Raw genomic sequence first — 60,948 nt, 5'->3', positions numbered from 1 at the left:
TCACTTTGTAGACCTCAAACTCACAGCAATCCCCACCACGCCTGGCTAATTAAAGTATCTTATACAGTAGATCAAAGGCAGAAATGTAAATTGCTCCCTTAAAGTTGATGAGCAGCCAAGGATTGAAAACCTCTGCAGCATGCTGGGCACGGCGGCGGTGTGCCTTTAATCCCAGCCTTAGGAGGCAGAAGCAAGTAGATCTCTGTGAGTTTCAGGCTAGCCTGGTCTACATATTGGGTTTAGGCCAGCCAAGGCTACATACTAAGGCCCCGTCTTGAAGAAAAACTCCGTAGCAAATGAAAACACATGCTCAAGGCCTGTATTTAGGAGAGCAGTGCAGATTCAGTCTGAGTGGCCTGTCAATTCTAAAGCCTCCTCCCCTCTTAGAACAGTGTCGTGCCCTCCTCGCTGGCTGACCGACTGACGCACTGGCTCCTCACAACAAACAACCCTTCAGGCTGGTGATGCAGTGTAAATCATTAGTAACAGTGTCTCCTTAGCAGGCACAGGTTCAAGCCCATAAACAGGTGTGGGTGTGGCACACCACGGCCACCCCTGATTACACAGTGAAGCCCGGATGATGACAGATTCTCAGAGGGGTAAAAAAAAAGTGACACACTTTAAAAGTGTGTGACCAACGGTAGCAAGAGTAGCCCAGGGTTAGGGTTAGGGTTAGGGGTAAGGTAACGGTACAGGCGAGCAGAGTCAGGGAGAGGAGCATTTATTTGAGACTTAGAGCCATGTGAGATAACATTGAACTAAAGAATAGATTAGGTTCTAAACGAGCTCGCCAGGCAAACGGGCTCTACTTCCCGGCAGCTTCGCCTGTTGGGGGGAATATAGTTGCCACTCAATCACCATTAGAAAAGTACAGCTTTCTCATCGTAAATTTTCATACACACACACACACCCAGTCACAAGTATTAGGAAAGAAAATGAAGGAGAAAAAAAAAATCACAAAAAAAAAAAAAAAAAAAATCACATTGTGCAGATCTTGAAATTGCTTTCAATTGCAAGCGATTTCCCTTGCTGACCTCGTCAGCTACGTTGATATTATGAAGCAGGGAGAAGGCAGCTTTCGCTAGCCCAGGGCAGTCTCCCCGTTTACCCTGGACAGCCAGGACTGAACAGCAGAGGAAGGAAGGCACAGGTGGGCGCGGGGCAGGGAGCAGAAGGCTGAGAGCCGAAGTCTGATGGGACCTTGGCGCTGCTGCTGACACTTGAGGGGAGGAGGGTCCAGACCCTGTGCTCAGTCAGAGTCACTGCTGGAGGAGGAGGAGGAGGAGGAGGAGGAATGCTGCAAGGGGAAAGGACATAGCATCAGATACAAATGACCTCTGACCCACCCAAAGGCCATTTTTGGTGTCACACCCACCCCTCGACCCAAATACCCAGCAGGCAGGAGTCTTATACCATCCTGCCCTAAGCCAACAGAACCCAGGGCTTCAGGCCGGCACACAGAGAAAACCTGTCTTGAAAACCCAAAAAAACAAAAACAACAAAAAAGCCAACCAGGGTTTCCTTCAGCAGTGAGGATACAGGAATGGGTCACACTGTCCCCAGTTCCTGCACAGAACTGATCATACAGATCAGGATGCTCACCTTCCACACCTAGCCAAGGCCAGGAATGTGGAATCAACAAACAGAGCCCAGTTGGAAACAGCTGCCGCCGCCTTCTAAATCCCCAAGTATTAACAAATAACAAGTTAGAATCTACACACTTAAGAGAGGGTAGAGGCTGGGCATGGTGGCACACGCCTTTAATCCCAGCACTTGGGAGGCAGAGGCAGGTGGATCGCTGTGAGTTCGAGGCCAGCCTGGTCTACAAAAGAGTCTAGGATAGCCAAGGCTACACAGAGAAACCTTGCCTCAAAAAAGAAAGGGTAGAAATGGCAGCTGTGTGGGAGATGCTGGAGGTTTGAGCCCCACCAGGGGAAAAGGCGGGAGAGACAGATGGCTGGATAAATCCCACCCAGGGGTCCATCAACTACCATCAAAACATTTTTAAGCTCTCCTCTCCCTCCTCCAGTCTCAACTTTGTTTCTTTCATCCTCACATGTCTACCAAGGAGCCTGGACTCAGGGACTACATACAGCCCAAAGCCACAGAGCAAACACTGGGCACAAAAATCAAACTGAAGCCTCAAGATCTCTGGTTGGTGGTTGGTGCTCCCCCCCACGTCCTGAGGGGAACTGCCGCCCTCACTAATAATAATTAGAGTCCCTGTGGAAGGGAGATACTTGTAAAGGGAGAAAAAAAGATCCTCCTTTGCCCCAGTCTTTGCTGGAGGCTGAGTCAGAGCAGGAACGCCCTAAGCACGCCCTAGGCAATTAGCACAACGCCCAGGGAGACAATAAAGGAAATCAGAAACTAGGGCCCTATAGCCATTCTGTAAATTAGTGACATTTAGATGACCTCAGTGGCTGTGTCCAAGTTTGTCCAAGGGCTACAGCTCCCCGGAGCTGGGGAGATGGGGCACCAAGGAATACACCCGGAGCTGAGGAGACAGGACGGAGCTACTGGTACAGAAATCAGGCGGAGGAGGAAAAGGCTCCCAGGATACTGACCTTTCCGTGTTTGTGTTGCTTGTGCTTTTTTTTATGCTCTTTCTTCATTTTCTTGTGAGTCTTCTTGTCCACCACTATGCCTGGGCCTACCATGCCAGGAGCCAGAGGATTCACAGGGCACATCCCAGGAGCGGGGGGTGGGTAGGGGGGAGGGTAGGGGCCTGAGGGCCGGTACCCTGGACACCCTGGTTGTGGTACAGGGTAAGGTGGCCGACACGGAGGGAACGCTGGGTTCCCCTGGGGAATTCCTGGCGGGCAGGGGCCAGGAGGAAAGGCTGGATTGATAGGCGGTGGGCAGGCGGGATTGGAACCTCCTGGGCACACGGCCTGGGGTGGGTATGGATTCGGCCCTGGAGGAAGAACCGGAGAATAAAGATTACAGCCGCCCAGAACCTCTGTCAGCAACATAACAGAAATGACTGCTTTTCTTTTCAACACATTTGGGAAAAGCAGAACTTGATAGCAGCGGTCCAAAGACTTCGCTTTTGCTTGGGGTTGGGCAGGTGGACCCAGAAACTTCCTGTTTCATGTCATTTCAAAATGGGCTGGGGGTGGGTCTTGAGGGGAGCCCCCAGGTACCTACCAGCGTTAGGGTTCCACATGTCCAGATGTTGGGTCAAGCCTAGGAAGTAAAAAAGGCAAAAATCTGAAGGTCCCAGTTAGGCAAGGGGACTTTTCTAGAACCAGAGCCCTAGCCTCCAGCCTCCGCCTTACAAAAGGCTCTCTCCCTGAGCTGGGCGCACGCCTTTCATGCCAGCACTCTGGAGGCAGAGGCAGGTGAATCTCTGAGTTCGAGTCCAGGCTGGTGGTCTAAAGAGAGAGTTCAGGACAGCCAAGGCTACATACACAGAGAAACCCCGTGTCTAAACAAAACAAAACTTTCCTTCCTCTTTCCAGCGCCCTCATAGCCTACCCTAGCCCAGGGTCTCTAAACCACAGGAATTCTGTCCCCAGGGACCCCCCACCCTACCCCCACCCCCGCTTTCACCATTTCACCTGGCTGGAGGGAGGCCTCTCACTCTCCCCACCTTTCCCGCTCCCTGAAAAGGAGCCGGAGGCCTTTAAGCCTCCGCAGGGGGGCGGAGGGCGCCCTAAACTCCCTGCCTGCCAGCCCCCAGAGGGAACCCCTGAAGTGGGGCTGAGGAAGGACCCCGCCCTGAGGCATGCAGAGAAGGGCAACTCCAGGTCCTCAAACGCTTAGATGAGGGCACACCCACCCACCCAAGAAAGGGCAAATGGAGTCCCTTGGCCAGCTGATGCCCGGTCACCTGCCCAGGGTCGGTGCGCTCCGGTCCTCACTCCCGGTCTGGGCTCGCACTTCCTCGTCACTCGGGTTCATTCCACGCTTCCGCACCGCCCCGTGACCCAGTAGACAAGTATGCAGTCACTCGGCAGGATGATTGGAGAACGGACTTGTCAATCCTACCACGGAAGTGGGCGGAGCCTGTTGCTCTAGCCACCGGGCCGTCCGAGCCTTTTAGAAAAGCTGGATGAAATACAGAAACACTGCAGAAATGCCCCTTAGGGCAGGGCCAGGCCGGGCCAGCGGCAAGCAAGACCCTGGGCTGCCGGACGTAAACTCTCCCTAGTTTTTGTTTGTTTGTTTGTTTGTTTGTTTGTTTATGATTTTCCGAGAGTGTAGCCCTGGCTGCCCTGGACTCGTTTTTTTGTAGACCAGGCTGGCCTCGAATCCACAGAGATCCGCCTGCCTCCGCCTCCTGTGCTGGGATTAAAGGCGTGCACAACCATGTGGTTGTGGAGAATTGAACTCAGCAGCCAGTGCTCTTAACCTCTGAGCCACCTCTCCAGCCCCAGTGTTGGCTTCTTAGAGAGTCTGAGGCCAGCCAACCTACATAAAACCTCAGAGAGAGCCTTGATGCTGTGGTGCTGCCTCCAATCCCTGTACTCCAGAGGAAGAGAGATCTCTGAGTTCGAGGCCAGCCTGGTCTACAGATGAGTCCAGGGCAGCCAGGGCTACACAGGGACTTGTTTTGAAGAAGCAAAAAAACAAAACAAACAAAAAGACCACAGCCTGTGAAAGGCAAAGAGGCATTCTTGAGTGAGAGACAGATTTCCTAATCTCTCACAAGCTTAAAACCTTTTTCCTGAGATGGGGTCTCACTGCAGAGGCCATGACAGTGGCTCCCCTGCCTCAGCCTCCCTAGTGCGATAGATTGCAGTTTTGTGCTCTGTCATGCCACACTTAGGTCACCCACCCATGATGCCCCTTCCACACTTCTCTCTCACCTAGACCCCACTGCAACACAAACCATCTCTTTGTCTCACAAATACATCTGGGATCCCATCACTTCTGCCCTTCTTGCCCTAGGCTGCCAGAATCTCCTGTTCTGCCTCTTTCTTGGTTGGTTGGTTGGGTGGTTGGCTGGCCAGTTTGCTGGTTAGTTAGTTGCTTGGCTAGCTAGTTGGCTGGTTAGCTAGTTGGTTGGCTAGCTAGTTGGCTGGTTAGTTAGTTGGTTGCGTGGCTGCCTGGTTGGTTGCCTCTTTGTTTGGTTGGCTGATTGGCAGTTTGATTGGTTGGTTGGTCAGTTGGCTGGCTAGTTGGCTGATTAGTTAGTTGGTTGGCTAGCTGGTTAGTTAGTTGCTTGGCTGGCTGGCTAGTTGGTTGGTTGGTTAGCTAGTTGGTTGGCTGGCTGGCTGGCTGGTTGGCTGGCTGGCTGGCTGGTTTTGTGAGCCCTATGCAGCACACATTTAAGGGTTGCTCATTTTTCTTAAACATATTGGGTTTATAAAATGAGTTACACAAAAAACAAAACAAAACAAAAAACTCCATTACAAACTAAATCAACTAAATTTCAATTAATGTAATTCAATTGTCAGGAGATTGTATAATATATTATACAATTTTATATATATATAATTTTTGGTTTTGGGTTGTTTGAGATGCGGCCTTCCTATGTAGTCATTGCTGTATAGACTAGACTGGTCCTTCCTGCCTCTGCATCCTTAGTCCAAGGATTAGAGTCATGTGTCACCATACCCTGCTCCCTCTTCCTTCCTTCCTCTCTCTCTCTTTCTTTCTTTCTTTTTTTTTTTTTTTATTAATTTATTTATTGTTGTTTGGTTTTTTTTGTTGTTTTTGTTTTTGTTTTTCGAGACAGGGTTTCTCTGTGTAGCCTTGGCTGTCCTGGACTCACTTTGTAGACCAGGCTGGCCTCGAACTCACAGCGATCCGCCTGCCTCTGCCTCCCGAGTGCTGGGATTAAAGGCGTGCGCCACCACGCCCGGCGTTAATTTATTTATTGTATATGATGCTCTGTTTGCACGTACACCTGCATGCCAGAAGAGGGCATTAGATCACATTACAGATGGTTATAAGCCACCACATGGTTGCTGGGAATTGAACTCAGGACCTCTGGAAGAGCAGACAGTGCTCTTAACTGCCGAGCCATCTCTCCAGCCCTCTTTCTTTTTTTTTTTTTAAGGTTTAGTTACTATTTATGCAGTGTTCTGCCCACATGTGTGCTTGCACAAGAAGGAACCAGATATCATTACAGATGGTCGTGAGCCCCCCTGTGGTTGCTGGGCATTGAACTTGGGACCTTTGGAAGAGCATACGGTGCTCTTAACCTCTGAGCCACCTCTCCAGCCCTCCCCTTCTTTCTTTCATGTAACCCAGGCTCCCCCTGTCTCAGCCTCCCAGATGTTGCTGTTGTAGTTTCACACCATTGTTCCTGGTACCTGAGGAAATTGTTTTGTTTTTGTTGTTCTGAGACAGGGTCTTCCTGTGTAACTCATGTTGACCTTGGATGAGAGGCCATCGTCCCACTTCTGCGTCTCTTGGGTGCTAGAAGAAAAGGAGGGAATCCCCCACTCGGCACTTTATGAAAGATGGTTGGTAGGACTGCAAACATGAGCTTCAGCTCTAACTGTAGACCAAACCCTGTGAAACAAGTGTCCTGCCACTGAGCTATATACCCAACCCATAAACATCATTTTAAAAATATTTTATGTAGGCTTGAAAGGTGGCTCAGCCGGGCATGGTGGCACACGCCTATAATCCCAGCACTCGGGAGGCAGAGGCAGGTGGATTGCTGTGAGTTCGAGGCCAGCCTGGTCTACAAAGGGAGTCCAGGACAGCCAAGGCTACACAGAGAAACTCTGCCTCAAAAAACCAAAAAAAAAAGAAAAAGAAAGGTGGCTCAGAGCTTAAGAGCACTGGCTGCTCCTCCAGAGGTCCTGAGTTCAATTCCCAGCAACCACATGGTGGCTCATGACCATCTGTAATGAGATCTGGTGCCCTCTTCTGGCCTGCAGGTCTACATGCAGGAAGAGCATTGTACACATAATAAATAAATAAATAAATCTTTAAAAACACACACACACACACAACACTGTAGCTGGGTGGTGGTGGCACACGCCATTAATCCCAGCACTTGGGAGGCAGAGGCAGGAGCATCTCTGTGAGTTCCAGGCCAGCCTGGTCTACAAAGTGAGTCCGGGACAGCCAGGGTACACACAGAGAAACCCTGTCTCAAAAAAACAACAGACAAACAGAAAAACATCCAGGAGTGGTGGTGAACACTGGAAGGCAGGCTGATCTCTGTGAGTTGGAGGCCAGCCTGGTCTACAAAGCGAGCCCAGGACAGCAAGGCTACACAGGGAAACCCTGTCAAGGTCATCTTTGACTGCACCTTGAGCTCCATGAAAACCTATCTATAGCCGGGCGTGGTGGCGCACGCCTTTAATCCCAGCACTCGGGAGGCAGAGGCAGGCGGATCGCTGTGAGTTCGAGGCCAGCCTGGTCTACAAAGCGAGTCCATGATGGCCAAGGCTACACAGAGAAACCCTGTCTCGAAAAACCAAAAAAAAAAAAAAAAAAAAAGAAAACCTATCTATAAATAAAATGATGAACAGATGAAGCACTTCACCACAAGGCCTGCACCTTGGTTCTCTCTGCATTCCCTCATCTCTCTCAATTTATCCCTTCTACACTTTTAATTTTAATTTATGTCCGTTGGTGTGGGAGTGACAGATGTTGGAGTTACAGACAGTTGTGAGCCACCGTGTGGTTGCTGGGAATTGAACTCAGGACCTTTGGAAGAGCAGGCAGTGCTCTTAACCACTGAGCCATCTCTCCAGCTCCACACTTTTTTTAAAAAAATTATTATTTATAGAATATTCTGCCCACATGTGTGCCTATAGGCAGAAGAGGGCATCAGATCTCATCATAGATGGTTGGGAGCCACCATGTGGTTGCTGGGAGTTGAACTCAGGACGTTTAGGAAGAACAAACAACTCTCTTAACCTCTGAGCCGTCTTCCAGCCATTCACTTTCTTTTTTGCTGTTGTTGTTGTAGTTGTTAAGACAGGATCTCATACTTAGCCTAGTATGGCCTCAAACTCGCTATGTAGCCAAGATGACCTTGGACTTTTTATAAATATGTTAAACAATTGTTTTTAGGTGTGGTGGCTACATCTGGAATTAACTAAAATTCAAAAAATGGAGGGCACACCTGTGAAGTGTTTTGGCTTAATTGGAAGTGGATGTATCCATATTTAACCCCGGAAGATACAGCTTTTTTTTTTTAAGATTTATTCATTATTATACAGTGCTCTGCCTGCATATACACCCACACACCAGAAGAGGGCACCAGATCTCAGTGTAGATGGTCGTGAGCTGCAACCATCTAAGCACCTTCAGGGCAGTGGCTTCCTTGTGATCGCTCCTCTTCCTCCAGCAGGTGATGCCTCCATTTGAAAATTAACCCTGGTGGTGGTGCTAGAGAGATGGCTTGGAGATAAAAAAGCCATGTAAAGTCGGGCCCTTTAATCCCAGCACTCAGGACGCGAAGGCAGGCGGATCGCTGTGAGTTCAAGGCCAGCATGGACTACAAAGCAAGTCCAGGACAGCCAAGGCTACAGAGAGAGAGATCCTGTCTCAAAATAATAATAATAATAATAATAATAATAATAATAATAATAATAATAATAATAATAATAATAATAATAATAATAATAATAATTAATAATAATAATAATAATAATAATAATAATCAGCAACAGCCATGTATTGCTCTTCCAGAGGACCCAAGTTCAGTACTCAGCACTCATATCAAGTGGCTCACAACTCCAGCTCCAGGGGTATCCAATGCCTTTGATCTCCTCAGGCATCTGTGCCCATATATGTATACACACAGACACACACACACACACACACACACAATTACACATAGTTAAAATAATACAAATAAAGCCGGGCGTGGTGGCGCACGCCTTTAATCCCAGCACTCGGGAGGCAGAGGCAGGCGGATCGCTGTGAGTTCGAGGCCAGCCTGGTCTACAAAGGGAGTCCAGGACAGCCAAGTCTACATAGAGAAACCCTGTCTTGAAAAACAACAACAAAAAGGCAAAACCAACCAAACAAAAAATCTTCAGAAATAAATATTGGTGCCTGCCATGGTGGCATATACCCTTAATTCTAGCACTTGGGAGGCAGAGGCAGGTGGATTTCTGTGACTTCAAGGCCAACCTGGTCTACAAAGTAAGTTCCAGACCAGCCAGAAATACATAGTAAGACCTTGTCTGGTAAGTAAGTAAGTAAATGCTAGTACCTGGAGCTTAGAACGCAGTGCTGCAGATGCTGAGGCAAGAGGGTTGTGGCAAGCTTGAGACTAGCCTACGCAATGTACTGGGTAGTAGGTCAGCCAAGGCTACAGAGCAAAAATAAGTAATAAATAAAGGGCTGAAGAGACAGCTTAGGAGCTCAGAGCAAATACTGCTCTGGCAAAGGACCTGTTCCCAGCACCCACATGGTGGCTCACAACTGCCTGTAACTCTGGTTCCAGGGCCTCTGACATCCTCTTCTGGCCTCCAACATGTCCTGCATGTATGTGGTGCACAAACACACAGACAAACACAAGTACTATAAATAAACACATTTTTGTTTGTTTGTTTGAAACAGGGTCTCTCTGTGTAGCCTTGGCTGTCCTGGACTCCTTTTGTAGACCAGGCTGGCCTTGAACCCACAGCGATCCACCTGCCTCTGCCTCCCCGGTGCTGGGATTAAAGGCGTGCGCCACCCCTGCCTGGATTTTTTTTTTTTTTTTAATCTCCACTTTTTAAAGCTTTTATTTATTTGTTTTTATGTATGAGTGCTCTACTCTGCACATATGCCTGCACACCAGAAGAGGGCATCAGATGACATCACAGATAGTTGTGAGCCACCATGTGGTTGCCGGGAATTGAACTCAGGTCCTCTGGAAGAGCAGTGTTCTTATCCGCTGAGCCATCTCTCCAGCCCCCCCCCCCCCAAAAAAAACAGATCTTAAAATAAAGAAATAAATACACATCAGCGGGAAAGAGTAAGGAGGAGGCGAGCCCAAGGCCAACTGGGAAACCTGGCTTTATTCTCTTTCCTGAGCACGTCTGCCCAAGGGCTAGGAACCCACAAAAACAACGGCAACAGGTGTGTGACCACCACATGTATGTTGGTCTGTGTTGAGGGTCCATGCGAACTGCTCGTTTACACACGGACAGTGGTACCGACAGGCTGAGGACTCTTAGAGCCGGGGCTTGCGTGAACACTGAGGAGGCAAGAGCCCTGCTGAGGACCGAGGGAGAGAACCGAGGCGGGTGCTGAAGGGCAGCTCTCTGGGAAGGAGGGAGCCACCTGAGGGTAAGCCAGGGCTGCCAGGCGCTGCCGCACACACGCCGCCGTCAGCCGCGCTTCTGGGTCTGCATCCCAGCAGTCCTGTAGGAGCTCCGTCAGCCCTCCGGGGTCCTGGAGGGAAAAGACCTCCATATTGGGCATGGCCCGGCCACCCACTCTACAGAGTTCTCGCTAGGCACACTTGTATGGTAGAAACTTCAGGCAGGAGAGTGGGAGAAAGGACATCTCAGGAAATCATTTGCAAAGAGCTCTGCATCTTCACTATTGGTGTCTTGGTATACCTAGAACTGGCTTTAATTGTCCCACAGCAGAAACACAGCTGCATAATACAAAATGATTCGGCACTGGATTGAATTTTGGGATCTACTGTACCTAAAGAGACACAGTCACAGGGGCACAACTCCAAGTAGGAGGAAAGTCAGGGAAGACTTCCTGGAGGAGATGCCTGAACAACAGACCTAACTGATGGAGTGAGGGACAGGACTAAAGGAGGCTGTACAGGAAGGTGCACTTCTCAGGTGGGCGGAGCCAACTGTGTGAAACTTCTAGAAGAAAAGGTAAACTGAGGACTAGCGTAGGAGTCGAAGTTCTGGTTGTGGCAGAGAACCCCCTGGCTCCCAGCTAGCATGCCTTTGGCTTCTTACCATGACAGAGCAGCTCCAAGTGGATGGGATGTTGGGGCGTTTCCTCTCCTCTACCGCCAAGGCCCAGAGTTCACAGGCACTGGGACTGCTGCCCAGTTCTGCCTCATAGGCCAGTTGAAAAGGTGGTGGTCTGTGGTCTGTGAAAAGTAAAGGCATAGACCGTCAGCCCACGCTGGTGAGGGGCCTCCTAGGTAAAAAACCTAGGTAGGGTCATAGTCTCCTGAGATAGGGCAGGATGCACGGGAGACTTTGCTAGTTAGGATAGCGGGGAGGAGAAGACTTTACCAGGCCTTAGATCTGAACAGCGGCTCAGGATCTCCCACAGGAGAAGAGCCAGAGAGTACACATCTGCTCTCTGGAGGGCTGTGCCCCAATCCTGTAGGTCCAGAGTCTTGTCCAGGAGCTCTGGAGCCATGTACCTCTGGGTGCCAGCCTGGAGGATAAGATGAGCAATGGAAGGATGACCTCCACAGCAGCCTGTCCTACAGCTCTGGTCTACACATGCCCCCAGCTGCAGACTCCAGGCCTCACTGTTGCCACAGCAATGGGTACACGGGCGTCTGAATCGTCAGCATCTCAGGTCTCAGACATCAAAAACACTCACCTCCAAAATGGCAGCCGGGCCTCGGGGTTGAGTAGGGGCCAAGGCGGGGGGCTGGGCAAGGCCAGGGAGCACCAAGGCAAGGCCGAGGTCGCCAATGGCACAAGACCTATCTTCCCGGATGAGCACGTTCTGGCTGCTCAGGTCTCGGTGGGCAATGCCTGGTTTGTACCGGCCTGTGGAGAAATCCAAAGCTTAAGGGACGCCGTCCACCTGGCTGCCCTGGACCCAGCCCTTGTCCTCTAAGCGAAGGGAGAACTGGCCTCGTCGATGTGGCTGTTGACCAGCCGGTCACTCACCATCCTGCCAGCGCTCCTCGTGGAGAAATGCCAGGCCCTCAGCCAGGGACAGAGCCATCCTCAGGGAGCTCCCCCAGTCACTCGTGTACTGAGTCAGGTAGTGGCACAGGGAGCCCTGGAGGGAGCAGATGGAGGGGCGGGGCACACAGAGCTGGGGGAGGACCATCCCAGGAGCATAGAGCTATTGACTGACAGAAACACACACACACACACACACACACACACACACACACACCCCTGCACTACCCCAGCAGACAGACATGCTGACAGAACCAGGTCAAGACACCACAGACAGTGGCGGCATGGGAATAGACATCAGTCAGAGTGACAGGAAAAAATAGTAACTCTAGCTGGCTGCACGCCTGGCACCCCTGCACTTGTGAAGTGGAAGGAAGATCAGACACACACACACACACACACACACACACACTATAATTTTAGGCCAGCCCTGGTGGCACACACCTTTAATTCCAGCACCTGGGAGGCAGAGGCAGGTGTTTTACTGTGAGTTCAAGCCCAGCCTGGTCTACAAAATGAGCCCAGGACAGGCAGTGCTATCACACAGAGAAACCTTGTCAGGAAAAGCAAAAAAAAGAAAGCAAAAACAACAACAACAACAAAACCAGACTAAGACAAAAAGAAAACAAAGAAAAAACAAAACAAAACAACAAAACAAAGAGCCTGACGCAGAAAGCTCCAACATTTCAGGCCAGCGTGGGACATGGGGGTGGGGGTAGCTTTATCTAGTGGTGATGACTACTTCCTGTGACCTGCACCCTCCAAACAGGGTTCTCCTACAGGCTCACGGGGACCGCAGGGTGAAGGTGCTCTGATTACTTTGATTTTTGTAGGGTTTTTCTCCCTTTTTCCTTTCTTTCCCTCCTTTATTTAAAAAATTTAGTATGTGTATTTCCTTATGTGTGTGGGTGTGTGTGCCTGCATGTGGGTACCCTTATGTGTAGGGGTGTGCCTGCATGTGGGTACCCGCATGCTACATGGCATATGTGGAGGTCAGAGGACAACTAGATAAGTCCTAAGGACTGAGCTCGGGTCTTTGGGTTTGGTGGGAGCACTGTTCCTGCTGAACCAACTTGGTGGCCCTTTTTCCTTCCTTCCTTCCTTCCTTCCTTCCTTCCTTCCTTCCTCCCTTCCTCCCTCCCTCCCGCCCTCCCTCCCTCCCTTCCTTCCTTCCTTCCTTCCTTCCTTCCTTCCTCCCTTCCTCCCTCCCTCCCTCCCTCCCTCCCTTCCTTCCTTCCTTCCTTCCTTCCTTCCTTCCTTCCTCCCTTCCTCCCTCCCTCCCTCCCTTCCTTCCTTCCTTTCTTCCTTTCCCTTGCTGTCCCAGTCCTCTCCTTTAGGCAGGATCTCACTGTGCGTATGTGCCACCCTGGCTGATGCAGGAGGTCACTATGGAGCTCTAGCGGAAGCCGAGTAAGCTTGCTTGAGGTCAAAGAAGGAGAAAGAAGTGGAGTGCTAATCCAAGAAGTCTGCTGACTCAGAGGACTCAGGACAGAGGTGATCAAGGGCGTCTCGCCCCTCAAACCACCTGAGCTGAGGTATCAGGCCTGCACAGACAAGGGTGGGTGGAAGGAGCCAGGGGAGAAGCAGCAGCCGGAATAGGCCACGAGTTAGCAGGCTGAGCAGTTTAGTATGTCAACAGCTGTGTCCAGGCAGCACTGGGCAGCACCTCAGGACGGGTGATCATGATGTGAGCCGAGAATTCAATAAACGCCACGACATAAAAATGAACTTAAAAAAAAAAAAAAAAAACGAACTAGATGTCATGGCCGTAAAGCAGCTTACATACAGTACGTGTGAAAGTCAGGGGAAGCTAAGAAAACAAGGAAGAATTGCACATCCATGTGTGCTTCCCTGAGGCAGGCTCTCTCACTACCCTGGAGATCTCAGTAGGCTGTCCAGCCAGCAAGCCCCACAGCTCTATCTCCACCTGCCAAGCATGTACCACCATGCCTGGAGTTTTTGTCTTTTTATTTTTGATTTTTCTGGGGGCAGGGGATTACAGGTGTGCGCCACCACCACACCTGGCTCTCTTTTGTCTTTTCTTTTTTTTTAAACAAGTTATTTTACTTTTAGTCAAGTGTGGTGGTACACACCTTTAATCCCAGCACTCAGGAGGCAGAGGCAGGTGGATCGCTGTCAGAATTCCAGGCCAGACTGGTCTACAAAGCAAGTCCAGGACAGCCAGGGCTATACAGAGAAACCCTGTCTCAAAAAAACAAAACCAACCAAACAAACAAAAAACAAACAAACAAAAAAAAAACACTGTTAAAAATAAATAAATAAATAACCTTTTTAAAAAGTTAAGTGTGGCCGGGCGCCGTGGTGCGTGCATTTAATCCCAGCACTCGAGAGGCAGAGGCAGGCGGATCGCTGTGAGTTCGAGGCCAGCCTGGTCTACAAAGTGAGTCCAGGGTGGCCAAAGCTACACAGAGAAAAAATCTTGTCTCGAAAAACCAAAAAAAAAAAGAAAAAAGTTAAGTATGGGCATGTGTGCCTTCATGTGTGAGACAATGTGTGTTTGCAGGTGCCACGGACACCAGAAGAGGGCACTGGATTCGCTGGGGCTGGAGTCACAGGCAATTGTGATGCCTGACATGGGTGCTGGGAGCTTGGGTCCTCTGGGAGAGCAGCCAGTGCTGTTTCCTGCTGAGCCATCTCTCCAGCCTCCCACATCTGGCTTCATAAAATGTAATTTCTGAGAACTGACCTCAGGCCCTCATGCTCCCACACCACAGGCTTTATTGACTAAGCTATATCACCAGGTGGGAAAGTTACTTTTCAATAGGGCCAGGAAGAATGCGGTCAAAAAGGGAACTTTTTAGAACTCAAGATCTCAGCAATAAAAGACTAGTAAAGGTTGCTAAAGCCCCAGGAAACTGTCTAATCACTGACGCAGACTAGGGCTGAAGTCCCACTGGAGCAGGGATCTCAGGGACAGGGACAGCCAGCGCTGAGGTGGGTAAGCAGGAGACAGGAAGTAGCTGCAGTGAGGGGCAGGACTCTCGCCTCATCCATCCTGGGCAAATGAGCATCCCTTTCTCATCTATGGATGACAACTTCTACCTCATATATGCTTCTAAAGGTAAGGAATGTAGGCAAATGTCTTCAGAGCGCCCAGAGCAGCGCATGGAACTTAAAATGCACCCCAATCTTCAGGGGGCCCAGGCTCCATGTGGTCCCGCCTTCACCTATTTCCTCCTCTTCACTTTTTTTTTTTTTCTCTTGCTTTGGGGTTTTGTTTTGGATAGGGTCTTGCTATGTAACCTTGGCTGGCCTTGAACTCACACAGATTTGCCTGCCTCTGCCTCCCAAATGTTGGGGTCTAGGGTGTGTACTCCTGCACTCGGGCCTGTTTTGTTTCCTTGAGTCAGGTCTTATGCAGCCCAGGATGGCCTGGAATTCACTCTAGTCCTCTCATTTTAGCCAGCAGAGGCAGGTGGATTGCTGTGAGTTCGAGGCCAGCCTGGTCTACAAAGCGAGTCTAGGACCGCCAAGGCTACACAGAGAAACCCTGTCTTAAAAAATACCAAAATAAACCAAAACAAATCTTCCTAGAGGGGGATCTTTGGGAGCCCACACCACAGAGCATGTGTGGAGTCCTCTTCTTCTACGGGTTTGAACTCGGGTCGCCAAGGCTTGCACAGCGAGCATCTTTACCTGAGCCATCTCAAGAGCCCCTCAGGCCGAACCTTAGTATAATTTCTTTTTTGAAATGATTTATTTTATTTGCATTGGTGTTTTGCCTGCATGTAGGTGTGTGTGAGGATGTCAGATCCCCTCGAGCTGGAGTTACAGATGGCTGTGAGCTGCCATGTAGGTGCTGGGGGGAATTGAACGCAGGTCCTCTGGAAGAGCTGCCAGAGCTGGACTCAAACTCAGTATTATTTCGTACTTATCCAATGCCCCCTCCTTTAGCCCTTAGCACACTGGATATATATGGTACTTGTATGTGTGTTTACCCATTTCTGTGACCCATTAGTCTAAAGGGACCATGTGTGCTTTTCTCAGCATCTTCCAGTACTTGCCAGATAGTTTATAAATATTGGTTAATATAAATATTGGTTAATGGGCTTGGAAAGCTATGCCTGGATGAGTGTTTAGCAACGGCTCACTCCTAGCCAGGCAGAAGTAGGACACGCCTGTAATCCCGGCAGAGGCAGAAGAATCTCAGTGAGTTTGAGGCCAGCCTGGTCTACAGAGTGAGTTCCAGAACAGCCAGGGCTACAGATATAAGGAAACTATCTCAAAAAAAAAAAAAATCATTCTAAGGAAAGTACAAAGCAGGAGAGTAGGCACAGGTAAACCTCCTCCAACCCCCCAACCCTCCCCCCACGGAGAGCATACATACAGGCATAGTGCATAGTATAGACAACAGAAACGTCTTGGTGCTCACCTTAGGGTACAGTTCCAGCACCAGCAAAGGCCCAGAGGGCAGGGGGCCAGGGCCCCCGTGGCCAGCAGTGATGAAACGAACGATGTGTTCATGCTGTAGTCCGGGCAGTTGATACACAGCTCTCTCGGCTCGGAACTGGGCCACAGCCCTCGGTGGAAAGGCCTTGATGGCTACCATCTCACCCTGGAGCCTCCCGGCCCAGACGACGGCATGACCTCCTTCCTGGATTACCTGGGGGTGGGGTGGGGGGGAACACACTGCACTGAGTGTGGACCTCAGAGCTAGTCCCAGGGCCAGGTTCCCTCGCCAGCAGAACCTCCAGGATTACCACAGGAACCCACCCTCCTTCCCCAGAGCACCTGGGAGAAGCACAGCTCAGCCAGCTCGGGCAGTTCCTCACTGCAGTCTTCGCTGGAGCCCGTACCTGGCTCCGGGTCGGACCCACTGTCCACTCGACAGGTCTTTCGTTGTAGCAGGGCTGAAGCAGAGAAGAGCTCCGGGGTAGGACATACAGGGACGCACGCAGCCAAGGGGGGCTATGTGGGGCCTTGTGGGGCTACACAGAGCCCAGCACTGGGCAAGGCTTGGGACGTTGGGAATGCTTCTTGCTGTCACAGAGGGAGGGGCGGGAGAGGTTACCCAGGATGATGCTGGCCAGCAGCAGGACGAGGAACATTCCTAGCAGCAGTAGTGCCATCCAGACGGGCCCACCTGGACACAAGGCAGGAAGGCACGTGGGTGAGCACGGGAGCCTCTCCCCTCTTCAAAGAGTTTGCTTTCCTAACCGTGCTGGTCACAAGCCCCCTTATCTCCCAGTCACTAGGGCAACCAACTTCCCAAGGCCACGAGGAGGAATACTTTGGATGGGGGGGGGGGGTGGGGTGAGAACTGCCCCCCCTTCTCATCCTGACCTGTGCTCCTGCCCCATCCGGGTTCTAATACCCTGAGGAAGGCAACTACCTGAGGTAACCTGGGGATCCTGGGGGCCAGGAGCCCCTCCGTTGCCCGAAGGAGGCAAATGGCTGTAATTGGCATTGCAGAAGTCAGCGCCACAGGAGCACGTGAAGAGAGTGGAGGCGGGGCTGGGGTGAGCTCGAGGGACCGGGTCACACTGGAGGGACTCACAGCCTGGCTCGTCACTGTCTCGGCATCCTGATGGGGTGGGATTAAAGAGAGTCCAACGCAGTTTGGGGGACAGAGAATGAATGAACCCCTTCTCTGTGGAAGGCATCCCTTCCCATGGCACGCCCCATGGCACCTCCCCTTCCTTCTTGGCTATCTCCGTCGACCTGGGCATGCCTCCTCCGGCACCCTAGCTCTCACCCACCATATACTTTGCCACTCACCTTGCATCTCCACTTTCGCCCGGCCGTTGGTCAGGTTCCAGATCCCAAAGCAGCAATGGCTGTAGAGGCAGCGGATACCCTGGCCGGGCCCTGGGCTGGTACCTAGCACTTCCCCGAGTGTCTTTGCGCTCCCCCGCACTCCGGGAGCCTCAAAGAACACACAGGTCCTCCTGTTTGGGGATACTGATGTCCGAGGTAGAGAAAAGGGAGTCAAAAAGGCAGTGAAGGGCAGGGACACACAACAGGCGAGGGATAGACAAAACATGCGGGCTACATCCCAGGGTCCTGCACAGCAGAGGCCCGAGGTCCGATCCCCGCCATGGGGACACGTGGCTCGGCCCTTCACCAGGCCCACTCACCTCCGCTTCCCTCTCTGTAGACACTTACCTTGTGCAGCTGCATGAAGCAACGGCCTTAGCCCCAGTGTCCTCAGCATCCTGGATGGGCGGCAGTGGGACAGCACAAGCCGCCACAGCCACCCCAGCCAAGCTTCCAAGCCCTCAGTCCCCAACTCCGACCAGGCTCTGTCTGTCCTACCCCAGTCTCTGCCCTGGCAGAAGGGCTGCTGTCGGGGAGAGGTGGGTGTGAGGAAAACGGAGAGAAAGGGAGGAGCAGGGAACCAGCCTCATATCCTTTCCTCAGCCACCTCCTCTTTTCTCCACAGAGGGGGAGGAAGGGACCTTGGCTGCCTGGCTGTGAGAGCCCTGTGATAACTAGGTGGGTATCTCAATCTCTACCCTCTGCTGACCTTGGAAGAAGGTTCTGGAACTTCTGCCTATCTCGGACAGATGTCAACTGTTCAGAGTCGCTCAGTGCTGCCCAGATGGTTCCCACAGATTGAGGGCTCAGATCCGTAGCATTCTGAACAGATGAAGACTTCACAAAAAAAATCATGCGGGGGGCATGGTAGCACAGGCCTGTAATTCCAGTACTCTGGGAAGCAAAGGCATAGGGATTTCTTTCTTTCTTTTTTTTTTTTTTTCTTTTCTTTTCTTTCTTTCTTTTTTTTTTTTTTAAAGACAGGGTTTCTCTGTGTAGCCTTGGCTGTCCTGGACTCCCTTTGTAGACCAGGCTGGCCTCGAACTCACAGCGATCCGCCTGCCTCTGCCTCCCGAGTGCTGGGATTAAAGGCGTGTGCCACCACCACCAGCTTTCTTTCTTTCTTTTTTCTCATTTTTGGCAGGTGGATTTCTGTGACTTTGAGGCCAGCCTAGTCTACAAAGCGAGTCAAAGACAGCCAGGACTATTATACAGAGAAACCCTGTCTGGAAAAACAAAAAACAAAACAAAAAAAAAAGTTTGAGGTCAGCCTAGTCTACAAAGAGAGTTCTAGGACAAACAGAGCTACACAGAGAAACCCTGTATTGAAAAGCCAAAACAAAAGAGAAAAAAAAAAAAAAATCACAGGCCAGGTGTGGTAGTGCACATCTTTAATCTGAGTACCATGGAGGCAGAGGCAGGCATTTGAGATCAGTCTGGTCTAAAAGCAAGTCCAGGACAGGCAGGGCTCTGTTATACAGAGAAACTCTGTCTCAACAAAATAAAACAAAACCAACAACAACAGCAACAAAAATCACATGCCGGGCATGGTGGCACATGCCTGTGGAGGCAGAGGCAGGTGGATCACTGTGAGTTCGAGGCCAGCCTAGTCTACAAAGTGAGTCCAGGACAGCCAAGGCTACACAGAGAAACCCTGTCTCAAAAGAAACAAACAAATCACGTCATAGGGCTGGTCAAATGGCACAGTAGTCAAAAGCACTTGCCACTCTCATAGGACACTCAGGTTTGGTTCATCTACACAGCAGTTCATGACGGTTTGTAACTCCAGTTCCAAAAGATTTCAGCCTCCATGGGCACCAGGCATGAGATGTACAGACATACATGCAGCCAAAACAACCAAGCAAATAAAACAAAATATGATCAGCAAGTGCTCCTTTTTGCTTGTTTGTTTGTTTTTCGGCACAGGGTGTCTCTGTGTAACCTTGGCTGTCCTGGACTCATTTTGTAGACCAGGCTGGCCTCCAACTCACAGAGATCCACCTGCCTCTGCCTCCCAAGTGCTGGGATTAAAGGTGTGCGCCACCACCACCTGGCTTCAGCAAGCTCTTAATGCTGAGGCACCTTTCCAGCCATCCAAGATAAATAAAGCTTACGTGCACACACAGTAGTGGGTACAGAAAGCTATAGTGTGAGCAGTACAGAGCACTTACATGCACACTCAGTGTGAGCAGCACAGAGCGCTTACATGCACACACAGCCCCAAGGACTCAAACACGGAGAAAACCACCATCATTGAGAAGATAACTTTTATTGAGCATCTACAATGTTTTAGAGACCTGTCAGGCCAGGTGTGGTGGTGCACACCTTAATCCCAGCACTCGGGAGGCAGAGGCAGGCAGATCAGTGTGAGTTCAAGACCAGCCTGGTCCACATGGCAAGTTCCAGGACAGCCATGGCAACATAGACTGTGTCTCAAGAAAATATTTCCAAGCTGGGCGTGGTGGCGCACGCCTTTAATCCCAGCACTCGGGAGGCAGAGGCAGGTGGATCGCTGTGAGTTCGAGGCCAGCCTAGGCTACAAAGCGAGTCCAGGACAGCCAACGCTACATAGAGAAACCCTGTCTCAAAAAATTAAAAAAAAAAAATTAAGAAAATATTTCCAATGTTTGCAATATCTCAGTATTTGAATTTGGATTGCTGAGAAGTGGGTTCCTGCCAGCATTACGTTTTTTTCAATAGGCGAACAGCTGGGAAGGGAGCCTGCAGTTTAGAATTTCACCACCGGGGGTCAGCACACATAGAACCTGTGGTCCCTGCTGGTGACTCACAGACGACACCTCCAGAACGTCCCAAGCACTATAACATATACAGGGAGGCCAGAGGGTGTGAGGAAGGCGTGCCCATAGGCTTGTGTTACGGGTGCTCATTCCACCCCTGTGGGCGGCTGGCTTCAAAGAGCTGGTCAAAGGGCACTGGTTCCCTGCTCTCCTAGCTTCTGTCCTCATTGGAGCTGCCTGGAAACTTTGTCTCAGAATGACCTAGCTGAGATCCGAGGTGAAGGCACCAGCTTGCGACAGGGGCCTTTCCCTTGGGGGAAACGCACCGGGAAGCCCTAACTGTGAGGCTAGGCCGGCTTCGCATCCGTCTGCAGGCGGGGCCGCGCTGGTAACGAGTGTGGGATGCTGTACTCGGCTCCCCCGTCCTCCTCCCCTGGCTCCCAGATCAGATAAGAGGGGCTGTGGGCAGCTGAAGATCAAACGGCTCCTTTTGTCCGGAAGGTCTCTGGAGAACCTCTCCTCCTGAGTGGGAGCAAGGCAAGGACGCCACCTCAGTCAAAACAACCCAGAGGGGGCTGGAGAGAGATGGCTCAGAGGTTAAGAGCACCGACTGCTCTTCCAGAGGTCCTGAGTTCAATTCCCAGCAACCACATGGTGGCTCACAACTATCTGTAACGTGATCTGATGTGCACGGTATACATAATAAATAAATAAATAAATTAATTAAAAAAACAACAACAACAACAACAACAACCCAGAGGCCAGTGGCAGTGCTCGGTCCTGCGATTTCAGCTTTTGGGAGGAGGAGGCAGAAGACTGCTGCAGGTTTGAGGCCACCTTGGTCTACACAGTCAATCCCCAGGCCACCCTGGGCTAGAGTGAAACCTTTTCTCAAGGTGGTCGGGGTGGGGGCGGAGAGACAGAAGCTGCGTAGTTGGCATCCCAAGCACCGACATAAAAAACCGTATGTGGCTGCATGTGCACACACACATACATACCCAGGCTTAGCAGGTCCTTGCTTTTTACAAAGGATCCGAGTTCAGTTTCCAGTTCACAAATACCTGTTAGGTATTGCTCCAGAGAAGGCAGCACCCTCTTTTCCGACACCTGCACTCATGTGCCAGCACACACACATATACGTCTGTCCCTACCCCCACGTGTGTGTGTGTGTGTGTGTGTGTGTGTGTGTGTGTGTGTGTGTATGAAAGCAGAGATCTAGGTCAGGGGAAGGAGAGAGAGACCATGCTAGAGTTGATGAGACTTGTTTGAAAAAGATGGAGGCCAGGAGTGGTAGCACACACCTTTAATGCCAGCACTTGGGAGGCAGAAGCAGGCAGATCGCTGTGAGTTTGAGGCCAGCCTGGTCTACAAAGTGAATCCAGGACAGCCAGGGCTACACAGAGAGACCCTGTCTCAAAAAAGCAAAAAGAAAAAAAGAAGATGGGAAGGGCCTAAGATCAGACACCAGTCTTAGGTAATGTCTCTGAAGAAGACTAGAGGGGCTGTTAGTGTCACATTCTGCTTTTCACTGCCAGATACACATACGTAGTTTTACTTAAAAGATTTATTTTTTAAAATTATTATTATTTTCTTTTTTTTTTTTTTTTTTTTTTTTTTTTTTTTCGAGACAGAGTTTCTCTGTGTAGCTTTGCTGTCCTGGACACAATTTGTAGACCAGACTGGCCTCGAACTCACAGCGATTAGCCTGCCTCTGCCTCCCCAGTGCTCAGATTAAAGGCGTGCACCACCACGTCCGGCTTATGCCTGGCTTTTTTTTTTAACCTACTTTTTAGAGTGCCCCAAGATTTATTATGTACACTGTGCTCTGTCTGCATGTACACCTGCAGGCCAGAAGAGGACATCAAATCACACTATAGATGGTTGTGAGCCACCATGTGGTTGCTGGGAATTGAACTGGGGACCTTTAGAAGCGCAGGCAGTGCCCTTAACCTCTGAGCCATCTCTCCAGGCCCCCTGATTTTGGGTCTGTACGTTGAAATGCAGTATCTTTAGAGCCCAGCAAAGAACATCATCAAATCTGGAGCTGGAGTTACAGGCAGTTGTATGCAGCAAAATGTGGGTCCTGAAAACCCAACTCTGGTTTTGAAAGAGCAGCAAGCATTCTTCTTTAGTTTTTCTTTTCTTTTTTTTTTTTTTTTTTTTTTTGGTTTTTCGAGACAGGGTTTCTCTGTGTAGCATTGGCTGTCCTGGTCTCACTTTGTAGACCAGGCTGGCCTCGAACTCACAGCAATCCACCTGCCTCTGCCTCCCAAGTGCTGGGATTAAAGGTGCGTGCCACCACTGCCCAGCTTCTTCTTTAGTTTTTCAAGACAGGGTTTCTCTATAACAGCCCTGGCTGTCCTGGACTAACTTGTAGACCAGGCTGGCCTTGAATCTACCTGCCTCTGCCTCCCAAGTGCTGGAATTAAATGCGTGTGCTACCATGGCCCGGCAGCAGCAAGCATTCTTAACTACTGTCTCTTTGGCCCCTTACATTTTTGTTTGTTTGTTTTTGAAGCAAGGTGTTTTGTTGTTTTTAAAAGATTTTTATTTATTATGCAGGTTTTGCCTGCACACCAGAAGAGGGCACCAGATCTCATTATAAATGGTGTGAGCCACCATGTGGTTGCTGGGAATTGAACTCAGGACCTTTGGAAGAGCCATCAGTGCTCTTAACCTCTGAGCCATCTCTCCAGGCCCCTGAAGCAAGGTTTTACTGTGTAGCCTTGAACTCCCCAACATCCACCTGCCTTTGTTTGCCTCAGGAATGCTGGGATTAAAGGCATGCGTGCCCACATTTCCCAGTGGTTAAGCTCAGGTTGTCTGAGTCAGCAGCAAGGGCCTTTACCCCACTACACCCTCTCACTGGCCCACCAGCGTCAGACTCTGCCACAGGAGGCTTAGAGAGAGGAGTAGCATACTGCTACAGAAAGAAGTCACTGGCCTGCATCCAGGTGGCTGGCAGTAATATGAAAACACCCCAAAGAATGGACGCTAACAAGGTGGTCTGAGAAGTGAATGGATGGGGGGAAAGGGTATAAATTGCTTCTACTAACTTTGGGAAGGGTAGTAGTTAGATTAACAACCTGAAAAGGAAGCAGGTTCCCCCTCCACCCCTCCACCCCCCCAATCAGGGCTGGGTAGAGGGAGCCTGGGAACATTCTAATAAGCTAAGGAGGGAACCAAAGGAAGGCTGAAGATGAAAGGAGAAAATCACATCAAAACAAAGAACAAAGAGAAGTCAAATGAGAACAAAATGGGGTGGCCTTCAAACAGAAAAAAAAAAAAAAAAAAAAAAAAAAAAAAACCAAAACAAAAACCAGTATTTCTTTCCTAGTAAGAGGGGATGGGGCAAACTAGTGGGGAAACATCTTTGTGATGAGGTGAGGGACAGTTTGAAGAAATCCCAGCATCCATTTTCTCCATGAAGTAAAAATGAGGTCCAGACAGAAGGAGCAGTATCTGTCTCGCAGGCCCAACTAACTGCAGAGGCCTCAGTGGGAGGGCCTGTCTCATTTAGCATGTTGCCTTAGCTTAGTACCAAATAAATAGCAAAGGCTCAAAAACACTTAATGGATGAGTAGATTACACTACCCCGAGCTTGGTTTCAGGCTGTTAAAACACATTTCTGGCCGGGCATGGTAGCACTCACCTTTAACCCCAGCACTGGAGAGACAGACAGGCAGATCTCTGAGAGTTGAGATCAGCCTGGTCTGCACAGAATTCCAGGCTACAGAGGGAGACTTTGTCAAATTGTTCAGTCCGTAAAGTGCTCGCTACAATAGCAGGAGCTGAGTTAAAATTCTAAAAATCCACCTCCGGAGTAGTAGGATTAAAGACGTGGGGCCACCACCACCTGGCTTCAATTTGTTTGCTTTGGTTTTTGTTTGTTTGTTTGAAACAGGGTTTCTCTGTGTAGCCTTGGCTGTCCTGGATTTATTTTGTAGGCCAGGCTGGCCTCGAACTCACAGTGATCCACCTATCTCTGACTCCTGAGTGCTGGGATCACAGGCATACAATACCACACCCAGCTTTATTTGGTTTTTCGAGGCAGGACTTCTCTGTGGAGCCCTGCCTGTCCCGAAACTACCTTTATACACGAGGCAGGCTTCAAACTCTGAGATCTGACTGACTGTCCCTCCAAAGTCCTGGGAATAAAGGTATGCACCATCATGCAGGCCTCAAAACAAGGTGGAAGACAATAGATACCCAAGGTGGTCCTCCGTGTGCATGGTGACACACACACACCTGCATTCACATGCAGAGTTGTTTCGATTAATTTTTTTTTTTTCTGTGTAGCCCTGGCTGTGCTGGACTTGCTTTGTAGACTAGGCTGGCCTTGCACCTGCCTCTGCCTCCCAGAGTGCTGGGATTAAAGGCCTGCGCCACCATGCAAAACCCATTCGGTGAACTTTTGAGTACAAGCCTGTAATTAGAGTCCTTGGGAATCTGAGGCAGAAGGATTGTCTGAGTTCAAGGTCAACCTGGGATACACAGAACTTATACCAACAAAAAAAAGAAAAAAGGGTGGGAGGCTGGGTTATATGAAAATTCTTTGCAACTTTTCTGTAAATCTAAAATTATCTTTTCTCCCTAGAAGAGAAAATATTCCAAAATAAATAGCTTATTTAAAAGGTGGGCAGAGGATTGGAGAGGAGGCTCAGGGTGGTCAAGAACACTGACTGCTCTTCAGAGGTCTCCCAGCCATCTATAATGTGATCTGATGCCCTCTTCTGACCTGCAGCTGCACATGAAATAGAGCTGTAGTTCCGTTGGTCATGTGCTTTCCTAACATGCATGAGGCCGTAAGTAGAGGCTTGTAAACCTAGCACTAGGGAAGTGGAGGCAGAGAAACAGAAATGCACAATCCTCATCTACCTAAGGGGTCAGGGGGCCCATCCTCTGCTGGACTGTCAAACAAAACCCAGGGTGCGGTGGATGGGGGAGCTGGAGGGACGGCTCTGCTAGGCTGAGAGCATGCCATACTGGTCTAGAAGTCCCAGGTTTGATTCCTAGCACCCACATGGCAGCTCACAGTCCTGTGTAACTCCAGTTCCAGGCTACCTGACACCCTCTGATCTCCATGAGCACTGTACATCTGTGGGGCACAGACAGACAAAATGCCCATACACATGAAGTCTTAGATCCCAGCACTTAGAGGAAAAGGCAGGTCCATCTCTGTGCCTTCTAGGTCAGCCAGGTCTCCTCCATAGTGAGTTCCAGGACAGTCAAGGATACATAGACCCACCCTGTCTCAAAATACCCAAAGAATTTTTTTTGTTTTTTTATAAAAGGGGTGATGGTGATGAAAATATGGCTCAGGGCTAAAAGCCTGTTACCAAGCCTAACAACCTGAGTTATCCCTGTGCTCCCTTGGTGTCAGAATAGATGGACTCCTGCGAGTTGTCTCTGACCCCCACAAGCACTGTGGCCCCACCACAAATGCAGCCACGAGTCACACAAGTCGGGGCTGTCCCTACTCTTCCAGGTCATCTCAGCCATCTTTCCTAAGGGGCCAGGAATCAAACCCAGGCATCATGCACAATGCCAAAGTACTTGACCTTTGAACTCTAGAGCCCTCGCTCCCTCCCCATTTGCAACACCCTCCCCACTTCGCCCCAGACAGGGTTTCTCTGTATTTCCTGGGCTATCCTGGAATTCACAGTTCCTCCTTCCTTTGCCTCTCAAGTACTTGGATTAAAGGAGTGCACTACCACCACACCTGACTCCCACTTTTGTTATTTTTGAGACAGATTCCAAACTAGCCTGGAACTCCCTAAGTAGACCAATCTGGACTCTTGAATTCACATGAACTCAGCCTTCCCAGTGCTGGGATTATAGACATGAACTCATGATAACCTCTAAGTCCCTCAAACCTCTATGTAGCCAAAGCACACAGATCTGTTGGTGAACCTTCATCTAAGGTTAAAGTGTGAAGTTGATGCATTAATTAAAATGTGTGCAAGTACAACAGAGTACAGCTGCAGCATCTGCTGGATTCAAAGTAGAAACTCACCACAAACATCCCATTCCCAACCCTCTCAATACACCAGAGACATGATTTATTAAAAAAATTTTTAATTGGTTTACAAAGGAGCTACAGACTACATTGAAACTAATCTTTGTACAAAAGGCAGAGAGATTGAGATAGGGTATAGAGAAAGAGATACTGAGACCCCAAACACCAGGGACAAAGTTAGGGGGAGAGAGAGAAGGAAGACAAGAGATCAGCATCACACGCACACAAGAGTGAGGGCAGAGAACAGAGTGAATGACGACTGTTGAGAAGGATTTACCCACACAGCCCTGGGGATAACTGGACTGGAACCCACAACAAACACAGCATGAGATTAAAAGGTTTAAAGGCAACAGTGGCACGGAGACTGGTTATTGCCAGTATTAAGAAAGATAAACTGGTTTTTAGACACCAGATTGGAGCACTACCCCTCTGCCGTGGGATGACAGACGTGGGGGAGGGAAGCAGGCCCTAGGGCAGCTGCCTTTGGTTTCCTCAGATCAGTATCAACATATTCTCTTCAGACGTTGTGCCCTGTCTTTAGCTAGGTAAGGGCTGTTAGGATGCTACTAGGAGAAAAGCATCATCAGAAATATGAAGAACTGCCATTATCCACAGTTTTCAAGAGCATTACTGGAAAAGCTGGGTAGAGAGAATCAGTTCCCTAGTGGAGAAGGCACAGTGTGATTCCTGAAGGCAAGATATAGGAAAGCACACAACAAGCGGCTGTACTGAAATCCCCTGCCTAATTTGTCATGCTACTCAGCCCCATGAGGAGCTGGGGCTTAGAGGAGCTGAGGACTCGTGGTCCCTATACTTTCTTAGCCGAAACAACAAAGGTCAGGTCAGGCCATTTGGTGAAGAAGGGACAGATGGAAAAACAAAACAAAACGTCACAAACTTCACTCTCAAATGAGTGCTGTGGAGGAAACATCTTGGGTTTAAGGAGTCGGAGCACAGCTGGGCGTGGTGGTGGCACACGCCTATAATCCCAGCACTTGGGAGGCAGAGGCAGGTGGATCGCTTTGAGTTTGAGGCCAGCCTGGTCTACAAAGGAAGTCCAGGACAGCCAGGGCTACACAGAGAAACCCTGTCTCGAAAAACAGAAAAAGAAAAACTTAAAAAAAAAAAAAAAAGGAAGTCAGAGCAGAGATGACTTAGGGAAGGGATGGAGCCAAGAAATGCCCTCCTCTCCCTTCTCAGCCTTCGAGCTACAGCACGCGAGCCAAGTCTGGAAGAGGGAGTAGGAGCCTGAGCTAAAGGCTGCTTAATGTCTTTCTGGGGGATGGTGTTTAATGAAGGCAGACTAAGAAAAGAGACAGGTCAACCTCAACAGGTCTGCTCATCCTCCTAGATGAGATCTGTACCCCCAAAGCAGAGCCAAGAGAGGCACCAGAGAAAACAGTCTCCTAAACCAAAGCCACAGCCTGCCGTGTTTTATCAGCAGCCTTCAAAGCAATGTTTTCTGGGGTTGGAAATGTGCCATACCCTCCTTTCCCAGAGCAACCGCTGCTACCTTTATCCTTGTACGTTACTGGCTCTTCTAAATCTTGAGATTTCAAGCATTTCTCCTTCCAAACCCACGAGGCTACCCAACTTTGTCTAGGGAAAGCAAAGCCATGCAAAGGGGCCCTCAACTGAGGCTGGTACACTGTCCCATTTCCTTGGTATGTGAGCTCTGGTTCACTTTTGATCTGATCCCAAGGTCCAACAGACATCAGGGCACTTAGAATTGAATGAAAGCTTTAATCATGTAGCACCAGGGCTCCCTCAAAGTATAACAGAGGCCTGATTAGCACCCCCAAAAGAACCCCTCAAAAAGTATCCAAATTACAGCCGGGCGTGGTGGCGCACGCCTTTAATCCCAGCACTCGGGAGGCAGAGGCAGGCGAATCGCTGTGAGTTCGAGGCCAGCCTGGTCTACAAAGTGAGTCCAGGATGGCCAAGGCTACACAGAGAGACCCTGTCTCAAAAAACCAAAAAAAAAAAAAAAAAAGTATCCAAATTTATTGCGGCCTAACAAAGACCTGTAGCTTCCAGTATTCACATAATGTGAAGTATGAACAATACAAAATATACTCTGAAAGCCACACACCTGCAGTTCATAGTGCTTTCTCAGATTTGTTAAAAAAATACAATGCTTAGTTTTCTATATAGGATATACAAAAGCAAAAAATATATATATGTGTATAGTAGAAATAAATCAGCCATAGTAATTTACAGCTTTAGTCTCCAACCCTCCCCAGATTATAACACCTTGACCCATACATCAGTCTATACTTTCTGTGATTAAAGGCTCTATTTTTTCTGAAACCAGGCTAAGAAATACCTATTATATTGCATTTTGAATAGCACCCCCATAAAGAGTGCCTGCTGGGAGGTCCCTGGAGGAAGATGGTGGGTCAGTCCTTTCTAGGACAAAGGTGACAGCCAAATAGTGTGTACATGAATATGAATGGACAAGGGGGTGACACCTCAGGGTTACTGCTTGTGCTGGGCATGGAGACACATGTCTGTCACATCAACACTTGAAAGGCAGAGGTGGGTAGATCTCTGAGTTCAGGGTCAGGCTGAACTACATATAAATTCAGACCAACCATGGCTCTATAGACAGACCTAGTTCAGAACAGAAAAACAAGACTATGTGGTCACCCAACATACTGCAAAGTGAGGTCATTTTTAAAAATTAAGTAAAAAAATGACAAAGGCATATACTTGTAATCCCAATACTTGGGTAGCAATAGAATTATCCAAAGCGCAAGGCCAGTCTGAGTGACATAGTGAATTCCAGGCTAGCCTAGGCTACAGGGTAAAACCCTGTCTCAAAAAAACAAATCGCAAACCAAATAACAAAAAGATAATGAAAAGAATTTCAGAATCAGTATGCATGCCAATTATGTTAAATTCTGATGGCCAAAAGTTGGAGGGAGGTTAATTTTCAATAGTGAGACCCCAACTTGAGGAATGTAGTCTCTTTACTGTGAAAAGGGCTGAGCGGCTCATAAACAGGGAGACAAAAGCAGAAACTGCTTCTATTTTAGGGTCAAATAAGACACTGGGGAAGGAAATAAAAAAGCAGAGAGACTCTGTGTGAATCAGCTGATGCTGATGTGAATGAGGCAACTTCTCACACACTGGAGAGAGCACATTATCAAATGGCTTGTCTGAAGGCTTACAGCCCTTGGCATCACTACGGCAGCTTCTACTTGATCCCTCATACTGGAGATTCTATCCCTGAAATATCTAGCAAGCACTGCACACTCCAGTGAGCTGGCCTCCCCTTCCTCCGGAGATGTCAAGGTCCACGATCACATAGATATGAAGAGCAAGGGTTAGGTTCTGCTTTTCTTTAGGAGTAAGAGGCATGACGGTGGCTGAGGATGGATAACTTTTACTTCAACATTAATAATCTGTAATTTGGAGAAAGTCCCTCGAAATATTTCCTGAGTCTTAATAACAGTATTATCAAGTCTGAACAGAAAGGACCAAATGGAATAGACCAATGTTACAAGATTAACAGCTATTGTATTTCAGGCTAACACCACCACAAACTTACCAAGAACTAGTTTAGATGGAATTTACATAAAATGTATAGTAATAGTATAATCTATTTGTAGCCAAGATAAAGAGTTTAGAACAAGGACTCCACTATAGATTTGGATGTTGATTTCATTTTCAAACACAAAAATAGTCTCTTCTTCAGAAAGTGCACTAGGATACCCAAACCATGCAGAGCTGTGAGAACTGGCCTCAGGAGCACGCCCAGGGGCCAGGACCGATTTCTAGATAATGGACCTGCACGGCATTTTGATCTGAATTCATTTCCAACAATTTCAAATATAAGTTCTCATCTGCATGTAGATAGGCACAGGACAGACACACGTCCACACACACAGTCATATACAAGCAGTTCAGTTTCTCTATCAGATCGGGGGAATTTTTTATTGCAGGTCTCTTTAAATATTGGCTAACAGAAAACCTATCCCCAACCTAATAGCTTTCACACATGCACAACCACTCCCACACTTCCTCACAGTGAAGAGCTCTCTGACAAGACACCAGAAGGTCAAGAGAGACAATGCTTTCATGGCCGGGCCTTGAGGACAATTCTGCTGTGCTTGTCTCAGCATCACATGTGCTGAGTCTCCCTGCCGATAATGTTTGGACCAGTCTCTTCTGGAATCAGCCATGGAGAAAGCAGGGTCTTTGCCCCAATCTCTCCTACAATCCACAGTGGTAAGACAAGATTTCATTTTGTTCTGGGCTACCGTTCCCATGATTGTGTGCTTCCCTTTCCCTTAGGAACCACCCAAGTACATACAAGGAAGAGCTGAGGGAGACACCTTTTAAAGAAGCACTCTGCCACGGGCACAAGCCTTGCGTTCTACAGAATGGGCAGTCGGATCAGAGTCACTGGCTGATGCTCCTTAGCACGAGGAGGAAGGAACTACAGACATGTTCAAAGGAGGAACTGAGAACTCAGAAGCCCAACCATTAAGGCTTAGAGCTATTTGGAAGACAATGACACTGAAATCCAAATAATTCCACTAACTTTTGAACCCGAGACTATGAGTTATTTCCTTTTCTGAGAACATCTTTTTCCTACTGTAAACGGCTGCCTGCCATGTGACCATTTTTTGACAGCTTCCACAGATTACTTCCCTCCATGGGCCTTTTACACAATTCCACAGAAAGACTTCTGGTTTCTGATGTTCAGAGCAGCTAACAAGGGAGGTGGTTCCGACTCTGCAGCACGGAGAGGTGCCTGCGTCAGCAGTATTCTGAACACTCCCTCCACTGCCACTGCAAGCATCAGACTGCACTTCAAGGCTTTTCCACTCTGCTGCTGTAATCAGTCTTTAAAATATTGATGGACGTGCCTAACCCAGGGGTCACTGTCAAAAACAACACAGCAAGTGATCATGTGAGGAAAGGGGAGACAAAAAGGACTGAGTCACAAAAGAAGCGCAAGGAGCTAATCCCAAGTAAAATGACAAAACTAAGAAATAAGACACATTATATATGTATATATGAACTAAAAGCAGAGAGTATGAATGCTTACTCTGGTGGGATGCCAGGACAACATTTATAGAAAAGCTTGATGTGTCATGATAAGGCTCAGCCATTGAGAAATAAGGCAATTAAAAAAAATGACCAAGGTATTTTGGTCACAGAATGGTCTTTTTCCTCCTCCCAGCCAGCCCCTGTGAAAGCATCTCTATATATTTATATATATATATATAATATAGAATCTGTTTTTGTTAAAAAGTATTTCAATGATCTATATATTTATCAAGGCATGATGGCTTTAGGAAGGGGGCGGGGAGATCCACCATGGGAGAGCGCAGAGGGAAAACACAGGAAGGAGGCCGGGGCAAGAAGTGTAAGAAGAATCAGGGATGGAATAAATGCTTATCAAAGGGTGGCACCAACAGAATTTTCACTATTTTCCATTTTCAAGGAGTCACCAGTGACATATATGGGTGCCACAATCCCATCTCTTCTCTTGTACCCCCCCAATTCATCCCACCACCAAGCATAGTAATGCCTCACGGCTCTCTCTTCCACGTGTCTCTTGGACCCATGCTACCTTGCACCCCAGGCTTGGTGGGTGTTGGCCCATATGTCTCTGGCCCTGGGTATCTAATCTCAGAAACCATTGCCACTGATATTAATGGACTGTAGCTCTGTCACCTGCATGACGTTGATGCCACTGTTGGCAAGACGGGCAATACCCTCTGGACAGATGGCCTCCATGGCTACCATGTTGGTGGTAATAAGGGCTGATGGAGTGGCGGTGCCACTGCCTTCTGAACCTGCCCCACTGTCCAGGGGCAGAGTGCCCACACTCAGGGCTACTCCTGGGGCTCCCTTTTTGTTCTGGTGAGTCTTGATGTGCTTTGACAGGTGGTCACTCCTCATGAAACGCTTAGGGCACTCAGGGCAGGCAAATTTCTTCTCTCCTACATTTAAAGAAACAAAAAACAAAAAAACTTAGCCAAAAGGCAGTCAGAACAAGGATGCGGTTGCTATGTGTCCTTCCAAATCCCAGTTGAGGTGAGCTCCTCCTCAAACCTTTCAGACTGCTCTGGGACACCTCAGCTTCACTTGCACATTGTTCAGAACGTTGAGTCACTTCAGCGGCATTTCATGTTTTCTCTTTTTGTCTATTTTCCTTGCCTTGGGTCTGTTTTTTTTTGGGGGGGGGGGTGCGTTTCAAGACAGGGTTTCTCTGTGTAGCCTTGGCTGTCTAGGACTCCCTTTGTAGACCAGGCTGGCCTCTGCCTCCTCCTGGAGACCCACCCGCTCTTCCTCCCCAAGTGCTGGGATTGCAGGCGTGCACCATCATGCCTGGCTTTTCCATTGGGTCTTACTCACCTGTGTGTGTGCGTTTATGTCTCTGAAGCTCATCCGATCGTGTGAAGCGCTTCCCACAGTATGTCCAGTTACACATGAATGGCCTCTCTCCAGTATGCCAGCGCAAGTGTGCCCGGAGATGCGAGGTCTTGCCATATACTTTGCCACATCCTTGAATATGACAAATGTGCTGTTTCTTTTTGCCAGGATCTCCAGAACCTCTAAGAATGAGAACATAATGATTCATCACTCTGGAGACAGGACCCAAGAAGTTTCACCAGCAATTACCTAACCTATTCTTTTGTTTTTTTAAAAAAGTTCTATGTAGTTTTGGCTGTCCTGGAATGCCTTAAATAGACCAGGCTGGCCTTGAACTCAGAGATCTACCCACCTCTGCTTGCATAGTGCTGGGATTAAAGGTATGTACCACCATACCTGTCACTAAGATTTATTTATTTATTTGTTTGTTTATTTGTTTGTTTGCTTGCCAGGCGAGGTGGTGCACATCTTTAATCCCAGCAGAGGACAGTGGATCTCCATGAGTTCCAGGACAGCCATACACAGAGAAGCCCTGTTTGGAAAAACATTTTTTTTTTTAAGTTTATGAGTCCTTTGCCTACACATGTATATGGACACAACAGCATTCCTGTAGTGCCCATGGAATTCAGGAGGATGACAGGTCCCCTGGAACTGAACTTAAACATGGTTGTGAGGTACCACAGGGGTGTTGGGAATTGAAACCAGTCCTCTGGAGGAGCAGCCAGTATTCTTGGGCACTAAGCCACAGTTCCAGCTCCTGTTGTTTTTCTTTGGTTTTGTTTTGTTTTGTTTTTTAAGACAGAGTTTTTCTGTCCTAGAAATCAGAGATATACCAGCCCCTGTCTCCTGAGTACTAAGGTTAAAGGTGTGCACCATCACACCCAGCTTGTATTTCTTTTTTCTTTCTTTTTTAAATATTTATTTTTTTATTGTGTGTACAGTATTCTGTTTGTATGTGTGCCTGCATGACAGAAGCAGGCACCAGACCTCATTATAGATGGTTGTGAGCCACCATGTGGTTGCTGGGAATTGAACTCAGGACCTTTGGAAGACTAGACAGTGCTCTTGACTCCTGAGCCATCTCTCCAGCCCCGCCAGCTTCTATTTCTTAAACATTTGTTTTGTTTTGTTTTTCAGATAGGCTTTCTCTATGTAACTTTGGCTGTCCTGGACTCACTTTGTAGACCAGGCTGGCTTTGAACTCACAGAGTCTGCCCACCTCTGACTCCCTTAGTGTTGGGATTACAGGCATGCACCACTGGAAAGGCAGCTCAGAGGTTAAGAGCACTGACTGCTCTTCTAGAGGTCCTGAGTTCAATTCCCAGCAACCACATGATGGCCTTTAATACCAGCACTCAGGAGGCAGAGGCAGGCGGATTGCTGTCAGTTCGAGGCCAGCCTGGTCTACAAAGTGAATCCAGGACAGCCAAGGCTACACAGACAAACACTGTCTGAAACAAAATAAAACCAAAGCCGGGCGTGGTGGCGCACGCCTTTAATCCCAGCACTCAGGAGGCAGAGGCAGGCGGATCACTGTGAGTTCGAGGCCAGCCTGGTCTACAAAGTGAGTCCAGGATGGCCAGGGCTACACAGAGAAACTCTGTCTCGAAAAACCAAAATAAATAAATAAATAAATAAATAAACAAACAAACAAAACCAAAAATAAATAAATAAAAAAGAACTTGCTACTCTTGCACAGTGCCTAACTTCAGTTCCTAGCAGCACCCACATCAGGTTGGTTCATAACTACCTGTGATTCCAGATACAGGGATCTGGTACCTCCGGCCTCTTCAGGCCCCTGTATTCACATGACAAATATGAGCTAATAGGCCAGAGAGGACTTTAGAGTTTCTGAATCTGGGGCCAGGCTTGGTGGCTCACACCTTTAATCTCAGCACTAAGGAGACACTGTGAGTTTGAGGCTAGCCTGGTCTACAAAATAAGACCAGGACAGCCAAGGCTACACAGAGAAACCCTGTCTGGAAAAACCAAAAAAAATAAAATAAAAATAAAAACCTTCCCCTCAATCACACCTTGGAGTGGTCATGTCCTCACCTTTATATATTTAGTGCCAAAACCCTCACTTTATACACTTCCTGTATTTGGTCAAGTAGACACATGTATGTGCTATATCTCACCAGGAAAAGACTGTCACACAACATGGGATTACAGGCATGTGTGACCATAACTGCTTTATGCAGTGCTGAGATTCAAATTCAGGACTTCATAAATGCTAGGTAAACCTTTTACCAACTGAGCTACACAGCCAGACCTTCCTCTGTCTTAAGTAGTAAAAATAAACACTTTCTTCATATTTCTATGTCAACATTTTCATTTGTTTTAATTTATTTATATATTTTTTAAAAGATGGTGGTGCCACATGCCTTTAATCACAGCCTTCAGGAGGCAGAGGCAGGTGGATCTCAAGTTCGAGGCCAGCGTGGTCTACAGAGCTAGTTCTAGGACAGACAAGGCTACATGGAGAAGCCCTGTCAAATTCTGTGTTCAAGAAGACAAACGCAGCCGGGCGTGGTGGTGCACGCCTTTAATCCCAGCACTCGGGAGGCAGAGGCAGGCGGATTGCTGTGAGTTCGAGGCCAGCCTAGTCTACAAAGTGAGTCCAGGATGGCCAAGGCTACACAGAGAAACCCTGTCTCAAAAAACCAAAAAAAAAAAAAAAAAAAAGACAAACGCACCTTCCTTCGCTGTCTTTACAGTAGGGGCATGTGCATGCTTCCCGTCGAGTCCTCCGCCCAGCTTGGGGCTGCGGGTCAGGGCTGTTTTCTCCTTCTCCACCAGCTGTCTCATCGTGGACCCCATCACCACCAGATCCATGAAGGCCAAGCTGAGCTCCATGATCACCTGAAATACAAGGAGAAGGAGAAATGTGGCAGTGGGTAAGACAGAACACCTGTGAGAAACCTGACATAGCTGCCCACCTTTAGTCCCAGCACTCAGGGGGCAGAGGCAGGAGGATCTGACATAGGGAGTTCTAGGACAGCCTGGGTTATACCAAGGTACCCTATCTTAAAAAAACTCCCAAACAACTAGGCCGGGCGCGGTGGCGCACACCTTTAATCCCAGCACTTGGGAGGCAGAGGCAGGTGGATCTCTGTGAGTTCAAGGCCAGCCTGGGCTACAGAGTGAGTTCAGGACAGCCAAGGCTACACAGAGAGACCCTGTCTCAAAAACTAAAAAAAAAACAAAAACAAAAACAAAAACAAAAAAACCTACAGATTTAAGTCCACAGCACTCCCAGGCTGACAGCCTTGGCTCGCAGGCAGGACTCACGTCAGGGCAGAGGCCAACAGGACACCCACATCATAGTGCACTTCTTCTCCACCCCCTTTAATAACCATTTTAGAAACGAACAGTTTAATCTTAAAACATGGTACTAGTTAAGCAACAAGATAAATTAAAGATTGGCCTTCCTGTGATGAAAGAAACTAGGAAAACAGAGGCACAGCTTAATGACAGTCTTGGCTAAACCCAGCTGCTGCCTCTAGCATCAATTTCTGCAACAACTATGGATGTTAGAGAGCTTTTCAGTTTCTTCAAAGAAAAGAAGTGTGGCTAAACCACAACCTTCCAAGGAGATCACTAAGAGTCCAAACTTGGGAATTACTAAAACATGATGAAATTAAGACATCAGTAACTGTAAAACAAAACATCATTCTAGAACTGAGCTGAAGGCCTCTACACAAGCATTCTCCCAGTAAAAAAGCTAAGTTTCCATGTACTTCCAAAAACTCCAATGAGGCTTCTGATTTCCTAGCTGTCATCTTTTTTTTCTTTTTTTTAAGGGGTGCTGGGTTTGAGACAGGGTAGCTCTGTGTAGCCTTTGCTGTCTTGGACTTGCTTTGTAGACCAGGCTAGACCCAAACTCACCTGCCTCTGCCTCCCAAGTGCAGGGATTAACCATACCCAGCCCTATCTATCATCCTGCTGTGATAGCTGCCATGACCAAAAAACCAACTTGGTACAAGCTCATCTTAGAACTCTTAGGTCACACTTCATCATGAGGGACGTCAGAGCAGGAGGAACGAGGAACAAGGCAGGAACCAAGAAGCAGGATTCACTCAATTGCCAAGGCATGGTGATTGTTTTCTTAAAGCATCTAGGACCACCCACCCAGGAGAGGCCCAGGCCTCAGGCGTTGGTCCTCCCATATTAAGCCATTAACCAAGAAAATGGCCTACAGACTTTTTAAAAAAAGATTTATTTCTTATTATGTATACAGTGCTCTGCCTACGTGTATACCTGCATGCCAGAAGAGGGCACCAGATCTCACTATACATGTGAGCCACCATGTAGTTGCTGGGAATAGAACTCAGGACCTTAGGAAGAAATGACAGTACTCTTAACCTCTGAGCCATCTCTCCAACTCGCCCCCCTTTTTTGTTTTTCTTTTTTTTTTTTTTTTTTTTTTTTTTTTTTTTTTAACTCTTTTTTTTTACATCTTTTTTTTTTTTGTTTTTTTATTATGTATACGGTGCATATCAGATCATATTATAGATGGTTGTGAGCCACCATGTGGTTGCTGGGAATTGAACTCAGGACCTCTGGAAGAGCAGTCGGTGCTCTTAACCACTGAGCCCCTTTTTTGTTTTTCGAGACAGGGTTTTTCTATGTTATCTTGACTGTCCTGGACTTGCTTTGTAGACCAGGCTGGCCTCGAACTCACAGCAATCCCCCTGCCTCTGCCTCCTGAGTGCTGGCGCACGCCCGGCTTACAGACATCTTTATAGGTATTTTTCTTTAGATTCATCTGTCATGAGTGCCTTCCTTTGCATGTATGTCTGAGAATCACATGCATACGGGGTGCCTAAGAGATCCAGAAAACAGTATGAACAACTTAGTGAGAACCCCTCCCCAACCCCCTAGGATGTAAAGAGGGCTGAAAGTATATGCCAGAGGATGCACAGAGCTTTGGAAAAAGCAAAGAAGAAAACAACATTTGGGCATCCTAGAGAGAAAGAAGCTAGGCACGGGGACTAAAAAGACGGCTTAGCGGATAAGTGTAACAACTACACACAACTATCTATAACTCCATTTCCAGGAGGTTCTCTGTGAGTTCAAGACCAACCTAGTACATGGAGTGAGTTCCAGGCCAGCCAGGGCTACACAGAGAAACCTTGTCTCAAAAACAAACAAATAAAAAATAAACAAAACAAAAAACCAAAAAACGGGCTGGAGAGATGGCTCAGTGGTTAAGAGCGCCGCCTGCTCTTCCAAAGGTCCTGAGTTCAATTCCCAGCAACCACATGGTGGCTCACAACATCTATGTGACATGGCGCCCTCTGCTGGCTTGCAGGAGTACATCCAAGCAGAGCACTGTATACATGATAATAAAAAAATCTTTAAACCCCCCCCCCCAAAAAGCTCATAATGAGTTGACAGATGATTAGCAGTGATTCTCGGGAGGGGGCTGGAGAGATGGCTCAGAGGTTAAAAGCACTGTCTTCCCTTCCAAAGGTCCTGAGTTAAATTTCCAGCAACTCCATGGTGGCTCACATCCATCTATAATGAGATCTGGTGCCCTCTTCTGGCCCGCAGGCATACATGCAGGCAGAGCACTGTAAACATAAAAAAAAAAAAAAAAAAAAAAAAAAAAAAAAAAAAAAAAAGATGTGACTCTCAACCTGGGGGTTGAAGAATCCTTTTGTAGGGGTCTAGAACCATCAAATAACACAGATATTTACACTCTGATTCATAACAATACAAAATGACAGTTATGAAGCAGAAATGAAAATAATTTTTTTTCAAGACAGAATTTCTCTGTGTAGCCTTGACTGTCCTTAGACCCCCCCTTTGTAGACCAGGCTGGCCTTGAACTCACAGTAATCTGCCTGCCTCAGCCTCCCAAGTGCTGGGATTAAAGGTGTGCACCACCAGCACCTGGCTCTGAAAATAATTTTATTGCTGGGGCACCACAACATATGTTAGGAAGGCTGAGAGGACTGGCTGGGTCAGATTCCCAGCACCCGCCTGATTCTAGCTGCAGGATGTCTGATACCCACCCTCTTCTGCCTCCTATGGCACCAGGCACCCAGTGGTACACAAACATACACTTAGGGGGAAAAACCATAAACATAAAATAAATTAATAAAAAACATTTTGGGAGCTGTGCGTGGTGGTGCCCGCCTTTAATCCCAGCACTCTGAGGCAGAGGCAGGTGGATCGCTGTGAGTTTGAGCCAGCCTGGTCTAGAAAGCGAGTCCAGGGCAGCCAAGGCTACACAGGGAAACCCTGTCCCTGAAAGAAAAGGGGCTAAGGGAGGGGTAGGGGGAGGTTTTCGAGACACGTTTTTTTCTGTGTAGTCTTGGCTGTCCTAAACTCACTTTGTAGAGCAGACTGGCCTCAAACTCACAGAAACCCACCTGCCTCCACCCTGCCACTGTGCCTGGCTTATTTGAGGGGGGGGGGTTGGTAGGTTTTTTTTTTAATATTTATTTATTTTATGTCTAGGACTGCTTTATCTGCATGTATACCCGCATGACAGAAGAGGGCATCAGATGCTCATATAGAAGGTTGTGACCCAACATGTGGTTGCTGGGAATTGAACTCAGGACCTCTGGAACAGCAGACAGTGCTCTTGACCGCTGAGCCATCTCTCCAGCCACCGTAGTTTTCTTTAGAGCTAAGCGATCAGGAAACAGTGCTAACTTTCACCAGCAGATGTCACTGTGACTAAATGAGGTGGAGGTTTAACCAACCAGCCTTCTGCACAGGTTGAAGACAAAAAGAAAATAGAAGGGCGACTGCACAGATTTTAGAAACATGGAAGGTATTTTGGAAGTCTCTGCATCAAATTTAAGTAAGGCTGAGTTTAGTCATTTGTCATGAACATAAAGGTACAGATTAGAAAGGTTAGGCAAACCAGGCAGTGGTAGTGCATGCCCTTAATCCCAACACTGAGGCAGCAGAGGCATGCAGATCTGAGTTCTAGGCCAGACTGGTCTTATAAAGTGAATTTCCAGGAAATCCAGGGCTACAAAGATGAAACCATGTGCTTTTGAAAAACAAAACAGAAAATAAAGGTAGGTCATGATGCTACATTCCTGTAACTGCGGCATTCCCAAAGGGCAGCAGAGGAATATGGTCAGTCTCAAGTTCCTGCTACATGATAAATTCAGTGACAGCCTGAGCCTCAGATAGTGTCATAACAAACAAAACAGAACAATAACCTGCCTCAACTTCCCAACTGCTGGGGATTATGGGCACCAGCCACCATTCCTGGCTATTGTGTACTTTCAATGACAATTTAGCCAGGCATGGTGGCCCATGCCTGTAATCCAAAAACTCTGGGAGGCAGAGGCAGGAGGATCTCTGTGAGTTCCAGGCCAGCCTGGTCTATAAATCAGTCCAGGACAGCCAGGGCTACACAGAGAAATCCTGTCTCGAAACAAACAAACAAGCAAACAAACTGAAACAAAGCAAAAGGAGACCTGAAGACAACACCCAGAACCCTGAGTGTCATGGTTGTGTGGCCACACCTGCATGCTGTACGCTCCCTGACCTCTTTTTTTTTTTTTCCTGACCTCTTAAGAAGCTAATCTTTGGGGGCTGCAGAGATGGCTCAGGAGTTAAGAGCACTGGCTGCTCTTCCAGAGGTCCCGAGTTCAATTGCCAGCACCCACATGGTGGCGCACAACCATCTATGTGATCTGGTTCCCTCTCCTGGTGAGCAGGTATACACACAGACAGAGCACTGCATACATAATAATAAGTAAACAAATCTGTTTTTTGTTTTGTTTTGTTTTGTTTTTTTGAGACAGGGTTTCTCTGTGTAGCCTTAGCTGTCCTGGACTCACTCTGTAGACCATGCTGGCCTCAAACTCACCTGCCTTTGCCTCTGAGTGCTGGATTAAAGGTGTGCACCATCCCCAACCCCCAGCATAAATAAATCTTTAAAAGATCAGAATCCACTTGGAGGCTCACCATCCCCTTGAAAATCAAGCATACATGCGTTACACAGATGCACATGCAGGCAAAACACTCATACACATAAAATAATAAAAATAAATCTTAAAAATAGATCTAGGTATTTACTGATTAAAAAAATAAATAAAAAACACCACTTCAAAGTAGTTCAGCTATTGTTTCTTTTGCACATAGGTGAAAAGGTAGGCACACAAAAAAGTTAGATATATAAACCCAAACTTGTATCACAAGTAATGCCGCCCAGTTTCCTTAAACAACTCAAAGCCTAAAAATATGGAAGCACATGTAAAAATTCAAGCTATAGGGTGCACTACCAGCACTTGGAAAGCAGAAGCAGCTGGGTCTCTGTGAGTTCAAGGCCAGCCTGGTCTACAGAGTGAGTTCCAGGACAGCTGCAGCTACATAGAGAAACCCTGTCTCAAAACAAACAAATTCAAATTATAATCCAGATTTGCAACCAATCTCCAAGATTCACTTACAAGTTTTCTACAGATGGGGCAGGAGAGATGACTGCGGCTAAAGCACTGGCTGTTCTTCCAGAGATCCTGGGTTCAGTTCCCAGCACCCACGTGGCAGCTCACAACCATCTGTAATTCTAGTTTCAGGGGATCTGACACTCACACAGACAAAAAACATCAATGCACATAAAATAAAATTAAGAGCTGGATGTGGTGGTGCACGCCTTTAATCCCAGCACTCGGGAGGTAGAGGCAGACAGATCTCTGTGAGTTTGAGGCCAAGTGAATCTCGGACAACCAAGGCTACACAGAGAGACCCTGTCTTGGAAAACTGGGGGGGGGGGGGGGGGGCACGGCGAAAAAAAAAAAAAAACAACCCTGTCTGTACCCTTAAGGTACTTGGTCTTTAAAAATAACAACTAATTAATTAACCACATATATCTTCAAAAGCATATTAATCAAGAAAACAAACTTTACTTACAAAATGACCTTTCCAGGCCAGTAAGATGGCTCCTCAGTAAAGGTGCTTGTGAGCAGCACGACCACCTGAGCACAACACCTGAGGCTTACTTAAAGCTGGAAGAAAAGTCCACACAGCTGTCCTAGACTCCACAATCACGGGCACGCACTTTTTAAAAAAAATGTTTCTAGACCATCACTAAGAAGAAGGAAGCCCTGACCTTTGACCCAAAGCACGACTGAGCCATGGCGAGGCCTCCCAGCTGTGCTCTAGAGCTTCAGTTACAGGCCTTCTAGACACTGCAAGGATCCAGATTGCCAGCTGGGACAATGCCGCCATCTCCTCTTCTCTAATTGCCAAAACTCAACAGACCTCAAGAACAGAGACAACCACCATGCTGGTATACATTACCTAGCAAGTGTCCCATTTCCAGGCTGTTGAGTTCAACTTTTATAAACTTTACCCCCATAAATTTCTAACCAGCAGTGTGAGGTGGCATACTCAGGAGGCAAGGAAGGCAGATCTCCGTGAGTGCAAGGCCAGCCTGGTCTACAGAGCAAGTTCCAGGACAGCCAGGGCTACACAGGAAAACCCTGTCTCAAAAAACCACACACACACAGCTGTAGTCCTAACTGGCCAGGAGTTAAGCAAAGTTGAAACAGGTGCATCACTTGAGCAGAATATTTGAAGCCACCCTGAGTAATTACCATTGACATTGAAACTTCTCAGGAAAAAAAAGGATTAGCGGGCGTGGTGGCACACACCTTTAATCCCAGCACTCAGGAGGCAGAGGCAGGTGAATCACTGTGAGTTCGAGGCCAGCCTGGTCTACAAAAGGAGTTCAGGACAGCCAGGGGTACACAGAGAAACCCTGTCTTAAAAAAAAAAAGGGGGAGATGGGGGAGTATGAAAAGGCTGGGCGTGGTGGCTCATACCTTTGGTGCCAGCACTCAGGAGGCAGGGGCAGGCAGATCTCTGTGTGAGTTTGAGGTCTACAAAATGAGTCCAGGACAGGCAAGGCTACACAGGGAAACCCTGTCTCAAAAATATCAAACAAAAAAAAAAACCAAGCTTAGCCAGGCGTGGTGGCGCATGCCTGTAATCCCAGCACTCGGGAGGCCAGCCTGGTCTACAAAGTGAGCCCAGGACAGCCAAGGCTACACAGAGAGACCAGATGACCTCTTCTGGCTTCCTGGGGCACCCACCCACCTAAACTGCATAAACACACAGATATAAACACATTCACATAAATACAATTTTAGAAACAAAACAAAACAAAACAAAAAAACCTTTCTGGGATCCATTAAGTCTTTTTCTCCCCAATTATGAGTTTAACTCATGAGAAAACTGTTAGGTTGGAATCATCATCACCATCTGTAACAGAGCTCTGCACCCACAGAGCTCATTTTCTGAACCAAGATGTGGGGAGCTGCGGCACCTGTCACTGTGGGAAGTAGGTGCTACCCTAGATGCTGTGCCATATCAAGATGGAGTATTTTCAACATACTTAATCACACAGTAAAATTCAGTAAAAATAAACAAAAGGATAATAAAGAAAAGAAAAGCAAGGCAAAAAAAAAAAAAAAAAAAAAAAGAAAAGCAAGAAGAAAAGCAAGGCAGTCATGCATGGTAGGTCTCTGAGTTTGAAGCCAGCCTAGTCTACAGAGCTAGCTCCAGGACACCTAGTGCTTTCTGGAAAAACTGACTCAAAACTAATTAATTTTCTAGTATGGTGCCAGAGATGAATCCAGGATCTGGACACATGCACTCTACTAGTGAGCATCAATTGAAGGCTTGGCTCCACATTCTATTTATCTGAGATTTTATTTTTATTTTATGTATATCAGGGTTTGCCTGAATGTGTATCTGTGCATCACATTCACACAAGGCCAAGTAGGCCAGAAGAAAAAAAAGTTGGATCTGCTGGGAGTCACAGTTGCCAGCCAACACGTGGTGCTGGGTAGTGAACCCACGTCCTTTCAAAGAGCAGGCAGCGCTTTTAACTGCTAAACTATCTACCTCTCCAGTCCCAGCTTTACAATCTTTGTTTTTGTTTTGAGATAGGATCTCTCTACCTCTCCTGAAACTGTAGATCAGGCTGCCCTTAAGCTCAGCGATCCACTCTAGTTTTTTTTGAGACAGGGTCTCTCTGTGTAGCCCTGGCTGTCCTGGACTCTCTTTGTAGACCAGGCTGGCCTCGAACTCAAGAGATTCACCGGAGTTCTGGGATTAAAGGCATGCACTACCACGTCCAGTTTTATATTCTTTTTTGTTTGTTTGTTTGTTTTTCCAGTCAGAGTTATTTGTGTAGTCTCAGCTGTCCTGGCACTCGCTCTGTAGACCACACTGGCCTTGAGTTCACAGAGATCCACCTGCCTCTGCCTCCCAAGTGCAGGAATTAAAGGTGTGCGTCACCATCGCCTGGCTCAGTTTTACATTCCTTTTTTTTTTTTCTCTCAATATTTTTATTTAATTTATGTGCGTTGGTGTAAGGGTGTCAGATCTTGGAGTTACAGACAATTGTGAGCTGCCATGTGGGTGCTAGGAATTGAACCATTGAACCCAGGTCCTTTGGAAGAGCAGGCAGTGCTCTTAACCACTGAACCATCTCTCCAGAACCCAGTTTTACATTCTTTTTTTTTTTTTTTTAGTTTTTCGAGACAGGGTCTCTCTGTGTTAGCCTTGGCTGTCCTGGACTCACTTTGTAGACCAGGCTGGCCTCGAACTCACAGTGATCCGCCCGCCTCTGCCTCCCGAGTGCTGGGATTAAAGGCGTGCGCCACCACGGCCAGCTTTTTTTTTTTGGTTTTTCGAGACAGGGTCTCTCTGTGTAGCCTTGGCCATCCTGGACTCACTTTGTAGATCAGGCTGGCCTCGAACTCACAGGGATCCGCCTGCCTCTGCCTCCGGAGTGCTGGGATTAAAGGCGTGCGCCACCACGCCCGGCTTCAGTTTTACATTCTTAAAGGGGTGTTTTTAGAAAATAAATTGCGGGCCGGGCGTGGTGGCGCATGCCTTTAATCCCAGCACTCGGGAGGCAGAGGCAGGCAGATCGCTGTAGGTTCAAAGCCAGCCTGGACTACAAGACTACAAAGTGAGTCCAGGACAGTCAAGGCTACACAGAGAAAAACAAAAACAAAACACAAAAACAAAAACAAAAAAAAAATAAATAAATTGCAGGGCTGGAGAGATAGCTCAGTGGTTAAGAGCGCCGCCTGCATCGCTCTGAGTTCGAGGCCAGCCTGGTCTACAAAGTGAGTCCAGGATGGCCAAGGCTACACAGAGAAACCCTGTCTCGAAAAAACCAAAAAAAAAAAAAAAAAAGAGCGCTGCCTGCTCTTCCAAAGGTCCTGAGTTCAATTCCTAGCAACCACATGGTGGCTCATAACCATCTGTAATGTGATATGGCGCCCTCTTCTGGCTTGCAGGACTACATGCAAGCAGAGCACTGTATACATGATAATAAATAAAATCTTTAAATAAAAATATTAGAATAAATAAATAATAAATTGCAAACCAATAGGTTAGGGAAATATCAGCTAGTGTACAAGAGATTCAGAAGGCCATATATTCAATCCCAATCACTGCTGAGTGAGGGGAAAACCAAAAAGAATATGAAATATGGCTGAGAATACATATGGATCTAAAGACTTAAAATATTTACTACCTGATCCCATGCAGAAAGTGTGCCAGGCTTTATTTTGTGGTACCAAAATCACTGGGAAGGAGAGACCACACTTCCCAGAAGTGCTCATTTCTCATCAGATCAACTGGAAAGAAGTTTCCACTGATTCCAAATGTCTTGAAAAAAGGCATTTTACACCTACTTGCGTGTGTGATTGAGGGAACATCTCAGAAAACTCTATTTCCCCTTTTAGACTCAACAGGGAAGTATCAGGGTGAGTTTGTCATAAATGCTACAGAACGGCTGTCTTACCTGGGGTGTTTGCTATAGCCAGAGGCAGGCCTGGGAGCTGGTGTACCTGGATCCCTGAAGTTCCCAATGCACTGAGGTTGATGGTCTGCAGGCCCGGCATGGAGGAGAGCTGAGCGGCGTTCACCGTGACTGTGCCAGCAGGGATGGAGGCAGCTGAGGCAATGGGTGTAAGGGTGGTATTGCTGCTGCTCGTCTGCCCCAAGGAAACGCCCTGCATAGGGGCCAAGGTGATTGTCTGAGCCTGTGGGTTCTGAACTTGAAGATTCTGCAGCTGCAGGGTCTGCCAACTGACCTGTCCATTGGGCCCCATTGTTGGTGTCCGGATGATGATGGGGCCAGAGTTTTGAACAGCCTGCAGCTGGAGGTTCTGCAGGGTTTCCTGGGAAATAGCTTGAGTTGTGAAGGTCTGCCCTGACAATGGTGACTGGAGAGCCTGGAGGGCCTGTCCCCCCTGAACTAGCTGAGGCTGAATAAGAATCTGCTGCTGCTGCTGTGCCTGCTGACTTTGCTCTCCCTCTTTCTGCTGACTTCCTGGCAGTGAGCCTCCCGAGGTCTGGTTCTGCTGGAGGCTCAGAGACTCAGAGCCCTGCAGCCCACCAGCCCTCTGGGCTGTCTGGCCTTGAGAGCTGGTCCCTGACGGCCCGCTGGTGGTGAAGTTCATGATCCCCATGTTGCTGGTGGTAGTAGTTGTTGAGTAGCTACTGGCATTGGTGAAGAAGGAGCTGGAACTAGCTTGTGAGGACACCAAACTGGCAGAACTGATGGCAGTCCCTGAGGTGACAGGCTGTGAGCCGCTCTCCTGGGATCCAGAGCTGCTGATGGTGGCTGCCTGAGAGCTAGGAGTCAAGGCAGCTGCAGACACGCTGTTGACGGGCAGCAAGGTGATGTTCCCATTCAGGGCCACTGGGACGTTGGTCACGTACTGCGTCTGTCCTGAGAGCACGTTGTTAGCAAGGCCCTGGAGGGGCACAGCCTGCTGGAGCAGGTTTGGCATAGCAGCGATGATGTTGCCCCCACTTCCTCTGTTTGTGATGATCTGCTGGTTTGCGCCCGGTATGATCTGTATCTGACCAGAGCCATCCTGCTGCACTTGGGCCCCAGTGGCAGCAAACTGAAGCTGCTGCCCGTCAACAGTCTGGAACTGTGGGATTACTTGATACTGAATATTAGGCATCACTCCAGGCAGGCCTGTCAGAACTTGCTGGTTCTGTAGGTTGGGTGTAGCAGCCACAACATACTGCCCACCAGAGACTGTGCGATTCTTGGAAGACTCGCTGCCATTGCTGCCGTTGGTACTGTTGCCACTCTGTTCCTTTGAGGTAGGGGTAGCCCCAGAGGAGGAAGAGATGATCTGCCAGCCATTGGCACCCTGTGAAAGTTGTGTGGCTGTGAGGTCAAGTTCACCTGTGCCCCCCGACTGACTCGGACCCTGGGAGTTGTTGCTGTTCTCATTGGGTGACTCAATTCTGCTGCAGGTTGCTGCCAGCAGAGCCAAAGGAGACGGCTGGGATTCCTGGCCAGAAGAGAGGAGAGCAGTTAGTGGCACCGGACAGCCAGCCTAGGGGCAGTATCCAACAAACAAACAGCAACGGTGCAGGCATGTAAAGAGCAAAAACCACAAACAAAATGCTCGCTTGGGCATGTTGTTCCAACTTTCGTTTTTGGGGACCCTCTAGATCACCTATCTATCTGTGTGTACTTCCGCACTATATTTTTTCCCCAAGTTTTTCATTAGGGAAGTTCTAAGAATATCTAGACCCTCTAACACCTTCCCCATCCGTCATCACTCACCTGCCCTCCTCCGCCACCACTGCTGCTGCTGCTGCCTGTGCTGCTGCTTCGAGTCTGGGGAAAGGCGGCACCACCACCATTACCGTTACCCCCACTATTGCCACCAACACCTTTTTCAATCTTCACCACGGCTGCCACTTCATCCATGGAGTGATCTTGGTCTAAAAATAATTACAAAACAATTTATGTGGAGGGGGAAAAACACCCTGAGCTTTAAAATTAAGGGGTTGACAAGCAACAATGACTAAAAATATGGTTTACAAACAAGTATTAGCTTAAAGAAAATAGGGCCTAATCCGGGTGGTGGTGGCACACGCCTTTAATCCAGCACTTGGGAGGCAGAGGCAGGCGGATCCCTGTGAGTTTGAGGCCAGCCTGGTCTACAGCCAAGGCTACACAGAGAAACCCTGACTCAAAAAAAAAAAAAAAAAAAAAAAAAAAAAAAAAAAAAAAAAAAAAAAAAAGAGAGAGAGAGAGAGAGAAAGTGTTCAAAGTAATTCTCAGTTACACAGTAAACTGGGATGCCAGAGCTCTAGGCATGAAGGACAGGCTAGTGTTGTCCATACACAAAACTAACACCAGAAATCACTCACAAAGTGCTCTGGAAGCCAGGTGTGGTGACTCACACCTGTGATATCAGGACTTGGAAGGGTGATGCAGGTGGTTAACCAGTTCTAGGTAGGACAGGCCTACAGAGTGAGACCGGCGTTCAAACAAGACAGCATTTTTGGAAAAGGGAATTTGAGGCCAGTGTCTCAGGAATGCTAAAAAAAAAAAAAAAAAAAAAAGTTGCGCCTAGGAGGAAGACAGCAAAGAAAAGTTTGAGGCCAGCCTGCTCTGGGTAGTAAGTCCAAGCCAAAGAGTACCACACAGACCCCGTGTCTCAACAAAAAGAAAAGAGCATCCTGGGAGAAAGAGGAGACCAAACATGTGGGTGGATGGAAAGTGTGCTAAAATTAGGAATAAAAGAGATGGAGAAAAAGCAAACGTAAAACAAACACACACAACAGAAAAGCGATAAAACGGGAAGGGAAAGAGAGAAACTGTAGATGGTAAGGGCAGATGGGGAAACGTCTGAGAACACAGGTAAAGGGCCAAAGCAGTCCAGGGCTTAGAACCCAGGTTTGGGGCCGAGGGGCGGGCTCTAGGAGGAAGGGGCGGTTTCGGGGTGAGGGGCGTGGAAAGGGCGGGTCGGATGGGGGGGAGATTCACGGGGGTGCGGGGGAGGGCGTGGGGCAGGCGGCCACCGGAGGGCGGACCGGGGAGGCGGTTGGCCCAGGCGGGGCCTGCACTGGTCGGGCCGCCCCCGCGGCGCCAGCCCCCGACGGGAGGAGCCTCAGGCGGCCGGCCGAGTAGTGGGGGGTAAGGCCCGTCCCCCGTGGCCGGGGCGGGCAGGGGGCGGGCGAGGCCACGCTGCCCCCTCCCCCGGGGCGGGTGGCCCATCCCCCTCCTCCTCCGAGGCCCCGCCACTGCCCCTTCTCCCTCCCTTCCCTCCGCCCCGGGCGGGACCAAGGCCGCCGCCGCCGCCTCCCGCCCGCCCCCCCTCACAGCGGGGACCGCCCGGTCGGCCCTCGCGCGCGCGCCCCCTCACTCCCCTCCCACCCCCAGGCGCGGAGTGGACTCCTCCTTACCGCTCATGGTGGCAGCTGAGGGGCGAGCTCAAGGGGGTCCTGCCCGGGGGGGTTGGGGGGGGCCGGGGAAAACGCGGACGCTGACGAGGCAAGCGAACCCGGACCGGACAGGGAGGGGGGGGTAAGGAGGAGGGAGCAGCGCGCCACAAGCCCGGCCTCGTCCCCGCCCCTTATCTGCTGCCCCGCCCAATGAGGGAGGGAGGAAGGCGGGACTTGCGGGAGAAAGACGGGCAGCCTATCCAATGGCGAGGCTCGGCCCCTCTCTTAGGCGTGTAAGAGCAAGCTGCGTGCCGGGTGTCCGCCCAGAGAGACCGCCCTTTCGGTTGTAACGTCCAATCAGAGGTCCAGGAAGTGGTGGTGGGCGGGACCTGGAGACGATCGACTTGGAGAGTCACCAATCAGACGCCAGGCGGGCTCCGGGAGCGGTGGGGATAGGACGAGCTTCCGTAGGAATGACAGGACGACAACCAACCAGAATCCTGGGCATGCCTGGGCAATGTCCGTTTGGGAGGAGAGTAAGAAATAGGCCGGAATGGGATAGGATCAAGCTGTGCAAACCAATCAGAATTCAGGCGGGCAGTTGAGAAAGTTGTGATTGGGCTACAGCCGAAAGGAGCCGGAACAGGACGCTGACTGACGTGAGCTGACAGCCAAGGAAACGCCGAGAAGAAGCCGAGGGCGGGAACTTGGAATGGGGCGAGCGGAGCCGGCTTCCCCCTCAGACGCTCAGGCCAATGAGGCGGCGGAGGGAGCCTGGCACCGCCTCTAGCTTGGCCAATGGCGGCTCCCGGGGGCCGCCCACCGCGAGGAGGGAACGGGGCTGTGCCAAGGCCGGCCGGTCGCCATGTTGGCCCTCCCCGGGCGGCCTGAGCGCCGTGAGGCGGTGCGCTTCGGCCTGAGCCCCGCAGCTCCACAAGTGTCCGGGGCCGCGACGCGGCAGGGCGGGGGCGCCGCGCGGTCCCGGCGAGGCGCGCGTTTCCCCTCCCGGCTCCCGTAGGGCGCCCCTCCCGGCCTCACCCCTGCGGCGTGGGCGGGCGGCTCCCCCGCGCCGTGGGTGGACGCCCGGCGGGCGGGATGACAGCCTGGTGACGGCACTGAGGGCTCCCGGCGGCTCCGGGCTGACCAATATGGAAGGCTTTGCGAGAAAGTCAGGCGAGCGCCATTTTCTCGGTCTGTGGCCGACGCGCTGAGCCGAGCGCCGGGGCTGCCTGCTTTGGCTGATGTGCGCGCTGGGGAGGCGCTTCCTGGGGCGAAGCTTCTCCTAAGCCTCCGTCCATCACACCCGCCGCGACCTGGTCACTTCCTTTTGCAATCACGAACGTGAAAGACTTGGCCCTAGGCACCGCGGTCCCTGGCCTCCATTTTGCCTCCCTCATCCTTGTTTAGATGGAGGCGGCCTTGAGTGCCCGGGCAGGGCGGGCGTCACTGCCTCCAGCGCTTGCCGTTAATACGGTGTCCCTGCATCACCTACAACCAAGTGCTTCATCAGTCCTGAATTACAAGCTGATCCTCGTTAAAAAATTTTTTTAGAACAAGCCGGGCCGGTGGGTGGCCCACGCCTTTATTCTCAGCACTCGGGAGGCAGAGGCAGGAGGATCTCTCTAAGTTCAAGGCCAGCCTGGTCTACAGAATGAATGGGGCCAGGATAGCCAAGGCTACACAGAGAAACCCTGCCTCGGAAAAGAAAGTATAAATTCAAGAATAGCCTGGATTACAAAGACCTTGTCTCTAAAATAATTACACATACATAAATTAATATTTTTCGGTTTTTTTTTTTTCCCGAGACAGTTTCTCTGTGTAGCCCTGGCTGTCCTGGAATTCACTCTGTAGACCAGGCTGTACTCGAACTCACAGAGATCTGCCTGTCTCTGACTCCAGGATAGCCAAGGCTACACAGAGAAACCCTATCTCAACAAAACAAAAAGTAAAATAGACACAAAAAACAAACTCAATCTGGACACTGGAGAAGTATCTCAGAGTAACCCTTTGCCAACCAAGCCTGACTACATGAGCTTAATATCAGGCTGCATTTGGTAAGAGAATTACCAAATCTCAACAGTTGCCCTCTTACCCATCTACACACACTGAGCTGTGTCCTCCCCAAAATAAATAAATGTACATTCCAAAAGCTGCTTCCTCTGGCTTGTGTACACACAAGGTGGTTTCTGTCCCTTAAAACAAATAAATGCAATGCAAATTAATAAAAATAAATAAAATAAGAGACTAGAGAGAAGCTGCAAGACCGAAAAGAACTCCCTAGAGAAAGACTCATCGTCCTTGAAAAGCAGCTCCGATGGGTGGGAGGGGCCAGAGAGACAAGACTCAGCAGCAGACCACACCTAACGAACTCATGGAAGCAGTAGAGAAACCAGTGCTGAGCATCCGGGTTCCAACTTGTTTCCCCTCTTTTTAAGACAATTGTCTCTCGCTCTGTAGCCTTCCTAGAATTTGTGGTGATCCTACTTTCTGCCTCCGGAGTGCTGGGATTAGAGGGAGAACCCCAGGCTGCTTCTGACTCTAGAGTGCTAGAATTCACACACACATAGGTTTTTTTGCTTTTGTTTTTGAGACGTTCTCTCTGTGTAGCCTTGGCTGTCCCGAACTCACTTTGTAGACCAGGCTGGCCTCGAACTCGCAGCAATCCTCCTGCCTCTGTCTCCTGAGTGCTGGGATTAAAGGCCATCAAGCTCGGTGAAGAGTTTTTTAAAAGAGCATTGGCTGCCACGTGGCCTTGACTCCTTGTAATGCCGGCAATCGGGATACAGAGACAGGGAAAGCAGGTAGTATGCTGCAAGTTCAAAGCCAGCCTGACCTACATTGCTGATTTTAGGCCATCCAAGGCTTCACAGTGAGACTGTTTCTCCAAAACCAGGAGACACAGAGACAAAGTGTTGGAGGCTCACCTGGGGTACATGGTATGCTTGAAGCAGATCTAGGCTAAATAAAACCTTGTGTCCAGCCCAACAACAGAAAAAGGGAATGAGCCAGACGGTGGTGGCGCACGCCTTCCATCCCAGCACTTGGGAGGCAGAGGCAGGTGGATCGTGTGAGTTCGAGGCCAGCCTGGTCTACAAAGTGAGTCCAGGATGGCCAAGGCTACACATAGAAACTCTGTCGTGAAAAACAAAAAGAAAGAAAAAGGGAGTGAGAAAGAGAAAAGAAAAAGATAAATCGCTGAAAAAAAATAGGAAAAAGAGCTGAAGCAGCCTTGTGTGGTGGCACATGCCTTTAATCTCAGCACTCGGGAGGCAGAGGCAGGTGGATCGCCCTGAGTTCCAGGCCAGCCTGGTCTACAAAGGGAGTCCAGGACAGCCAAGGATACAGACAGACTCTGTCTCAAAAAAATAAAATAAAATAAAATAAAACATGAAGCAAACCAGGCTTTTCAGTATGAGAACCCTAGAACTGGCTGTAGGTCTTTGAAATCATCAGTGGATCAGTGGGTATTCTTCTTTTTTCTTTGTGTGTGTGGGCGCACGCGCACATAAATTTTGTTTTTCTTTTTTGGGTTTTTGTTGTTGTTGTTGTTTGTTTTTCAAGACAGGGTTTCTCTGTGTAGCCCTGGCTGTCCTGGAGTCACTTTGTAGACCAGGCTGGCCTTGAACTCAGAGATCTGCCTGCCTCTGCTCCGGAGTGCTGGGATTACAGGCGTGTGCCACCACCGCCCTGCCCTCATCAGTGTGTTAAATGATGCTCTCTGTATGTTTGCTGTCTTTGTTTCCTTATCAGAGAGGCACTGTGACTCAGGCTAGCCTAGACAGCGAGTAGGAGCCCCTACTACAAAGGCAAGGATCATTCCAGAAATCAGCTGGTGGCTCTGGTGATACCAAAGGTCTCTCTAAAAAGGAAGGACTGGGGGTGGGGGGTGGGAATAGGGGGGTGGGATGGGCAGAGTTGGGAGTCAAGGTCAAGAAAACAGTTTAAGGTGTGGCCTGATAACAGAGGCCTTTAGACAGAGACGGTTGCGACTGTTCAACACCAACTTCCTCTACAACGTGAGCTCCAGGCCAGTCAAGGAGCCGTAGTGAAAGCCCCAAACTCTAAACCTGAGCTGGGCGTGGTGACCTACGTGAAATTCTAGACTCAGACGTGGGAGGATCTAGAGTTCATGGCGATTCTCCCAAAATACAGCCCTGAGGTACCAGAGAGCTTGCCTGAAAAAACAGAAAGCTAAAACCCAGGACTGGAACTGGGTGTGGTGGGGCATGCCTTTAATGCCAGGACTCGGGAGACAGAAGCAGGCGGATCGCTGTGAGTTGGAGGCCAGCCTGGTCTACAGAGTGAGTCCTGGACAGCCAAGGCTACACAGAGAAACCTTGTCTTGAAAAAAACAAAACAAAACAAAACAAAAAACAGGAATGGGTGTGGCAGGACACACCTTTAATCCTGTAATCCCTGCACTAGGAGCTAGAGGGAAACTGCTAGCTATGTCTACACGGTGAGACAAAAACAAACACACGTAATGTTACTTCTTTCTGTAGCTGAACTCTGACCACAAATAAACATTGCCTCGTCTGAGGAAAGCAGCAATAGGGCTGCCCTGATGTAAACCCCACAGACAGCTCTGAGGCAGAAGACTTTAATAAAAGGGACAGTAGGAGCTGGTATGTGAGACTGTGGGTGGTGGCTGTGTTAGCAGGCAGTGTAACTGAAAGGTTGTGGCAGGACAAAAAGTTGGTTGCTGGTATGGACTATAAAGAGACCTTGTTTTTAAAAAACAAATAGGCTTGAGGTACAGTGGAGAAGATAGAAGTTGCTTTAAATTCCACAGTCCAGCCGGGCTCGGTGGCGCACACCTTTAATCCCAGCACTCGGGAGGCAGAGGCAGGTGGATCACTGTGAGTTCGAGGCCAGCCTGGTCTACAAAGTGAGTCTAGGATAGTCAAGGCTACACAGAGAAACCCTGTCTCAGAAAACCAAAATATAAAAAATATAAAAATTCCACAGTCCACCTGCATTTGGGGGTGGGGAGTACCAGGGACAGAGTTTCTCTATGTAGGTTGTCTTTGAGCTAGCTACATAGACCAGGCCAACCTTTAACTCACAGAGCTCCTCCAGCCTGTCTCTTCCCAGCAGGAATTAAAGGTGTTGCACCAACCTATCCCTTTCTCCATTCTTTTTTTTTTTTTTTTTTTTCCGAGACAGAGTTTCTCTGTGTAGCCTTGGTCATCCTGGACTCACTTTGTAGACCAGGCTGGCCTCGAACTCACAGCGATCCGCCTGCCTCTGCCTCCCGAGTGCTGGGACTAAAGGCGTAAAAAAATCAGCTGGGCGGTGGGTGGCGCACACCTGAAATCCCAGCACCTGGGAAGCAGAGGCAGGTGGATCACTGTGAGTTCGCTCAGAGGTCCTGAGTTCAATTCCCAGCGACCACATGGTGGCTCACAGCCATCTACAGTGTGATCTGATGTGGACAGAGCACTGTATACATAGTAATGTATTTTCTAAGTCTGACTGCTCGGGCATTCTAGTTGGGGCAGTTACATAACCAAATCGGTTTTCCTTCCCCCAAATACCAAGTTCACACCTAGGAGAGAAGCTAGGCCCAAAGTTGCCTTTGCCCTGAGGAGGCCTAAACCAGGAGGTATGGATGTGTCTGGCTGGCAGCTTTGTTTGTTTGTTTTGGTTTTTCTAGACCTGGTTTCTCTGTAATAGCCCTGGCTGTCCTACACTCACTCTGTAGACCAGGCTGGCCTCAAACACACATCGATCCTCCTGCCTCTGCCTCCGGAGTGCTGGGATTAGAGGCGAGTGCCACCTCGCCCGGCTCCAGCTTTTTTTTTTTTTTTTTTTTTTTTTTTAATTCCACTTTTAACCAAAATTGGAGCGGTTTCTTTCTCTTTCCTCTCCTGGGACAAACAGCCCGGAGTCTTCTCGAGAAATCCGGGGCTGGGAGTGAGGGCAGCCACCCCGGGGCCGCCCATCCCTACTTGTCCTAAAGGTCCAGGGGTGCAAGGCCAGGGGCTGGCGTGGCTCCCTTTCTCCCTCGGCAGAGCTGGATCTGTAAACAAACCCGTCTGGCTACGACTTGCCAGAGGAATGGGGTGGGGTACCGCGGGGTGACTGGGGCGGGGCTTGCACCCTAGTTCCGGATAGGGCTGGACCATCTGGTTGCCCCAACTGCAGAACCCTCCCCACTTCTCCCCTCCCCCTCCTCCCCCTCCACCCCACCCCCAGGCTGCTGAATGCAGCTGAAGTTCGCAGATGCTTGACACCTGACTTCGCTTCTTCCGGAAGTTTCCACAAACCCAGAGCCCAGCGCAGGACTAGTGTGGGTGGTTGCAGTAGGGGAAAGGCCCTGACACGCCCCGTGAGTGAGTTCCTCATCGATTTCCGCCTTTAGGTGGTGGAGAGGAGGGATCGGCACCGGAGTAAGCCCGTCTCTGAGTGGCCAGGACAAAGATACCCCAGGAGGCGTCATTCGTAAGCCCAGGAACCCACCTCCTCCCTTGAGGTGTGAGTTAGAAGGGCCAGGCCCGGGTGGCTCACATGTTTAATCCCAGCACTGGGTCGGTCGGAAGAGGCGGGGAGATCTATATGAGTTCGAAGCCAGCCCGGTTTGCATAGGTCCAGGACAGCCAGAGCTACTTAATATGACCCTCTCTGGGGTGGGGTGGGGTGCGGTGGAACAAACAAGTAAACAGAAACAAAATTATGAAAAGAGATGTGGGCCTTTGAGAACGTCCAAAGCTTTCCAACGTCTCTCTTTCCGGCTGCATGTGTCTGCAGTGTGCACTAAAGCACACTGTGGGTACCTCACAGCCCGAGAGGATTGTGCTGTCTGTGACAGGTTTTGCACGCGGGGGAGAGGGAAGGGTTGGGGGTAGGAGGGTGTTGCTCCCTGTGCTTGGAATTTTGGTTTTTGGAGACAGGGTTTCTCTGTGTAGCCTTGGCTGTCCTGGAACTTGCTCTGTAGACCAGGCTGGCCTCAAGCTCAGATACTCGCCGCCAGCCCTGTCTCTCTCTTCCCCTTTTCCCCAGTGCTGGGATCAAGGTATATACCACCACTGCTGTTTTTGTTTGTTCTGTTTTTTCGAGACAGGGTTCTCTGTAGCTCTGGCTGTCCTGGGCTCCCTTTGTAGACCAGGCTGGCCTGGAACTCAGAGATAAACCTGCCTCCTCCTCGCAAGTGCTGGGATTAAAGGGGTGCACCGCCACTCCCCAGCTTTGACCATGTCTTGAACCCTGCTGTAGCGTCTTTATCTTCATCCTCTAAGCACAAATATGCAGAGAGCGCGCGCGCTGTATTTACTCTAAGTTGTGATGTGAGTAATTAAATAGTGGTCATCTTTAAACCCAACACTGGAGAGGCAGAGACAGGTGGGTCTCTAAATTCCAGCCCACCTGGTCTCTATAGCAAGCTGGGCCTAAAGGAAAAGAATTCAGAATAAAAACCTGCATTGCCCTGACCAGATGACCAGGGTGGGTGGGAATTTAATGTCAACCACTGCAACTTGTGAATCTGTCGTTATTCAGTAAATTCTGGTGCTGGGCGGTGGTGACACACAGCATGTTTGTAGTCACAGCACTCAGAAGGCTGAGGCAGGGGGGTCGCTGTGAGTTCAAGGTCAGCCTGCTCTACAAAGTGAGTCCAGGACAGCCAAGGCTACACAGAGAGACCCTGTCTTGGAAAACCAAAAATAAATAAATAAATAAACAAGTAAAACAAAAACAAAACCTGTGATGTTTAACGTATTTCTTTGGGTATGTGAGGCTGGTCAGACAGAGTCCTGGCTGGCCTTTGTTTGCACATGAATCACAGAATGACTTTGAGCAGCTTTGGATCCTCAGGAATTCTGAGGATACTGGGTTTGGACCACCAGGACTAGCTCTTTTTTTTTTTTTTTTTTTTTTTCTTTTTTTGGTTTTTCAAGACAGGGTTTCTCTGTGTAGCCTTGGCCATCCTGGACTCACTTTGTAGACCAGGCTGGCCTCGAACTCACAGCGATCTGCCTGCCTCTGCCTCCCGAGTGCTGGGATTAAAGGCATGCGCCACCGTGCTGGCTGTCCTGGACTCAATTTGTAGACCCGGCTGGTCTTAAACTCACCGCGATCCAACTGCCTCTGCCTCCAGAGTGCTGGGGTTAAAGGCATGCGCCACCGTGCCGGGCTCAGGAGTGGCTCTTTAATCGTCTTTACCTTTCTTTCTTTTTTTACATTGGTTGATTGAGAATGTGTGTGTCTGTATGAAAGCGTGCCAGGGCCCCAAGTAGAGTAGATTCTCTTACGCCATGTGGGTTCCAGGGATCAAATGAGGCTTGGTGGGAATCACCTCTGCCCAGTGAACCGCCTTTCCTCTCCCTCCCTCTCTGTCCGTCTCTCCCTCCCTCTTTCTCTCTCCCCCTCCCTGTCTGTCTGTCTGTCTCTCTCCTTCCCTCTCTCTCCCCCTCCTCCTCCCTGTCTGTCTCTCTCCCTCCCTCTTTCCCTCTCCCCCTCCCTCTGTCTGTCTCTCCCTCTCTCTCTCCCCCTCCTCTTCCCTCTGTTTGTCTGTCTGTCTCCCCCTCTTTTTCTCTCCCCCTCCATCTCCGTCTGTCTGTCTGTCTTTCCCTCTTCCCCTCCCTCTGTCTGTCTCTGTGGCATTCTTTTGTTACCCAGTTGCAGCTAGAATTTGACAGAGGGCTCCTCACTGCTCACTTGTGTTTACTTAGTGACTAAAACAGAGAGAGAGAACTACATATCAAACCTGTCATCTCAGAAGAGATTATTATTGCTAGCATGAAGGGAAACAGTGTCACACTACAGGACAAGCTGGCCCCAAAGATGGCAGAAACTGTGAAGGCACAATGTAAATGGCTGAAGTCTGAGGGACCAGTGCAGCTGCGCATGCGGCTATTGTAGGCTGAAAAAAGGTAAGTCCAGGAGGGGGGCCGGCCACACCAGCCTCTGTGCTTGTTTAGTTTGTGTTCCTGTGTGTGCTAGCTTTGTTTTGTTTTGTTTTGTTTGTTGTTGTTTTTGTTTTTTGAGACAGGGTTTCTGTGTGTAGCCTTGGTTGTCCTCGACTCTCTGTAGACCAGGCTGGCCTCAAACTCACAGAGATGCCAAGCGGTGGTGGCGCACGCCTTTAGTCCCAGCACTTGGGAGGCAGAGGCAGGTGGACCTCTCTGAGTTCAAGGCCAGCCTGGTCTACAAGCGAGTCCAGGACAGCCAAGTCTACACAGAGAGACCCGGTCTCGAAAAACCAAAAAACAAAACAAAACAAATCAAACTCACAGAGATTCACCTGCCTCTGCCTCCCAAGTACTGGGATCAAAGGCGTGCACCACCACCACCACCTCCTGGCTCCTGTGTGCGCTTTCTAACATGGCTGTGCCACCAATGTATGTGGGGCTCTAAGGATGCCCTGCAGGGTCAATTCTCTCTACTGTGCAGGTCCCGAGAGTCAAGTTCAGGTGGTCAGGCTTGGTATATTTAACTGCAGAGACATTGAGATCCTTTAAATTACCTTCAGCGCTAATTAACCCTTGCAAGTTCAGAAGCAAAGGCCTTTAATTCCAGCACTCAAGAGGCCGAGGCAGGCGAATCTCAATGAGTTTGGGGACAGCAAGGGTTTGCCGTGAGACCCTGTCTCAGAAACAAAACAGAGATAAATTTTTTAAAATGTATTTAAGGCCAGCCTAGGATACATTAGATTCCTGGCCCCCCCCCCTTTTTTTTTTAAAGACAGGGTTTTTCAGCTGGGTGTGGTGGCACACGCCTTTAATCCCAGCACTCAGGAAGCAGATCCACTTGCCTCTGCCTCCTGAGTACTGGGATTAAAGGTATGTGCCACCACACCCAGCCCCAGGAGTGGCTCTTTAACAGTCTTTACCTCAAAATAAAAAGTAAAGCCAGGCCTGGTGGTGTACAGCCTTTAGCCACAGCACTTGGGAGGCAGAAGTAGGTGGATCTCTGTGAGTTTGAGGCCAGCCTGGTTTACAAAAGTGAGTCCAAGACAGTCAAGGCTACACAGAGAAACACATAGCCCTGGTTGTCCTGGAGGGCAGAGCAGGCTGGCCTCAAACTCTGAGATCTGACTACCTGGGATTAAAGGCATTGGCTGCTGCAACCCACTCTTTTCTCTCTCTCCCTCTTTCTCAAAAACAGAATTGCAGGGCCAGGCATGAGTGTACACGCCTTTAATCCCAGCACTCAGAGGCAGGCGGATCGCTGTGAGTTCAAGGCCAGCCTGGTCTACAAAAGGAGTCCAGGACAACCAAGGTTACACAGAGAGACCCTGTTTTTGAAAAAACAAAACAACCAAAAACCAAAAGAAAAAACAAACAAAAAAATGTAAAAATAAAAAAACTGTAAAGGCCTAAGAGCATGATTCTGCAGTGGAATGATTTTCTAGCACACTGGAGGCCAGGAGCCCAGTCACCAGAGATCCCATAGTACAGGCTGAGGGGGGAAGATGATCTAGCCTGAGCTACAGAAAGAGTCCCTGTAGGGGACATAAAACAAAACAAAACCCAGAACTAGAGCGGAAGCCATCCTGCTACTGTGGAGAGTGCAAGACAGACTTCTAAGCAGGCCAGTGATGGCTCCGCCTCTCTCCTGGGAAACCATGTTTAGCTTGGTGGCCCTACTTGGTACAGAGCCTGCTTGATGGGAGGAAACTGGTTAACACAGGCTGTGCTGTTCCAAATGCTGTCATCAGTCCTAACCTTAGCACACGTGCCCACACAGGCCAGTGGCAACAAAGGTCAGCAAGCAGTCAAAAGCTCGGATTCTGGCTCATAGGTGGCTGGCTAGAGACGCCCCCTGAGGCTAAGCCGCCTTCAGCTGCCTTAAGAAACTGAATCAGACATTATTACGGTGTGACCTGGCCCCAGTTTGACGCAAGAGGAAGAACAACACTGCCTCGCCTGACCAGTGACTCTCTGCAGAATGTTACACTTGAACATAGGCAAGACATTGTATGAGTAGGCGGCATGCAGCAAATATGGAGGCCGGAAGAATCAGGTCATTGAGAGCAGAGGGCTGGTGACTGAAGCTCGGGTAGAGCCTCTGCCTAGCACGTGAGGGACACATGGCTTGTCCTGTAGCAGTGCAGGGGCTGATCTAGTGCCACAAGCCTGTAATCCTAGGATCTGAGGGGACAGAGGCGACAGGAACACTGCAAGGTTTGCTACCTGGGAAAACCAGCTTCTGTTTTTTTTATGGGTTCCTGGTCTCATTAATATAAGAATTTGGCAGTGTGAGTTTGATCCCAGGGACCCACATATTGGAAGAAAAGAACCAATTTCTGTAAGTTGTCCTCTAACCTTGACACGCTCACACACACACATTAACAATAACTAAATTAAATTTTTTGGTTTTTTTGAGACAGGGTTTCTCTGTGTAGCCTTGAGTGTCTGTCCTGAACTCACTTTGTAGACAGAGATCAAGCTGCCTCTGAGCTGGGATTGAAAGCATGTGCCACCATGCTCTCCTGGGTAGCAAATACTCTCTTTTTTTTTCTTTTTGGTTTTTCGAGACAGGGTTTCTCTGTGTAGCCTTGGCCATCCTGGACTCACTTTGTAGACCAGGCTGTCCTTGAACTCACAGCGATCCGCCTGCCACTGCCTCCACCTCCCGAGTGCTAGGATTAAAGGCGTGTGCCACCACGCCCAGCAATACTCTTAACCTCTGAGCCATTTCCAGCCCTACTATTTGTTTGTTTGTTTGTTTGTTTGGGAGAGGGCAGATACACAAGTGCCACAGTATATGTGTGGAAATCAGCAAAACCTGAGAGTTGGTCTCCTACTGTGGTGGTGCTAGCTTGGCTGTCAGGCTTGGTGGCGGACCTTTACCCACAGAGCCATATAGCCAGCTGAAACTAAGCTTCCTGAGTTAGAACCCAGAAAAGATGCACAGGCTTAACGGCACTTCCTTGCAAAGGCCCTGTAGGCAACTGCATGGGGTGGGTCTTCTGGGAAGTGTCCTCACAATGTTCATGAGAGAGATAATTACCCCTCCCTCTTCCAGCGTGTCTTCTGATGAATCACTTTTCTTAGGCCTTGGTCTCCTGACCAGGAGGTGACTGACAGGCCCAGCTGGATTAACTCTGAAGGAAGGAGAC

At 49.1% G+C, this 60,948-nt stretch overlaps 3 protein-coding genes across 4 annotated transcripts; all 3 read right to left on the bottom strand.

Annotated features, from left to right (window-relative positions):
* Window positions 1–1,189: 1,189 nt before the first annotated feature.
* On the bottom strand, window positions 1,190–3,932 carry Prr13 (proline rich 13). 2 transcript variants are annotated; one of them, XM_051160483.1, is made up of 4 exons: window positions 3,836–3,932; window positions 3,151–3,189; window positions 2,568–2,917; window positions 1,190–1,297 (listed from the first exon to the last, which is right to left on the bottom strand). In XM_051160483.1, exons 2-4 carry the CDS (start codon window positions 3,167–3,169, stop codon window positions 1,250–1,252), a joined length of 417 nt encoding a protein of 138 aa, XP_051016440.1. In that variant the 5' UTR covers window positions 3,170–3,189; window positions 3,836–3,932; the 3' UTR covers window positions 1,190–1,249. The 2 variants fall into 2 exon arrangements, with proteins under 2 accessions (XP_051016440.1, XP_051016441.1); XM_051160484.1 differs by lacking the exon at window positions 3,836–3,932 and adding an exon at window positions 3,282–3,336.
* A 6,118-nt stretch (window positions 3,933–10,050) lies between these two features.
* On the bottom strand, window positions 10,051–17,934 carry Amhr2 (anti-Mullerian hormone receptor type 2). Its single transcript, XM_051160430.1, has 11 exons — window positions 17,886–17,934; window positions 17,499–17,681; window positions 17,113–17,304; window positions 16,792–16,863; window positions 16,512–16,630; window positions 16,153–16,383; window positions 11,742–11,856; window positions 11,446–11,618; window positions 11,127–11,274; window positions 10,842–10,978; window positions 10,051–10,308 (listed from the first exon to the last, which is right to left on the bottom strand). Exons 1-11 carry the CDS (start codon window positions 17,932–17,934, stop codon window positions 10,051–10,053), a joined length of 1,677 nt encoding a protein of 558 aa, XP_051016387.1.
* An 11,191-nt stretch (window positions 17,935–29,125) lies between these two features.
* On the bottom strand, window positions 29,126–49,034 carry Sp1 (Sp1 transcription factor). Its single transcript, XM_051160487.1, has 6 exons — window positions 48,909–49,034; window positions 47,278–47,438; window positions 45,487–46,999; window positions 35,384–35,549; window positions 32,670–32,869; window positions 29,126–32,254 (listed from the first exon to the last, which is right to left on the bottom strand). The coding sequence occupies exons 1-6, from the start codon at window positions 48,913–48,915 to the stop codon at window positions 31,941–31,943; spliced, it is 2,361 nt and encodes a 786-aa protein (XP_051016444.1). The 5' UTR covers window positions 48,916–49,034; the 3' UTR covers window positions 29,126–31,940.
* Between the last annotated feature and the right edge of the window lie 11,914 nt (window positions 49,035–60,948).

The sequence above is a fragment of the Acomys russatus genome, chromosome 17, assembly GCF_903995435.1.
Source record: "Acomys russatus chromosome 17, mAcoRus1.1, whole genome shotgun sequence".
NCBI lineage: Eukaryota > Metazoa > Chordata > Mammalia > Rodentia > Muridae > Acomys > Acomys russatus.
Note: the sequence above shows the minus strand (reverse complement) of the source record. Positions and strands in the feature narration are given on the sequence as shown.

Coding starts and splice junctions, on each gene's coding strand:
- Prr13 (XM_051160483.1), bottom strand. Junction 1,298..2,567: donor AGCAACACAAACACGGAAAG/GTCAGTATCCTG, acceptor TTCCCCTTGCAG/CATTCCTCCTCCTCCTCCTC.
- Amhr2 (XM_051160430.1), bottom strand. CDS start 17,934: ATGCTGAGGACACTGGGGCTAAGGCCGTTGCTTCATGCAGCTGCACAA. Junction 16,864..17,112: donor GGATCCCCAGGTTACCTCAG/GTAGTTGCCTTC, acceptor CCTTGTGTCCAG/GTGGGCCCGTCTGGATGGCA. Junction 11,275..11,445: donor GCCCGGCTGCCATTTTGGAG/GTGAGTGTTTTT, acceptor CTTATCCTCCAG/GCTGGCACCCAGAGGTACAT.
- Sp1 (XM_051160487.1), bottom strand. Junction 32,870..35,383: donor TGTAAAGACAGCGAAGGAAG/GTGCGTTTGTCT, acceptor TCTCATTCTTAG/AGGTTCTGGAGATCCTGGCA. Junction 32,255..32,669: donor ACATAAACGCACACACACAG/GTGAGTAAGACC, acceptor CTTTAAATGTAG/GAGAGAAGAAATTTGCCTGC.